Here is a 72089-nt window from a genome sequence, read left to right as displayed (position 1 = left end):
ATAAATACCACAATTCTTATCTAATATCATAGCATCCTTATCCTATCATTAACATGTTTCTAATAATGATTACATTGAATCATAAAAGAGGCAAGGAAAACCATTTTAAAGACGTCACAAGAACTTAAAAGAGTTTGCAGTTACTTTTTAAGACTTTAGGATTTTCGCTCTGATACCACCTTTGTCACGACCCATTTCCACGGGTCGGACCGGCACTAGAATTCAGGTAAGTATAAGGCCACCGAGACCCATAGAAAGCCTAAGAATCACTAAGCCCAAATACCAGGCTCAATTAAGAATTTCACTTGTTCATATATCGATAGCATTTTAAAGGCCCATTTATTTTATAATCATACATCTTATGAAGCCCAAGTCCATTTTCATAATAAAATATACAAGTGCCATGATCCATATAAATTCCAAGGGAAATAATAAAATAAATACAAATATTATATCCGGCCCATAGCATGTAAATATAATCGATAATCATAATCGGGCCCATCCATGGCACCATCAGGCCACATTGTCATAATTAATGGACTTGTTCCTTCATAAGAACCAACAGAGATTTTAAATTTATTATAAAAATATTCGAGTAGCGAACTCCCTATTCATACCCAATTAGTTCTAAGTAATTGCAAGGGTTGGATTATTTATATGGACAGAGTTTTGATACAAAAAGAAGTTCAAAAGCAGTTAAAATTTACATTAAGGCTCTATTGATGAAGGGGGAACAGAGCTACTCGTCAAAAGAGGAAAAAGAGCTTTTTCCTGAAAAATTTTAGATACAATAGGAATGAGTATAAAACTCAGTGAATAATAATACATAATACTAAATCCAAATAATCAAACGATATGTTCCTGGACTCTTCTAATTGAGCATTCACCATTCATTCAATGTCAAATATAGCACCAATAAATAATGACAACCATAATGCACACCAAGTGGTCTTTAGCCAGTGGAATCACCTTAACAGGACCATGCTTAACCACAAGCATACTTTAATGTTAATGATATAATCCCACGGTCCTATGACTTGTGTACCTAGGGTGCCCACGTGACATCCCGACCCAGCAAAGCGATCCCAAGAGGGCAGGTAGAGTTAAGGTCCTGGCGAACATCTAAGATGGCAGGCTAGCTATGGGTAGTGGAATGTGGGACACAGGAATGAATCGAATCATATATCAAAAAGGGGGGAAACTAATCATCAGAGGCGCCTTTTGGTGGAATGGCTGGAGAGTTAAAAGAACTCCAGGGTTAAGCGTGCTCGCTTAACAGAAATCCTAGGATAGGTGACCTCCTAGGAAGTTTCCCATTTCCCCTATGGGACAAAATCGTGCGGATCCTGCCAATCCAGTATGGGATGGAATAGGCTTAATCTAAAGTGGACAATCCTCTGGTGATTGGAGTCGAGCGTGACAGTTGGTATCGGAGTCGGACCCCCTCCAGTAGATGTATGGTTCGAGGACGAATGACGCGGAAGCTGGTGGGCTTGTGACATCCTGACCCAACAAAGCGATCCTAAGAGGCAGGTAGAGTTAAGGTCCTGGTGAGCTTCTAGGATGGCATGCTAGCTATAGGTAGTGGAATGTGGGACACAAGAATGAATCGAATCATATATCTAAAAGGAGGAAACTAATCATCAGAGGTGCCTTTTGATGGAATGGCTGGAGAGTTGGAAGAACTCCAGGGTCAAGCGTGTTTATTTATCATAAGAATCTTCCCATGATAATTATTAAATCCGGGGGTACACAAGGGGGGCCACTCCTACCGCTTGCGGCCCACTAAAGGCATTCTCACCATGCTCGTGCTCTTAACCCAGATGATCGACGTCGTCCTAACTTCCACACAACAATCACATAACATTATACCAAGTAATTTATTCATAACCTTACCGCTTACAGCCCACTGAAGGCATTCTCAGCATGCCCGTGCTCTCAACCCAAATGATCGACGTCGTCCCAACTTCCACATAATAATCACATAACATTATACCAAATAATTTATTCACAACCTTAATCAATAGATACAAAAAAACGAGTTAAGGTGCACAAGCGGTCCCTCGCAAAGTTAAAGGGCACAAATGACAATTTGAAAAAATTTCAGAGGGAAAATTATGCATTCGGCCATAATCTATCTATACCATATTGAAACAACCGAAAATGTTATTTTCAAAACTGATCAAATTAAATTTAATTCCAAATGCCACGTAAATTTTTTATTTCACGAATTAAATTATTATGCAATATTCAAATTCGTTTCATTTATGCAAATCAAATAAATCCCAAAAAACCTAAACCCAAACCAACTTATTAGGGAAGCTGTTGACTAATAATAATAATAATACAATAAAATAAATAAAAAAGAAAATTAAAATTAGATTCTAGAACTACCCAAAAAAAAACAAACCATGCCATTTTTCCTCCCACCCATTTCTCTCTTTCCCTTCTCTCTTTCCTTTTCTTCTCCATGTCTCCTTCCCTGATTAGTTTTTTGGCAACCGCACAACGAGAAAAAGGTGGCAATTGAACCCACAGGCGCTAGTAATCATGTCACCGACCTCCTCTCCAATGAGTGATGCCCCTATGTCGGAAAATGAAGCTGTATCCTTCAACAGCTTCCTCCTCTTCGACTTCAAGCAAGTTCAAGCATTTTTCGGGCGACTCCTTTCACTCAAGTTAGTCAGAAATTAATCCTTACCACTCTCAGTTAATCTTTCTTTAATTAATTTAATCATTAAGTGAAGTTTTGAAAGGATTAGAACTTAGGTTTTGAATTAAGAACATTTTGGGATTTTGATGTAATTAAGCCTTATATGACAAAATTGACTGGAAAATTGGTTTCCTATATATATATAAACTACAACTAGTAGGTTAATTTTGAGAAATCTTGGAACCAACCGATGGTTTCGAGATTTCTCAAGGCTCAATGATTCACCGAAGCGACGAGACCTTGAAAGCTGCTTTTTCAAGTGTCAGTAGCGGGACGTTCTGTCAATCGGGGAAGGTTTTTGGTGACAAGACCTGGAGATATCAGAAGTGAGAATGCTGACATGAGTAACGAGAAATCCTGTGAAAAACACGATCGCCTGCCAGTGGAAGGCTTTCTGCGTTCAGTCAATCTACGCAGAGTGAATCGGTCCCTAAGGAACCCCCGAAAGGGCTGCCGTCTGATGGGTACATGAAATTGGATGATCTGGCAGAGGACTGCCCCCTCTTCCCCTCACTCTCCTTTCCCTAATATGAACCTTGAGTCATCAAAGCCTTTCTGACTCGGCCTGGCCCGGTCGCGAGTCTGTTTATAGTCGCGACTGTTGTCATAGTCAACAAGGTTGAAACTTCCAGGAAAAAACTTCGAATTGGGAGGGCGATCCTCCCGGTGAACTGACCGTACCCCAAACCGACACAGGTGAACAAGTAGAGTATACTAGGGCGCTTGAGAGAACCATGTCGAAGGAACTCGGCAAAATGACCCCGTAACCTCGGGAGAAGGGGTGCTCTCCCATCTTTTGATTAGGAAAGCGGCTCTCGTAGTTCTTGGTCTGTGAAGATACGTTGTTAGGTGCTCCATTTTATTTTCTCATTTAGGCCGAACCTAAACCTGTGCTCTAAAGAAAGCTGTCCATACATTGATAAGGGATTTATGGATTCTCGAGAAGAGAGGAGCCGTGGTGGTCCCCCCAAGATCGCCCGGATCCCACGACTGAATAGAAAGTTGGATCTACATTGGATCTCACTTGAATTGCCCCATCTATTCTCCTAAGGAGAAGTTTGGTTTCAAACCCCGGTTCAAACAGGAGAAGTACGCCATGCTAATGTGCCTTGGATGATTCACATCTCAGGGTCAGGCACTGAAGAGCACATTGAACTATCCATTTGGCAGAGCGAGCCCCTGATAATTGCATCGTTGTGCCTGGGCTGTGACCTTTTGGTTGGCATGATTAGGGGTGGGATTTCACTCTTCAATGGTACGGTACCAGCACGGGCCCTTTCTCGATATGGGTAATCCTTTGTATACTCAAAAAATCCGTTTGGTGGGTCTGAAGTCAAGACCAAAATCTCCTCTTTTCGGAAGAGCCACCATGGACAGCGGCACCGGCGGTGGCTTCGGTGACCAGTGCTCACAAGGGACTGAACCTTATACTCTTCTCGTAGGTTATATATATATATAGTTTTATAGTCCGACCTCATTTCGCCTTTAAATAATCATTTGACACAAATTTAGAAATTCGGCTTTAAAGCTGAAAAATTGTAGAAAGTAGGATGATTGTGAGTTTCATAATCTTAGAAATTCAATCTAGTTACCTAGTAAAGTAAATTTATTTTGGTAGTGATATATTAAATTATTTGTGTGAATTTAATATTTATAGAATATTTTAGCCTTTATGTTAGATTAGTTGGTTATTAAAGTAGATATACTTAAATGACAAGAAATTAGATTATTTGAATAGCTTTATATAAATAGAATATTTTTGTAGTCTTTTATAAATAAATTAATTTTGATTAGCTTATTGTAATTATGGTAGCCGATTGTGATTAGCTAATTGGTTTAGAATTTTAGAATTGTTAAGTGCAAATATGTGGATACATATATGTATTTGACATTTGGGATGTGATTATGTTTGGATATAGATATAATGAAATTAAATTACGTGACTGAATATTGAGGATGAGATTTTGATAAATGTTGTAAATGGTGGATGGGTTTGATAAGGATTTGCCCAATGGATGGGCTTTATATATTGTTTGTGATTTATGGATAGTCAACAGGTGGTTAATTCTAGTTTTTAGAGGAGACTTTGCCGAATTTTCGACAGAATCTCCATAGTTCTAAGTTTAGCTAGCAGCTTAAATTAAGTAATTTAATTTTAAATTCTAATAGAAGCTTTACTCTTATTTCTGTTATCACCTTTAGATTGTCTGGGTCTTTTTTCAGCTTCCCCAAGTTTGAACCAAGAGCAATTGTATCCTTTCTAATCACTGTAAGTAATAATAAATAATGCTTTACCTTTTGCATCATACATAAACACATTACTACATAATGTTATAATCACCTATTTATTTAATTATTACTTATTTATTTTATAGCGTAAAAATTTATTACTTCTATACTTAGTTATATATATGTATATTTGTACATTTACATAACAATATTCATTTTTTAATGTGCTTGCATTTAAATGAAATGTTTGATTAGATGAGTTGTGTTGATGATATGTTTTGTTTGTATGGAATTGGGATGAAGTGGGTCACCACGGATTTGTGATTGCGGTCTTCGATACCGTCGGTCATGTATGGGGAGATCGGCGTCTCCATGTGCATCTGATAATGTGTGATATGAAAAACCACAGGGTGACCTCCTGTTGGTATGGAAAAGAAAAGAGAGTATAAGAAAAAGGAGAGCGCTGGTCAAGTGAAGATTAGACCGGTCGGCTATGTATGAGGATCGGCTCCCTGGTGCACACGTTTGAGAGGGCAGGCCATGTGTAAGGACGGCTCGTCGGGGGTTTCAGTGACACCACTAACCAATTACCAGTTGTTTGATTATTTGAAGGAGTACTTGTATCTGGATGCTAATGTTGTTTCATGAGCTTGACTGATTGGATGTTCATTTTAATATATTAGAAAGCATTTCATGTGAATGCTTGTGATATGTATTATTTATTATTATTCACTGAATTGTAAAACTCACTTCTCTTTTATTTAATTTTTCTAGGAAGTAGATTCTCCATCATTCCAGTTAAAACTCTGTTTCCTTCATCACAGAGCTAGAAAAGTAATTTCAAATTTTAGTATTATTTTAGTTATGATATTTAATATATGGGAGCTCGATCTTTTCTACATGTCGTTTGAACTCCAGAGCTGTAGATATCCGCAATTACTATAGGAGTGTCATGTATGTAATAATAATAATAATAACTACATGTGAATTCTATTTTGATAAATTTGAATCTATGGTTGAAATTATGAGTTGAATATTTTATCAAAGCCCAATTAATGAGATTATGATTATACTTTATGAATGCATGCAATACAGTCCCGAGAAAATTGAATAAATGATAAGTATATTGTATTTTATTTAGGCCCTTTGTTAAAAAATTTGGATTGTTATCATTATATTGGGTCATCCAGTTGAATATTTTTATTGTTCTTGTCTTTTTGAGATATATCTACTAGATTGAACAATTGATAAATAATTTCTCAAGGCTTACTACAGGTCTCGGTGGCCTTAAGTTTATCTAGGCCCTAGTGCCAATCTGACTCATAGAAACGGGTTCTGACACATATATATACTAAATACTACTTGTCACATTTGAAATTTCACATCGCTTAAGAAAATTATTAAATTTGTCTAAGTTACAATAAATTATTGAGCAAATTGACTATATTACAATTAATTTGATACTAATTTTTTAAGAAAAATATTAAACTGAAGTAATAATTAATATACAAAGGGTAAACATAAAAAAATATTTATTACTCTTTGAAACCACATATGTGACAAGTATTTTGAAACAAACTATTTTCTCAAATGTGACAAGTATTATGGAACGGAGGTAGTTTAAAAGATGGAATGAGAGTAATAATGGGATTACCTATGATAACATTAATGGAATTTTAAAAATCCTAAAATATCCTTTTGGATAATTGATAATAATTTGAGTTTATTAAATAACTTGAGTTTTTAACGATTGATAAATTAGGATATTAAATTATTAATCAATTGAGTTTTTTTTAATAATTTTTTATTTATTGATTTGAAAACTTATTTATTATATTATTTTAATATTATTATTTCAACATATTATCCTAATCGAATTTTCAATCATTGCTTAATTGGATATTAATTTTTCAAAAAACAGATTGTTATCTTAATTTTAAAATAAACATTAAAATGAAAAAAATAAAAAAAAGTACAAAAAATATTGTTTCGCTGGTTATATATATATATATATATATATATATATATATATATATACACCGCTTGTAAAATTTTGAATCATTTTCTTTTTACATCTATTTATATATATCTAAATTTTTTTCAAATTTTTTTATTTCTAAAGTCAACATTTTAATTTTTTTTATTTTTTCATAAATATTGGTTGTCACCATATCATATTGTATTAGCTCATATTTAATTCCTGTAAAATCGGTTGTATGATTTTCTGCTATAAACAGAAAAATTGCACATACTATAAGACTATGAGATATCAATATATCTATGTATCTCAATATTTAATCAAAAGCAAAGTGCGGAAATATTAGGATTTTCTAAAATATTTGAATAAATTTTGAGGTATTCTGAAATATCTTATGGCCAATAAAAAATGTAATATCTATCTATATAAAAACTGAAACAAAGAGAAAATTCAACACTGTTTCTCCATCCAACTTTCTATTTTTCTTTTTTAAGAATTTTTAAAATTTTAATTTATTTTTCTACAACTTGATTGGTTGTTGAATATATTTTCAAAATCAAAATTTATTTATAATTATTTTAGTAGATATGTTTAGATGTTTATGAGTTTGAAAATTTTAAATTATTTAACTAGATAACTAGATTATTACATTTAAAATGAATTACAATATTATTCTTATCTATATCTTTACATATATGTCTACTTCTATATATATATATATATATATATATATATATATATATATTCATCATCTCTTTCTCTCCTATGCTTTAGGAATATCTCTTTAATTTCTTATTTGAATAGTAGTTTTTTTTTCCAATTTTGCAGGTTTTTTTTATTTTTTCTTTCCAATTTCTTTTTATATAGCTTTTTATTTTCTTTTATATTATTTAATTTACTCATATGTATATCACCTGTAGAGTAACCGTTTAAAGTAAGTGCAGAATCTTTGAAGACTTTAAACTCCTTGAGCGACAAAACGAAGATGAAGAAGATACGGGTGAATCAAAATCTGCCACTTTCACCTTCTGATTATTTGTACATATATAAAAGCAAATGAAAATACCCAAAAAAAAAATTCTTTTTTTATTATTTATTTTTCATCTTCTACCATTTTTTTGAATTAGCAAATGGAGTATTGTTGTTTGTAAAGAGTTTTGTTTTTATTAGTTACCTCCTTTATGTTTTACGGGTTTTATTTTTATTATTCCAATTCTTTTCTCATTTTTTCATATTTTTTGGATGACGATGCTCGCCTTTAAATATTTAAATAATTAAATAATTTCATTTTACTCATTAAATTTCAAAATAATAAATTTTAGTATGATCTAGAGGTAAACAGTCCCAATAACAATCTAATTAATTTTTTCTCATTGTCATGTTTGGTCATCCAAATTCATATGTTCAAATTACAAATTTTCTAATTTTTTCAAAAAAATAAATAAATAAATTTTCTTTAATATATAATGATGAAATTGAGAATATTTCACTTTTTATGGTAATATTTATTAATTCAGTGGGTTCAATGGATTTTAATATATTTTTGCTTAATCAAACAAAAAAAAAAAAAGTTTAATAATTGACGATAGCTAAGCTTTTTCCATATCTTTCCACAATTGATGAATCCTTTTGATTTCCTTGAAAGTTGGCACTTTTCTTTCTTTTTCCTTTTGATTTCCACAATTGATAAATGCACATCATAAGAAAAAAAAAAAAAACTGCGAACAACAGAACCGAACTAAAACTATATTTTCCATCCTCATTTGTTTATTATGCCTAATTTATTGAAAACTATAAAATTTTAATTCATGTGTCTGCTTTAGCCTAATCATTCAATTGAAATATACTTAAGTCAATTTTAGCCTATTATAAACACTTAATTTTTGCTTCAAAAGGACTTAGTGATATATTTTTTTGTGATAAAATGAGTTTAAGTCTGATGAATTTGATTCACGGACCAATGATCTGAGTTTAAGAAAAGTGATCCATCGGATCGTTTTCACATTTTTAGGGTCCGCATCGAAACAGAGCATGTCTCGGGTACGTCTCAGTGCACTGCTTCATTTTACATGCCACCCGGACTGATTTCGTGAAAAATTAGCGCGACCTGTTTTGGGGCCCATCGATGGCATGTGCCAGGTAAGTCCTAAAACTAGGGCCACGTAAGTCCTAAAACTAGGGCCACCTAGTAACCTATTTGCTTATAAATAGACCAAGGGGAGGAAGAATGGTTGTCTAACCAAACCATTGAATTTTTTATTCTCTAAACCCTTTAACCCAAATCTCTAACAAGTTTTTTTGTTTTGGATTAAGGGAGAATTTATTTTTTTCGAAGGAACCTCAGATTTGCAATCAACCTTTCAAAAACACTAATCAAATAAATAAATCTCGAATCATTGATCAAAGAACAAAGTTCTTAGCTGGCTTTTGTCATTTTTGATCCAATCTCGAGTTTTTCTTCAAACCAACGGGAAACTGAGAGTCTAAAGTCTTATTTCTCATTTTTCTCTTCGGTGGCCTAAATAGTCGTTCTCAAGTCTGTTTGTGAGGAAAACCCGACATCAACTAAAAGAAGACCGTCTACATCAATTAATAATTATTAATAAATTTATGATAAATATCAGTAGATTAGAATGTTATTATACAAATTTTTTACTATTGGATCGCATATGCATGTTTAATAGTTTTATTTTTATTTACGTTTAGATAAATAAATGGAATTGTTATTGAGTACGACCAGTTTCCAATGTTTGTTTTTATTTTTATTTTTTAATTAATAGTTGTTTTATATTGATCTCATAGGTTATCAAATTCAATTTTAAGGAACATAATTTACGAGTTTAAAGGATTTTAATTAGAAGAAATGTATAAGGAAAAGGAAAAAAATTTAAAAATATATAATATTCCATCATAATTTGAAAAATTTACTATATATATATATATATATATATATATATATATATATATATATAAAATATTAATTGTAATATTTGATTATAATTTAACAAATTTTTAGTAAAAGAGAGATAGGGAAAAGAAAAAATAAAAAGAATTATAAATTTTAAGAAACATATAATATTGGATTGTAATTTAAAAGATCGTAAATAGTTAATTCATAAACATATAAATTTTGTTCATGAATAGTTGACCATTCTAATAATTTTGCTAATTTGAAGAATTTGATTTCTACTGCAGTATTTTTTTTTTTACTACACAAATATTAATTTAAAACACAAAATTGTTTTCGAGATATTAATAACCAAAATAAATTCATCAATTGTCCAACCCCTTTGTCAAATATTGTAAGTTAGATATACTGCCGATAAGCAATTGTGTTGTGAGAACATTCTTCCGAATTTAACAAATTCATCAATATAAAACAGCTCAGTAGCTTGAGAACTTTTAGAGCAGCTCAGTAGCTTTTTCACAAGCAGATCATCATTTACTACCAACTCCACAGTAGTGGCATCTGCAAAAAACCCTTTGCCAACCATTTCATTAATAAGTTGTTTTGACATGGACAAATCTTTGATTCGGAGATGTCCTTGGATAATCACTTTATAAGAGCAACTATTCCCTTCCATTTTTCTAAACACCTTCAATACTTCATCTAGTAATCCTTTTTTACTAAGTCTATTGACCATTGTATTGTATGTGCAAACATCAGGATGCAACCCTTCTATGGAAAGTCTAGAAAACAATTCCTTTGCATCTTTAACCTTTCCAGCTTTGAACATACCATCAATTAGGGTACTATGGACAATAAGATTAGGCTTCAACTGTTGCATTTCGTGAAAAAGATCCAACGCCATATCAAGACAACTATGCTTACAAAAGCCATCTATCAAAACCGAGTACGCCACCACATCGGGAGAATAGCCACTGGCACACAAGTCCTTGAAAAACTTATGTGCAGCCCAAGCGCTCTTTGCTTTACACAAGCCACGTATAAGAGAACTGTAAGTGAAATGATCAGGCACCAAGCCTTTGCAAGGCATTTCATCAAGAAGCCGCATTCTTTCGTCTATTCTTTTTCCCTTATAGTAACAATTAATCAAGATGCTGCAGGTACAACCCTTGCTTAGGGCAGCATTGGCATTTTGGGTTAAAGAATACATAAGTTACAAAGTAACAAGAAAACAACTACATAGACAAAGCATTGGAGAGGCTGAAATCCAACAAAAATATATGGGTTTTAGGAAAAAATAATAGCAAGAGAAAAAAAAAAAAAGCTATATTCTCCTTCCTCATATATTCTACAACTGCTAGTAGTGAATTTTCAGAGGCAAAGGGAGAAGAAGATCTTTACATATGGGCAGAGACGGGAAACAAAAGAGATAAGCCTTTACATGGAGCTTTTGTTGCTGCTTTGCTTAATGACTTGTTTGGAATTCAGTCTAGAGGATTTAGATCACAATCTCCTGTATTTCAGAGTCTAAATTTCATTGTAAAAGCCTGCAACAAAAATTTGCCAATTTATTACAAGCTTTTGCAATGAAATACGTTATCTTATTTACAGCTCTCCTAAGTAGAGTAAGGAAACAAATATTAGAAATTCTCTTGGACACCAGATTTTAACAAGTGAAAAGAAAAAACACTGCTACTTTTTTTTTTTTTTCTTGATAGCAAACAATTAGTATTACAACTTATTGGCAAGGCCAGCAGCATATGAAGTCTGATACAAATATAAATATTGAATTGCAGAAAATAGAGACAAATTCAAGTCATATAACCCAAAACAGAACAACACCTCCTGTGACTGTATAACAATTGTTCTTTCTTAAAATCTCACTTCAACTTTACACCTTGAGAACTTTTAGAGCAGCTCAGTAGCTTTTTCACAAGCAGATCATTGTTTACTACCAACTCCACAGTAGTCGCATCTGCAGAAAACCCCTTGCCAACCATTTCATCAATTAGTTCTGTTGCCATGGACAAATCATTGTGTTGGAGATATCCTTGGATAATCACATTATAAGAGCAACTATTTGGTAAGCAACCCTTCCCTTCCATTTCCCTAAAAACCTTCAATGCTTCATCTAATAATCCTTCTTTACAAAGTTCATTGATCATTGTATTATATGTGCAAACATCAGGATACAATCCTTCTATGGGAAGTCTAGTAAGCAGTTCCTTTGCATCTTTAACCTTTCCAACCTTGAACATCCCATCAATTAAGGTATTATAAATAATAAGGTGAGGCTTCAACAAGTTCTTTTGCATTTCACGAAATAGATCCAACGCCATATCAACACTCCTATGCTTACAAAAGCCGTCTATCAGAATTGAGTAGGTTACATTATCTAGAGAATGGCCACTAGCACACAAGTCCTTGAAAAACTTATGCGCAGCCCAAGGGCTCTTTGCTTTACACAAGCAATGTATAAGAGAATTATAAGTGAAATGATCAGGCATCAAGCCTTTGCAGGGCATTTCATCAAGAAACCGCATTGCCTCATCTATCCTTTTTCTCTTACAGTAACAATGAATCAAGATGTTGTAGGTAACAACAGTAGGTGTACAGCCCTTGCTTACCATCAGGTCAAATATTTCTTTAGCTTGATCCGCTTGGTTGTGTAGACAATATCAGTCCATCAATGATTTGTAGGTGATAACATCAGGCTCGCAGCCTTTCTTGATCATTCTTTTCAAAACACCAAAAGCCACATTGGTTTTCCCAATCTTACACAGACCATCACAATCACAGTATAGGTATAAACATCAGGTTGATACCCTTTTTCAACAATATCATCAAACAAATCCACAGCTTCACCAATTTGTTTCTCTCATGTGGCTATTGATTATCTTCTCGTTAGAATTGCTCAGTATGCAACAATTATTTTATTTGTCCTATATATTAGGCAGCATGTGATAATAATTTTCTCATTTTTACGTTTTCAGGAGACAATTTTCACTTCATTTTAGCTACCTTAATATATATGTCTTTATGAGACTGAACAAGCTGAAACAATAACAGAAGAAAAAACTGGAAAAATGTTATATATTGATAATCGAGAAAGGGTAAAATGTTTAGTTATATAAAAGTCCTATAAAAGTTAAGCTGTATATAGCTGAATTATACAATAATACAAATAATATTCTACTTTTTAGACTTCCAAGAGACTAATGCATCACCAAGAAATACACAAAACCCTATGAGAGACATCCTTGTAAAGGAACATGATGCCCTGTCTGCATAACAGTAAGCTTGGAGCTGCAAATTATTAGAAGCAAAGAAAAACAAACCCCTTGAGGGATAACCATTTAAATACTTAACAAGATACCGAGCAACCAAAAGATAAGGTCGTCTAGAAGAAGACATAAATTGATTGGGATGGTGAACATACTAATTCAAGTCAGGTCTTGTTAAAGGGGATAAAGTAATTCACCAACATCTAAAAGTTCTCCTTCATCTAGAGGCTATTTAAGACCTCTAGGAAGAGGAGATAATGAAGCCTTAGCATCTTGCAAACCAGTTTCATGAACCACATCAAGAATAAATTTTTGCTAACTAATAATAGTGCCGTATCAGACCTGGCTATTTCAATACCCAGAAAGTATTTTGCAGAACCAAGATCCTTCACAGAGAATTTACCATCAAGAGATTGTTTAACAGAAGTAATAGCACCCAGATCAGTTCTAGTAATTATAACATCATCAATATATACCAGGATAACAAGAAAATGATTATCAATAGATCTTATAAATGAACAATGATCATAAGTTGATTGACAAAACCCCAATTTCAAAATAAAGGCAGTAAATTCAAGGTTTCATTGCCTGGAAGCATGCCTAAGACCATAAACAGATCTTTTTGACATAACTCCATTAGGCTTATATTTGATCTTAAAAATCCATTTATTACCCATGGCATGTTTACCCTTAGGCAAAGTAGTAAAAATCCAAGTCCCATTATTTTCTAAAGCAGTCAATTCTTCCGTCATTGCCTTAACCCAATTATGATCTTTTGAGGCTTTAAGGTAAGTGGTTGGTTCATGAATTTTAGCTATTTGAATGAAAGCTAAATGAACTTGAATCAGTACTGGAGAGAGAGAACTTGATGGAGAAATGACAATATTGACAAAATCCTTTAACATGCTGGTTTGGAAAGACTTCTGGTATTTCTTCTTAAAGGAACATGGTTTTGAGAAACAGGAGAAAATGCAGGATGTGAAGAAGAATGAATAGGAGGGAGACAGGTAATTGAGAAAGTTCAGTAGAACTGGAAAGAGGAAAATGTGCTGGGTCAGGTAAAGAAACATCAAAAGCAGTAGAATAAGGAGGACCAGGAATAGGAAAAGAAGATGGAATAGATTTTGAATTAAAAGGAAAATGAAGAACAAGTGATAGAGAAAGAGAAGACAGATTTACTAAAATAAGACAGTTATTTTTGCTAAAATAAGGGGACAAAAATTACAAATTATGTTAGATAGCAAACTTAACAAGTGAAAAGAAACAACACTGCTCGCTTTTTTCTCTTGATAGCAAATTCAAGAGAAAGCAAGTAAAAATATAATAGGTCTCTTTTCGTAACGAATACTAGTTTCAAATATAATAGGCAAATATAAAGCTTGAAAGAATCACATTAACTAGTTTCAGAACAAAGCCTGACGAACTAAGTATCAGATGTACACAACACAAGATCGAAATAACACTCTATTTGGAAGAAATTTTACAGATTTATCACGTCAAAGGCACATAAAATATGACAGGGAGAGTAAACAAATGAAAAATAAACAACCAGTTCCCTCTTATAATCGAGTGTGCTGCTTTTCTATGCCGTGTTCAATGGGTATGCAGCAAGTTCAAGAGAAAGAAAGCAAATAAAACAATTAATATTCCAAATTATTGCCAAGGCCAGCTGCAGCAAATATATAGAACCACAAGCTACTGAATTAAACTCAAAACAGAACAATACCTCCTGTAACTGCATAACAATTAAACTCAACTTTCACCTTGAGAACTTTTAGAGCAGCTCCAAAGCTTTTTTACAAGCAGATCATCATTTACTACCAACTCCACAGTAGTGGCATCTGCAGAAAACCCCTTGCCAACCATTTCATCAATTAGTTTTGTTGCCATTGACAAATCTTTGATCCGGAGATATCCTTGGACAATCACATTATAAGAGCAACTGTTTGGTAAGCAACCATGTCCTTCCATTTTCCTGAACACCTTCAATGCTTCATCTAGTAATCCTTCTTTACTAAGTCCATTGACCATTATATTGTATGTGCAAACATCAGGATGCAACCCTTCTATGGAAAGTCTAGAAAACAATTCCTTTGCATCTTTAACCTTTCCAGCTTTGAACATACCATCAATTAGAGTACTATAAACAATAAGATCAGGCTTCAATAATTTCTTTTGCATTTCATGAAATAGATCCAATGCCATATCAAGACGGCTATGCTTACAAAAGCCATCTATCAAAATCGAGTGTAACACCACGTTGGGAGAATAGCCACTAGCACACAAGTTCTTGAAAAACTTATATGCAGCCCAAGGGCTCTTTGCTTGACACAAGCCATGTATAGGAGAATTATAAGTGAAATCATGAGGCATCAAGCCTTTGCAAGGCATTTCATCAAGAAGCCACACTCCCTCACCTATCCTTTTTCTCTTACAGTAACAATGAATCAAGATGCTGTAGGTAAAAACATCAGGTGTACAGCCCTTACTTACCATCAGGTCAAATATTTCTCTAGCTTGATCCACTCGGTTATATAAAAGTGATTTTTAAGCTTTTTCCAGGCAAACTGCGATGAAGTCCGCACGTAACATTAAGGTATATTATTTTGAAGTAATATGGATTAAAGTGCATACTGAGGAAAATATCAGCTCCGGGTATATTAGAACAAAAAAAAAAAAGCCCACAAAGCATTAAAAGTAATTGTTAATAATCTAATGTTTAATGTTTTATGTATATATAATATAAAAATATCAAAGTCCTCATAGACAATTATAAACTTAAAATACATAAAATTCTTGATGGTCCCATTATAAGCACTTTATTTACTAATATATGTATATATTAAGACAGATGTACTAAAATAAGGGAACAAAAATTACAAATTATGTTGGATAGCAAATTTAACAAATGAAAAGAAACAACAGTGCATCCTTTTTTCTCTTGATAGCAGATTCAAAATATTGAATTCAAATATATACAACCACCACATATTGAAGGCAAATAAAAAACTAGTTTGAAATATAATAGGCAAATATAAACAACCAGTTCCCTCTTTTAATCGAGCGTGCTTCTGGGTACGCAGCAAATTCAAGAGAAAGAAAACAAATAAAAACATGGGTACGCAGCAAATTGAAGAGAAAGAAAGCAAATAAAAACAGAACAATACCTCCTGTGACTGCACAACAATTATTCCATCTTAAAATCTCACTTCAACTTTACACCTTGAGAGTAGCTTTTTCACAAGCAGATCATGGTTTACTACCAACTCAACAGTAGTGGCATCTGCAGAAAACCCCTTGCCAACCATTTCGTCAATAAGCTGTTTTGCCATGGACACATCATTGTGGCGGAGATATCCTTGGATAATCACGTTATATGAGCAATTGTTTGGCAAGCAACCATTCTCTTCCATTTTCCTGAACACCTTGAATGCTTCATCTAGTAATCCTTCTTTACTAAGTCCATTGACCATTGTAGTGTATGTGAAAACATCAGGCTGCAACCCTTCTATGGAAAGTCTAGAAAACAGTTCCTTTGCATCTTTAATCTTTCCAGCTTTGAACATACCATCAATTAGGGTATTATAAACAATAAGGTTAGGCTTCAACAAGTTCTTTTGCATTTCACGAAATAGATCCAACGCCATATCAAGACACATATGCTTACAAAAGCCGTCTATCAGAATTGAGTAGGTTACATTATCTGGAGAATGGCCGCTAGCACACAAGTTCTTGAAAAACTTATGCGCAGCCCAAGGGCTCTTTGCTTTACACAAGCCACGTATAAGAGAACTATAAGTAAAATCATTAGGCATCAAGCCGTTGCAAGGCATTTTATCAAGAAGCCGCATTGCCTCATCTATCCTTTTTCTCTTACAGTAACAATGAATCAAGATGCTGTAGGTAACAACAGCAGGTGTACAGCCCTTTCTTTTCATCAGGTCAAATATTTCTCTAGCTTGATCCACTCGGTTGTGTAGACAATATCCATCCATCAATGAATCGTAGGTGATAACATTAGGCTCTATTCCTCCCTGCATCATCAATTTGACTACATCATGAGCTTTTGAAACCTTTCCTTCCCTGCAAAGTCCATCAACCAAAGTATTGAAGGTAATTATATTTGGTGTGATGTTTGCTCTCAGCATTTGGTTAAGCAACATAAAAGCTTCCTTCCAGCTGCTTGACATGCACAAACCACGGATTAAGGTGCTGTAAGTCACAACATTAGGCAAGATACCTTCGCTCTTCATTTTGAAGAAGAGGTCTAATGCCTCCGCAACCAATGTGTCCTTGCAGAGGCTGTCAATGATAGCACTGTATGACACCACATCAGGTTCGCAGCCTTCCTCGACCATTCTTTTCAGAATACCAAAGGCAACAGTGGTTTTCCCAATTTTACAAAGACCATTCACAATTGCATTATATGTATAGACATCAGGTTGATAACCTTTTTCAACAATATCATCAAACAAATCCACAGCTTCAACAAATTTATCCTCCCTACAAAGCCCGTGGATTAAGGTAGTAAGCGTTACAATGGTAGGCTGAAAACCAAGTTTGAAGATTTTTCCCGTAAGAGAGTACCCAAAATCCACATGGTCTAGATGGCAGAAGCAATTAATCAAAATATTAAAAGAATAAATATGATGTGAAATTCCAAACATTTCTATCTGTTTAGAGAGAGAAATGACAGTAGCATAATGTTTCATTCGAACAAGTGCAGATAATATTTTATTGAATTCCATAACGGGGAGGTGAGGGCTTACTACGAAGCATCAAATCAAAAGAAGCCAAAGCCTCATGAATGTTATGGAAAGAATCAGATTTGCTTTTACCTCTCAAATATGTACTGCTTTTAAAACTACTATAAGAAACGGAACCAAAAATAACCATTGGCCGATGAACCAGAAAAATATTAAGGCATCTCCGGCTGCTGGTAGACATCAGCGATATCTGCCTCGGCACAAAGCGAAAGAGAAGCAGTTTTCGGGAGAAATTTGATGACCTTCCTCTGCGTAAACAGGTTTTGGAAGGAAATAGTTTTTGCTCTCGTTTAGTCTAATTTTTTCGATTTCTTTTCTTCATTGACGAAATTGGATCGGGTCAACCACCATGAAACCGGACCCAAAATATGTCTACTTCTGCAAAACCCAAAATTGCCCCTACCACATTTTTACTAATTTCTTTCTTGGAAAAATAAATAGTGAAATTTCAGTACTTAAATTCCAACGAATACATTTTTACTAATTTCTTTTTCCTTTTGTGCTTTAATTTGCATACAAATTTGAAAAATAATTTTACTGTTTATTATCCAACTATCCATTAAGGTTGCAACTAGACTCCAAAATTAGACGGGACTATTTAATGGGGAAATTTAAAAAAAATTGAAATCAAATTTATATTTAATCTTACTTCATCAGATTTTGTCTTTTGGCATGTATTTTGAGATCTTTCGCTTATTATATTTGGTAACTATTTATTAGTTTATGTTCTTCATTTGTCTCGGTATGTGTCTAAGTATATAATAATTGTTTTCTTTATTCTGTATATCAGGTAAAATGTGTTAATCATTTTCATTCTCATTTAAATTCAAGGATTAATATAGTCCTTTTTTGAAATTAGAAGAACAATTTACAACTGAGAATCAATCAGTATAGATTATTATAAAATTTAAATATCTAGAGATAATGCAATAATTAAAATTTCAAAGTATTAAAGATTATAGAATAGAAAAAAAAATATTAATTTAGATTTTCAATATTTTATGATATTTATTTATAATTTATAATCTATTTATTTATAATAATAATAATAATAATAAATTATTATAATAATGATCTATCTATACTATCTATATATAAATGTGGCCTTAAAGACCCTTAAAAGATAATTTATGCTATCTATCTACACTTTGAGCGGATGGGAATAGAATAATGCTATCATTAGCGAGGAGAAAATTTTTAATTTGGTATTTTGAGCTTAGGAGCTGTTTAAAGGGAAGAATTGCGGAAAGTGTATATGAATCTCAAAGTGGACCCTGTAGAGTGAGTGAAATTATCTAGAATTTGTTTGATGTATTTATTGTTTATGTTTTGCAGGTGTTAATTACAATCTTGGGTCTGATAATGCTGTTGAAAATGCCCGTATGGTTATTAATACCAACTATTATGGGACTAAAAATGTGATTAAAGCTATGATTCCATTGATGAGACCTTCAGCTGCAGGTGCTCGTATTGTTTGTGTAAGCAGCTCACGGCTGGGTAAATTAGGTGGAAGACGTAATGTAAGTAATGCTTTTTCATGTCTCGTATCACCCTCATCTTTAAGAAATTATCTTTTAAGGGTCCTTAATGCTACATTCTCTGACCTAGTTTTATCCATACACTATTTCTCTATAATACACTATTAATCTACATTGTATATAAACGTGGGAAAGGGGGAATAATGAGATTTTCTATATTAGCCTTAGTTTAATTAAAATTTCGATTATATCCTTTTAATTAGATTTTTATTGCATTATAATTAGAGAAAATATGAAGGAGAACTTCATCTTATTAGAATAATTGATGTCAATATCAAATTTATATTTTATATAGAGTAAGTATTGACTTATTAGATTAATATCATAGTATCGTCAAATTATAAAATATTTTGCAATACGGTAAATGCAAATTTTTAGATATTTATATAATTAATTAATAATAACATTATATTTTTTTATTAAATAGAGAAGGCAAAATATTGTTTTATTTCAGTTAGATTTTACATCTTAAGACATGTTAAAAAAAATATTCATTATATTATTTAATTTAAATAAGAATTTATAATTCAATATTATATAAATAAAAAATTAAATGAATATATAGCGAGCAAAATCAATGTGCAACGCACGTCATAAAAGAATTAGTAGCATTAAAAGTAGTAAATTCATTATTAATACTCTAATGTTTAATGTTTTATGTGTATGTAATATAAAAATGGTCAAATACATAGATTGCCTCTTGAACTTTGATAAATTAACCCTACGGCACCCCCAACTTTACGGGGAACTAATTATCCACCTGAAGTCAAAAATTTTGCACCAAGTAAACACCTTCCAACATTGGCAACCGTGTGTGTATTACAAATAAGCTGAGTAGGATAAGTAAATAAAAATGGACCCAATTTTATTTACATATCAACAATTTTAAAAATAAAAAAATAACCTCACCAATCCCCATCCATAAGCCTCTCTCTCACCCCCCAACGATTGCATTAAACAAAAAATAGAGCATTTCCGTTTATAATACGAAATATAGAGAAATGGCAAAGACATTCGAAAACCCTACCTCTTTTTTATATCAGCAGCTATTGCCATGAAAGCCTGTTCTACATTTGTAGCATTTTTTGCACTCATCTCCACTAATAGAACGCCAATTTACCTGCAAACATATTAATTTGTTGAATTCAACACGTCATAAATGAAGGTCAAATTAAGGGTTTTGTTGTTAGTATGAGAAGGTTTTCCACACTAGATGACTAACTCAAAAAAGCTAATGCAATGGTCATTATAAGCTCTCAAAAATTAAAATGTTGCCCTTTTTGCCTAGGACACGTGAGTGATGACAATGAAACCTGTTATGTATGGGTTAGTAGATTAAAAAGTGCAAGGGAGAGAGACAAAAGGATATAAAAAAAAATTGAGGTAACTTTAGTTTCAATACTATAGGTTCCATCTTTATCAATCTGCCACTTCCTTCAGTGTAGAGCCTTATTTCTTAAATATCACCTTTGTTGTTTTCAATTTTCCTTCACAAAAGCTACATTTTCCTTCAAAAGTACTTGTAAATAGTGGTCACCGTATAATCACAAAGTAAATAATCATACAATGTATTCTCGCTCCAAATCACAGCTATGTTTTTATTAGCTGCAGACTAGGAATATCTTGCAGTTGTGCCGGATTGTCTCCTAAAAAGCATATTCAAATCAGGTCCTTGTTTATGGCCGGCGCCTTTTTTGACGGTATGGCATTGGGCGCACTTCGTAATGAAGATCTTCTCTCCAGCATTAGGATCGTCGGGCGGTGTTTGCTCAAATGTTGCCACTTTGAGCTCTTTAAAAATGAAATTTTATTTTTAAAACAACAAAACAATGTTACTTTTTTATGTTTAAAATTGCTCATGTGTAAATGAAATTGGGTCCCATTTCCATTAATTTATCCTACCCATCTTCTTTACTACATATGCGCCCTTGCGAGCATGGAAAAGTGTTTACTTGGTGTAAAATTTTCTAATTCAGGTATATAATTGGTCTTTTGTAAAGTTGAGAGTACCGTATGATTAATTTGTCATAGTTTAGAGGCAATGTATTTATTTGTCCATATAAAATGAAAAGAAAGGAAAAAATTATCTAAATTGTTAAAAAAATAACGTGAGCCAAAATGCTAGTGGTAATGACTTAGTTGTAGTAACAGTGTATTATTTAGTGCATTAGAAAAATAAACATATTCATATACTCAGATCTTTAAAACCCAAAAAGATGACCCAAAATAGAAATATATAGTTATAGTTTTTTTTTCAATTTCCAAATATTATTTTCCTTAGAATAAAACAAATCTAGGATATAAGAGATTGAAATTAAAAATATTTTATCAATAGGCTATCTATTTATTGTAATAGAGATACAAATATATTATAAAGGAACATGATAGTATATAAAATTGATTGAGTAATGGAAAAAAAAATAGAAAATAAAAGATTATTTCCAAAAGGCAACATATAATAAGAAAAAAACTACTTTAAAAAAAATACCAATTTGAATCTTAAAAATTGCCTCTCCTTTAACTGGAAAAGCGATGATTTAATGAAATTTTATTTTGATGAAAAAAAGATTAAAACCAAAATAAATATATATATCCAATCAAATTATACAAATATAAAGAAAAAATAATATTAAAAATAACGAATTTTTTTTTTCTTTTCTTTCCCCCCTCTAAAATAACAACTTTTAAATCACAATCAAATAATAAAACCAAATATTTAAAAATAACTTTGAAAGTCAAAATGTAAAATTTTTCAAATTCCTCAATCATATATATTTATTTAAACAAAATAAATTAAAATAAATTAAAATTTATAAATTTTGAAAGGCTTAATTATCTATATGTATTTATTTAAAAGTTTAGTTTTAATAAAATATATCCAATAAAATCAAAGAAAAAGTTAAAATATCAATTTTGTATAAACCAAATTGTAGGAAATAAAGAATATAAAAATTTAAAAATAAATATTTTCTAAAAAATAAATAAAAATTAATAATTTTCAATGGCTTAATTATGTGTAAATGTATATTTAATAATAAATTTATAAAAAAGTACAACCAAATTATAAAAGAATTAAAAAATTCCTAATCAAAATATTTTAAATTACAATCAAATATTATATATTTTTAATATTTTTTACTTATATTTATCTCTCTCCTAATCAAAATATTTAAAGTTATCATTAAATATTATAAATATGTTTTTAAGATAAAATTTTTTAATTAGCTGTGACTAAGGTTATTTTATAATATTTTAAATTTCATCAAGAATATTATCAAAAATCTCATTATTCCCCCCTATTTTCATATTTATATATAATTTAGATTAATTAGAAAGAAGTATTTTCTAATGCTCTTATTTAAGTTTCAAGGCGTCAATTAATAATCTTAATCTCACAATTTATAAACAAAATGTTAAAGCTAATTGCATTATCCTCAGCATAAATTAAAAATTAAATAAATAATAGAATGCATATTTGAAAATCATACATTTTCTTATTGTTATAAATTATTTTGTCAATATATTTCTAAAATTGTATAGATTTCTTGAACTTTTAACTATTTAGTTGTAATGATAAATGCAAATTACAAGCAAATAAATCAATTGCAGGCCATCATACCTTGCTCCTTCAACCACCTTGACCTGTGGATCTTCATATCCCTCGTTGTTCCACCCTGCAATAATTTTGAGAATAAGCTGTTAGGACTACCACAAAAGGTCTTGGAGCTTAAAGAGCATCATAGAACAGGTTGGGATTGCAGTTGGAATAAGCATGCTTCCAACTTTTTTTTTTTTTTTTTGTTGAATATGTTGTTTCAAATATATATTAAAGCCCGAGATGCTATCTAACATATCAATTTTTATTTTTAGTTTTAGTGAATTGATATTAAAGTAAATTTAATTTTGTATCTATATAAATAAGGAGTGAAAAAGAAACGAAAAAGTTTTCAAAAAGACTTCTAGGGTTTCAGGGCTTCTGAATGAAGTTTGATCCGGCTGCTAAGGCCCCTCCGCCACCTTTAACTTTTGATTGTGCTACTAAAAAGGTACACCACTGATCCGATGCACTCCCTCAGTTTCAACCTAATGTTTCTTTTCAAGACAAAGTGGTGTTTGGACAAAGTGATGATGCCGATATGGAGTTTGAGGAGGAGAACGTAGATGTTATGGGGGGTGATGTTACTATAGTCAATTATGGGGACATTCCAGAAGTAACTATCTCTCGTCGTTGGAATGATCAGTTGTCCAACTGTTGGAACAGGACAATTATTATATTTACTCGTATCCAGTCTTTATGGCACCCTAGTTTTCATCACGTCTGGGAACTGGGGAATGGTTATTTCATGGTAAAGTTCTCTAATGAAACTGATTATCAACAAGCACCCCTAGATGGCCCTTGGACTAAGTTTGGGATTTATCTCATGGTGGAGCCTTGGCACCCAAGTTTCAATTTGCATGACTCTTCCAGTAAGGCAATTACTGTATGGGCTAGATTGCCTGGTTTGTCTCTTCACTTATATCATAAAGCTGTTCTTCGTGCTATTGGTGTGGCTATTGGTAGAGTTGTAAAAATTGACTATAATACTAAGGACCTTAAGCGAGGCAAGTTTGCTCGCATCGCTGTTTCTATTAACCCGTAGAAGCCCCTTGTGGCTTAATTCAAGTTTAATGGACACACTTAGAAGTTCGAATACAAAAGTCTCCCATAATTCTGTTATGAGTGTGGACTATTAGGGCATCGAGTAAATTACTGGTAGTTTAAAACTCCTGAAGCCGAGATGGAGAACCCCAAACCGAATATTGTGCTTCCAGAAGCTCTGACTTCAGTAGGCCCTTAGTATGGGCCCTGGATGGCTGTCTCGAGGTGAGGTAGGAAATCAACGACCTAGAAGGAGAAGACATCTAAGGCTTTTGCTAAAAGATTTTCAGTGTTAGTTGATGAGCATAATGGCGTTATTATAAATAATGACAACGAGCCTGATAGTTATAACTTGCATGGAAACAGGTTGAATAGGGTTACTTCACCTTCACGTATTAATGGCTCTAGCATGGGAGGACTAATTCCCAACGAGGCACATGAGTTGTAAAACGAAAGCACCCTTTTAACAGACATGGTTTTGAAAATTTCACTAACCTTAATGAGGATAAGGGGGAATTTTTCATTTTCTGGAAAAAAAGAAGTGTTGTGGCGGAGCCGATCTTGGATCTTGCACGTCATACATTTGCTTCTTTGGGCATTAAAATCCCAGTTGGCTCTACGCTTGTTGTTCCAATTCCTTGTGACGAGTCTTACCCTCACTAGGTGTCTTCTGCCCCCTCTTTTGGTATCTATGAAAATCATCAACGTCCTCCTCACCTGGTGGGTATGGACTTTGGCAATGATCATCATTTTGAATCAAGTAGTTTGGTGGTGCCGAAATCAGATATGGTTACTGAAGATATGTCTCATGCTAGTCCTGAGAATGAAGATGGTGATGAGGATTATTCTAGGGCAGAGGAGGATGGGCGAGATCCTTATTTAAGTGATTAATCTTTCTTTTTGAATTTTTATGTTGTTTTTTATCTGGAACTACCAAGGTGCCATGGGTACCTCCTTGAATTTTTACGTTTTCAGATTCAGATGTATCAGCCTTCTTTTCTTATTCTCTTGGAGATAAGAATTAGTGGCATTCATCTAGATAAAGTTATTAATAAGTTAGGTTTTGGCTTTTCGTATAGAGTTGAAGCAGTTGGTTTCTCTGGCAGTATTTGGGTGTGTGGAGACATGGTTTCTCAATTGAAGTGTTAGAAAATCATCATCAGTACATGCATACTAAAATTTCACGGAATGGTTTATTTATCATGCGCTTTACTATTGTGTATGGTAGCCCAGTTGAGAGTGTACGCAAGGTCTTATGAGACCAGCTTAAAATTATTAGTAGCACTTGTTCTATTCCCTAGATGTTGGCTAGGGATTTTAATTCTCTTCTTGCTGCTTTTGAGAGTCAAGGTGAGTTGCGGAATCGTTTGGGCATTTGCCACAGTTTTGTTTCTTGTTTTAATGGTTTGAAGCTCCTTGACTTGGGTTTTAAAAGACCTCGGTTTACGTGGACATGAGGTTCTTTATACCAGCGCCTGGATCGGGCATTATGTAATGAAGCTTGGTGGGTAGCATTTTCTAAGGCTAGTATGTTGCATTTATCTAGAATCCATTCGGATTAAAGACCTTTGCTCCTTCATTTTGATGGTACCTCTAGTCCTAACGCTGCTAGACACAAGTTTTTTTTTCAAGCTGCCTAGCTGTTGTATGATGGTTTTGATGCGTTTGTTCGGTCCTCTTGGATTTCGGATCCTTCTCTTATGACTTCGAATCTGCAATTTTACTATGCAGCTAAAACTTTGGAATAAAGACATTTTTGGTAATGTCTTTCATAGGAAGCGGGTCCTTCTTAACCGCATTGTTGGTATGCAATGTTATCTTAAAAAGAAGCATTCTTTTTATCTTTTGGAGTTGGAGTCTTCTCTTAGGGCAGAATTGGATATGATTGTCCATCAAGAGAAATTGATTTGGTATCAAAAATCTCGTGCAGATTGGTTGCAATGGGATGACAGAAATTTGTCCTATTTTCATTTGAAAACCTTACAGGTAGGAAAAAGAATCGAATTGAAATGTTGAAGGATGATCATGGCAATTGGATTTCTGATCATGTGGGTCTTAAACAACTTGCTATGGAATTTTTTTCTAATCTTTATAGCGTGGAGGGATCTCATGTTCCCAGTCTTCCAGTTTCAGGCATGTTTCCCACCCTTTCTGATGATATCTTGATGGATCTTTCGTCTCTTGTGACAGAGTTAGAGGTGCTAAATGCTGCTTTTAGTATGAAGCCTTAAAAACACCCTAGTCATGATGGTCTCCATGCAGGTTTTTTTCAGAAATACTGGTCTATTGTTGCTCCCAATATATTGTTCTGAGGGTCGTAATTTTTTTGAAGGAAAGGATGTTGACCTTGCTCTTAATGAGACTACCTTAGTTCTTATTCCGAAGGTCGATAGCCCATCCATGATTCATCAATTTCAGCCTATTAGTCTTTGAACGATTGTTTATAAGATTATTTTACTAAGGTGATCGTTAACAGAATTAAGGTCTTTCTTCCGCAAGAGATTGGTCCTACTCAAACGAGCTTTCTTCCTGGATGACAGATTACGGATAATATATTATTGCTCAGGAGGTGATTCATACTATGCGAAGGAAAAAGGGCAAGAAGGGTTTTATTGCTATTAAAATTGATCTTGAGAAAGCATATGACCATATTTGATGGGACTTTCTTCTAGACTCCTTGAATGATTTGGGTTTTTTTGCTTCGCTCTCTCAGGTTATTATGAATTGTGTTTCTAAGCCCTCCATGCAAGTTCGATGCATGGTGAATTAAATGGTTGAATCACCAAACACACCTACCAGCATATATTATTGCTGGTAGGGTTTTCTATGCGAAGGAAAACCCTACTCAAACGAGCTTTCTTCCTGGATGACAGATTACGGATAATATATTATTGCTCAGGAGGTGATTCATACTATGCGAAGGAAAAGGGCAAGAAGGGTTTTATTGCATTAAAATTGATCTTGAGAAAGCATATGACCATATTTGATGGGACTTTCTTCTAGACTCCTTGAATGATTTGGGTTTTTTTGCTTCGCTCTCTCAGGTTATTATGAATTGTGTTTCTAAGCCCTCCATGCAAGTTCGATGGCATGGTGAATTAAATGGTTGAATCACCAAACACACCTACCAGCATATTCTGGATAAGGTTTCAAATCGTCTCAGTGGGTGGTCTACTTTTCAGTTTGTCTCTGGCAGGCAGAATCACTCTCTCAATCGGTGATTGTTGCTATGCTGATTTTCTCTATATGGATCACATGCCCGCCGCAGACTATCTGCAATTCTATTGATAAAGCTTGTCGCAATTTTGTTTGGGGCTCGTCAACTAATCATCAAAAGGAAGCTCTTGTTCCTTAGCATAGGGTCCAAACTTCGAAATTGGTAGGAGGTTTGGGTTTTTGCAACTTGACTACTTTTAACTCAACGTTTATGATGAAATTATGTTGGGGTCTCATTTCTAAGTTGGATGCTCTTTGGGTCCAAATTTTACGCTCAAAGTACAACATGGGAAGGGATTTGATCCCTGTTGAGTTTTCTAGTTCTGCGCAATGGTGGCGAGGGGTATTTGTCGTGCTATGCCCGTTGTTAAAACGAGAATGGTTTTGGCTTTGGGTGATGCTACTTTGGTTCATTTTTGGTTGGATGCCTGGTTGGAGGTGGGTCTTGTCTTGATTGATCATGCCATTTCTCTAGTTCGTACTGCTTTGTGAATGGACACTGTAAATTTATATGTTACTAGCTTAGGGCGCTGGACCCTTGAGTTTCTTAGTGATTTCCTACTGTTTTTGTCACTGTTATTTTTAACTTGATTTGTATTTGATACATAATTTAATCCTGAATTTCATACGAAAAATAAATAATGATAGTATTAAACATAACCAATAGTCTAGTTATCAGATTAATTACAGATAATATTTTCTCTTGTATTGATTAATCTTTCCATTGTTTTCAATATAAATAATTTATTCAAAAAGATTTATTTAACACATACTATGGAATAACAGAGAAAAAATTTATGTTGAAAAATACATTTAATTTCTTGATTTACTTTATATTTGGAAATGCATGTTATTTTTTTTCCTATTATTATTACTTTTGCAGTAATTAGTATTATATAAAAACTAAAACTAGAAAGTTATGGAAATAATTTGAAATTCATAATAAAAAAAAGACAATTAAAATTTTAAAGAAAAAATGGGATGAAAATTTTCGATTTTCGGAACAAAATAGGATGGGACAGAACTTGAATCGATATGCAGTTTTAATCAAAGAACTAATCTCATCCCATAATTACTTTCTGAATGGGATTTGTGACTAGACAATAAAATTAATATCGGAGGATTTTTCTTGAGATGAAAAATTTGAAATAGTTTTCGGGAACAGATCGAGATTCTCACAGTTCCATGCTCACCCCTAGTGAAATAACTGAGCCTAACCAGTACCGTTTTTTGATTACGTAAAGTAATTTGGCAAGAAAATCACCAAATGGTGGATAATCTTGCTTATTCTTTTTTCTTTAATAAACTTAACTCTTTAATTTTGTAACTCAGGTTCAACACGAATTCACTCAACGCGCAACACGATTAGAGTCAACATGAACACGATCAATTTAATAATTGTATTAAATTTATCAACACGAATACGACACGAAAATTAAATAGGTGATACAAACATGACACGTTTAACCCCCCTAATATAATAAACAAGTTAAGTAGGTCGTATTAATCAATGTACAACCCATGTAACCTGCTTAATATCATAAATAGATTAAGTGAGTCGTGTTAATCTGTACACAATCCACTTAACCTACTTATAATATTTTAAAATTTTAACCTATTTAACTCCAATCATATTTAAAAATAAATTTACATACGTAAAATGCATAAATTCTTCAAGATTCATAACTAAAATAAAAAAGTTACAACAATAAAATTTAAATAAGTTTTAGTTGGAGTATTTATATCTAATACTAAAATTACCTCTTTACTCTTATATAAATGGGTCACTCGCTTAACCCGCGTGTCAATATGCGACACGACACGTTTATATTCGTGTCATAAATGGATGACTCATTTATGACATGAACTCGTTTAACTTCAATCCTAACTCATTTATTTCGCATGTTAGGCAAATCTTGTTCGCCTGATATGATATATTTTGATACCCCTAATATGACCTACATCAGCAAATGCCTGCACACTATTAATATCTTTTTCAATAGTGATAATAATTTTGAGAATTTAATTAATTATATTGAAATAAGAAATTAAGTATTTTTTTTTATTTTATGTTTATGACTTATTATACATGAATATTGTTTATTTACTTGAAATATTAACGTATTGTTCTCGTATTTTCTGTCCCGTGTCCATGCAATCTAGCCCCTTGTGTATGAGACTACTTCACACATCAAGCAACTCAATTAAGATTTTTTTTTTATTACCACAAAAATAAGTGTTTTTTTTTTAATTTATTTATGTGTCTTTTTCTTTTATTAATGAAAGATAAGAAAAAATAAGAAGGAACTAAATTTTTTTAAAAAAAAAAACTTATGTTACTTATTTTTCTAGATATAAAAAAAAATTAATAAAGGAAAGAAAACGCAGAGAGTAAAGAGTTGAGATTAGAAGTGAATTCTTACAATGATCAATTTCAACCAAAGCGTGACTCTAAACGAAAGGGAGAGTTTATTGAATTAAAAAACTCATGAACATGAACAAAAAAAATTAGGCTGGCCAATTAATTGAATACTACAACAATTATTCCAACTTTACACCTTCAGAACTTGTAGAGCAGCTGATTAGCTTTTTCACAAGCAGATCATTGTTTACTATCAACTCCACGGTAGTAGCATCTGCAGAAAACCCCTTGCCAACCATTTCGTCAATAAGTTGTTTTGCCACGGACACATCCTTGTGTTGGAGATATCCTTGGATAATCACATTATAAGAGCAAACTGTTCAGTAAGCAACCATTCCCTTCCATTTTCCTGAACACCGGTAATGCTGCATCTAGTAATCCTTCTTTACTAAGTCCATTAACCATTACAGTGTATATGCAAACATCAGGCTGTAACTTTTCTACGGAAAGTTTAGGAAACAGTTCCTTTGCATATTTAATCTTTCCAGTTTTGAACATACCATCAAATAAGGTAAACAATAAGATCAGGCTTCAACAAGTTATTTTGCATTTCACGAAATAGATCCAACACCATATCAAGATATCTTATGCACAGCCCAAGGACTCTTTGCTTTACACAAGCCATGCATAAGAGAATTATAAGTGAAATTATCAGGCATCAAGCCTTTGCAAGGCATTTCATCAAGAAGCCGCATTGCTTTATCTATCCTTTTTCTCTTACAGTAACAATGAATCAAGATGCTTTAGGTAACAACAGTAGGTGTACAGCCCTTTCTTACCATTAGGTTAAAAATTTTTCTAGCTTGATCCACTTGGTTGTACAGACAATATTCGTCCATCAATGAACCGTAGGTGATAACATGAGACTCTATTCCTCCCTGCATCATCAATTTGACTGCTTCATGAGCTTTTCCTTTCCTTCCATATAAAGTCCATCAACCAAAGTATTGTAAGGTAATTATATTTGGTGCGACGTTTGCTCTCAACATTTGGTTAAGCAACATAAAAGCTTCCTTCCATCTGCTTGACATACAGAAACCATGGATTAAGGTGCTGTAGGTCACAACATCAGGCAAGATACTTTCGCTCTTTATTTTCAAGAAGAGGTCTAATGCCTCGGCAACCAATGTGTCCTTGCAGAGGCTGTCAATGATAGCACTGTATGACACCAAATTAGGCAGGCAACCTTCCTCGACCATTCACAATCACAGTATAGGTATAAACATCAGGTTGATACCCTTTTTCAACAATATCATCAAACAAATCCATAGCTTCACCAATTTGTTTCTCTCATGTGGCTATTGATTATCTTCTCATTAGAATTGCTCATTATGTAACAATTATCTTATTTATCCTATATATTAAGCAGCATGTGATAATAATTTTCTCATTTTTACGTTTTCAGGAGACGTTTTGCACTTCATTTTAGCTTACCTTAATATATATGTCTTTATGAGACTGAACAAGCTGAAACAATAATAGAAAGAAAAGAGAAAACTGGAACAATGTTATATATTGATAATCGAGAGAGGGTAAAGTGTTTACTTATATAAAAGTCCTATAAAAGTTAAGCTGTATATAGCTGAATTATACAATAATACAAATAATATTCTACTTTTTAGACTTCCAAGAGACTAATGCATCACCAAGAAATACACAAAATCCTATGAGAGAACTCCTTGTAAAGGAACATGATGCCCTGTCTGCATAACGGTAAGCTTGGAGCTGCAAATTATTAGAAGCAAAGAAAAACAAACCCCTTGAGGGACAACCATTTAAATACTTAACAAGATACAGAGCAACCAAAAGATAAGGTCGTCTAGAAGAAGACATAAATTGATTGAGATGGTGAACATAGTAATTCAAGTCAGGTCTTGTTAAAGGGAATAAAGTAGTTCACCAACATCTAAAAGTTCTCCTTCATCTAGAGACTATTTAAGACCTCTAGGAAGAGGAGATAATGAAGCCTTAGCATCTTGCAAACCAGTTTCATGAACCACATCAAGAATAAATTTTTGCTAACTAATAATAGTGCCGTATCAGACCTGGCTATTTCAATACCCAGAAAGTATTTTGCAGAACCAAGATCCTTCTTAAAGAATTTACCATCAAGAGATTGTTTAACAGAAGTAATAGCACCCATCTCAGTTCTAGTAATTATAACATCAACATATACCAGAATAACAAGAAAATGATTATCAATAGATCTTATAAATGAACACTGATCATGAGTAGATTGACAAAACCCCAATTTCAAAATAAAGGTAGTAAATTCAAGGTTTCATTGCCTGGAAGCTTGTCTAAGACCATAAACAGATCTTTTTGACATAACTCCACTAGGCTTATATTTGATCTTAAAAATCCAAGTACCATTATTTTCTAAAGCAGTCAATTCTTCTGTCATTGCCTTAACCCAATTAGGATCTTTTGAGGCTTTAAGGTAAGTGGTTGGTTCATGAATTTTAGCTATTTAAATGAAAGCTAAATGAACTTGAATCAGTACTGGAGAGAACTAACTTGATGGAGAAATGACAATATTGACAAAATCCTTTAACGTGCTGGTTTGGAAATACTTCTGGTATTTCTTCTTAAAGGAACATGGTTTTGAGAAACAGGAGAAAATGCAGGATGTGAAGAAGAATCAATAGGAGGGAGACAGGTAATTGAGAGAGTTCAGTGAACTGGAAAGAGGAAAATGTGCTGGATCAGGTAAAGAAACATCAAAAGCAGTAGAATAAGGAGGACCAGGAACAGGAAAAGAAGATAGAATAGATTTTGAATTAAAAGGAAAATGAAGAACAAGTGATGGAGAAAGAGAAGACAGATTTACTAAAATAAGAAAGTTATTTTCTCTAAAATAAGGGGACAAAAATTACAAATTATGTTGGATAGCAAATTTAACAAGTGAAAAGAAACAACATTGCTCCCTTTTTTCTCTTGATAGCAAATTCAAGAGAAAGCAAGTAAAAATATAATAGGTCTCTTTTCGTAACAAAACTAGTTCGAAATATAATAGACAAATATAAAGCTTGAAAGAATCACATTAACTAGTTTCAGAACAAAGCCTAACGAACTAAGTATCAGATGTACACGAAACAAGATCGAAGTAAAACTCTATTTGGAAGAAAATTTACAGATTTAACTCGTCAAAGGCACATAAGTATGACAGGGAGAGTAAACAAATGAAAAGTAAACAACCAGTTCCCTCTTTTAATCGAGTGTGCTGCTTTTCTATGCCAGTTCAATGGGTATGCAGCAAGTTCAAGAGAAAGAAAGCAAATAAAACAATTAATATTCCAAATTATTGCCAAGGCCAGCTGCAGCAAATATATAGAACCACAAGCTACTGAATTAAACTCAAAACAGAACAATACCTCCTGTAACTGCATAACAATCAAACTCAATTTTCACCTTGAGAACTTTTAGAGCAGCTCAAAAGCTTTTTTACAAGCAGATCATCATTTACTACCAACTCCACAGTAGTGGCATCTGCAGAAAACCCCTTGCCAACCATTTCATCAATTAGTTTTGTTACCATTGACAAATCTTTGATTCGGAGATATCCTTGGATAATCACGTTATAAGAGCAACTGTTTGGTAAGCAACCATTCCCTTCCATTTTCCTAAACACCTTCAATGCTTCATCAAGTAATCCTTCTTTACTAAGTCCATTGACCATTATATTGTATGTGCAAACATCAGGATGCAACCCTTCCATGGAAAGTCTAGAAAACAATTCCTTTGCATCTTTAACCTTTCCAGCTTTGAACATACCATCAATTAGAGTACTATAAACAATAAGGTTAGGCTTCAATAATTTCTTTTGCATTTCACGAAATAGATCCAGCGCCATATCAAGACACATATGCTTACAAAAGCCATCTATCAAAACCGAGTACGCCGCCACATTGGGAGAATAGCCACTAGCTCGCAAGTCCTGGAAAAACTTATGTGCAGCCCAAGGGCTCTTTGCTTTACACAAGCCACGCATAAGAGAACTATAAGTAAAATCATCAGGCATCAAACCTTTGCAAGGCATTTCATCAAGAAGCCGCATTGCCTCATCTATCCTTTTTCTCTTACAGTAACAATGAATCAAGATGTTGTAGGTAACAACAGTAGGTGTACAGCCCTTGCTTACCATCAGGTTAAAAATTTCTCTAGCTTGATCCACTTCGTTGTGTACACAATATCCATCCATTAATGAACTGTAGGTGATAACATCAGGCTCTAGTCCTCTCTGCATCATCAATTTGACTACGCCATGAGCCCTTGAAACCTTTCCTTCCTTACAAAGTCCATCAACAAAAGTATTGAAGGTAATTAAATTTGGTGTGACGTTTGCTCTCAACATTTGGTTAAGCAACATAAAAGCTTCCTTCCATCTGCTTGACATGCACAGACCACGGATTAAGGTGCTGTATGTCACAACATTAGGTAAGATACCTTCGCTCTTTATTTTGAAGAAGAGGTCTAATGCCTCAGTAACCAATGTGTCCTTGCAGAGGCTGTCAATGATAGCATTAAATGACACCACATCAGGCAGGCAACCTTCCTCGACCATTCTTTTCAGAACACCAAAGGCCACATTGGTTTTCCCAATTTTACACAGACCATTCACAATCACAGTATAGGTATAAACATCAGGTTGATACCCTTTTTCAACAATATCATCAAACAAATCCACAGCTTCACCAAATTTATCCTCCCTACAAAGCCCATGGATTAAGGTAGTAAGCGTTACAATATCAGGCTTAAAACCAAGTTTGTAGATTTTACCTACAAGAGAGTACCCAAAATCCACATGGTCTAGATGGCAGAAGCAATTAATCAAAATACTTAAAGAATAAATATTATGTGAAATTCCATACATTTCCATCTGTTTAGCCAGAGAAATGACAGTAGCATAATGTTTCATTCGAACAAGTGCAGATAACAATTTACCAAATTCCTTAATAGGGGAAGGAGGATTACTATGAAGCATCAAATCAAAGGAAGCTAAACAATCATCAATGTTGTGGAATGAACCAGATTTGCTTTTACCTCTCAAATGAGTACTGCTTTTAGAACTACTAAAAGAAACGGAACCAAAAATATCCATTGACCGACGAAGCCGAAAAACAGTAAGGCATCTCCCTCTGCTAGTAGACATCATCGATTATCTGCCTCTGCACAAAGCAAAAGAGAAGCAGTTTTCGGGAGAAATTTGATGACCTTCCTCTGCGTAAACAGTCTAATTTTTTCGATTTCTTTTCTTCAATGACGAAAATTGGATCGGGTCACCGACCATGAAACCAGACCCAAAATATGATTACTTCTTCAAAACCCAAAATTGCCCCCACCACATTTCTACTAATAATTGATATAATTTTACCAAAGTATGTGTTAAAACTTTGCAATTGGTCTGATAATTGATATGTTATATATGCTCATTTGATCAAACTATCAGAATTATATATAGACTTTATCATCAAAACTATCCGTTAAGGTTGGAACTTAACTTTATCATTAATAAGTCGTCGGATTCGATTTCCTCTTAGTTTTAATGGATTTGAGTTTAGAAATCCAACCCAACACTACTTGTTATCATAATTGTATTTCTAGCTTGCTGGGTAAGCCAAAGACATTCAATTGAAATTTTTTTTTGGAGTTTAAACACCTAATTGTAAATATTTTCCATTGAAACATTAAATAGAAAATTTTCGAAAGTTTAAACTCTAAAATTATAATTAACCCTATTGTAAAAAACAAAATAGTATGAAAATTTTCGAAAGTTAAGATTACTGTTATATTACTTTGAAGTAAGATGGATTAAGTGCATATGGAGGAAAATATAACCTCCAGGTATATTAGAACAAAAAAAAAAAAAATCCATATCTATACTATACATAAATGTATGAATGGGGAGGGGGGAAATAATTGGATTTCCGATGACGCATCGGATGAAATTTGCATATTTTAAAATAACCTTAATAATTACCAATTAGAAATTTATATTTTATTAGTTGATTGGATATAAGTTATTAAAATTATTTTTTAAATAAATACATATACATAATTAAGATTTCAAATATTTTGAGAACTTTAATTTTATTGATTTAAAATAAAGATATTTTAATTTCATTGGTTATATTAATTTTCTATTTGAATCTAAATTGCATTAGAAAATTTAATCTAATTAAATTTTCAAAGTAATTAAATTAATAAAAATTTATTTCTTGAGAAATAAGTTTTTTCCCCTTTAATCATTAATGATAAGGTGAAAGTTGACAGTTCATAGAGCTTGACTTTTTAATATTTTAAAATTAATTTACCAATTTATCCAAATATCAATTAAATAATTTATACTATTTTATATTATTTTAGATATTTAAATCTATTACATGAAAATATATTGCGCGCTCCACTACATTGGACAAAATTGATATCAAAAGCAGAAAAAAAATATAAATCAAATTGATAAATATTATTTTAATTTTTTTTTAGAAAATTAATTAAATGTTATTTTTATTATCAATCTTTATAAATCCGTGAATATGAAGACTATGCAGTGAAACGGTGAACAAGCACCTATTCTATTCGTGAAGATATAAAAAGGAAACGAAAAAGGAAAGGAAAAGAAAAGTTCCCGACCGATACTAATAGAATGGCACGTGAAATTAGAAGAACAATTTATAGCTAATAATCAATCAATATAGATTATTATAAAATTTAAATATCTAGAGATAATGCAATAATTAAAATTTTGAAGCATTAAAGACTGTAAAATAGAAAAAAATTATTAATTTACAATGAATTTTCAATATTTCATGATATTGATTAAAAAAATTAATTTAAGTATTGAAAATGAAACTTAAATTCTTTTAATTTATTATGTACTGAATTTTTTAAAATGTGGTTAAATAATTTATTATTAAAGTCTATTAGTTAAGTACAATGAAATTAAAATAAATTTTTTAAATTTTCTCTTTGATTTAGACTTATTTGGATTATTTACACATTATTGTATTTTAAAATTTTTTATAATTCTAATTTAACAAAAAGAATAGAATTATGGAATCATAGTATTTTACTAATATATCAAATATGAATGGCTTTCCTCTTTTAGTCTAGTGAAATCTTTTTGAAAAAAATAGGCTATAAAGTTTGAATTAATGGAAAAGTGGTTATTTAGGCATGTTTGCTAGCATTTCCATTTTCAGCTTTCATATTTAAAGATGAAAATATAAGAGCTCTCTTCTTATTCAATAGTTTATTCTACTTTTTTAAAATTTATTGAATTTCATTTAATTGTTTATGATTTAATTAAATGTACTTTTTTAAAGCAATTTTAAAATTGATATAAAAATATTAGACCTTTGGGATTTTAATTTTTTTAAATATTTTTTTTAATAAATATGTAGGACTTTGTAAGTTTTGAATTTAATTTCATTTATATTTATTTATAAACTTGAGAAATGATCTTCCATTACTACTATTATTATTTGAACATTGATCCCTCTATGGAACTTTAAGCAATTTAATTTTAGATTTTGTGCAAAACACATGGAGCCCAAAATATTACATACCATTGATAAAATTTCAACTTTATTACTTTAACCTTTGTCACTCTCAATATTTATGTTGATCTATCAAACACTTTAACTTAGATAACTCTCTCTATTAAAGCACTTCAATTTTTTAAATTATTTTATTAAACACTTCAACTTACAAAATCAAATCAATTGAACACCCGATCAGAAGTTGAAATTTATAAAAATTATTATTATAAAAGTCATGCTAATTACATATCAAGTTGATACTTTACAAATAAAAGTCAAAAACCCTTAAAATTATTGATATTAATCTCCAAAAGTGTATAATATTATCAAAATTTACAAGTTTAAATACACATGGATCATTTGCAAATTTAAGTTGCTATTAAATTAAAATTGCAAAGTTCAAAGGTGAATTTATGTATTCAGCCTATACTTTATTTTAGTAGTGATGAAGCTAAACTTCCTCTTGACAACCATGTTTGCCAATGAGTGAATTAGATTTAAAACAATATATAACAGAATGAAAATACCATAATGGGACGAGTTTACTATAATCGGATTAAGGTGTTACAAAAATTATCCTATGGGAAAAATCTTATCCAATAACATATATGCAGCTTTAAAAACAATAGAACTGGGGGGAGGGAGAAGAGAACATGGGGATTAGTGTTCTTATAACTGCACATTTGTTCAAAAATTTGACTGCTGTACAAGCACATTATACTAAAAACAACTTTAAAAGACAAGATCTCGGTCCAGTTTCCAGCACTCCAGCAAACTTAATCTGAAGCTGTCCTGCTGGAATCAACAATTCAATTCAGTCACAACACAAACAAACGGTTAACCAAGATATTGTGAAATTAAACCCTATAAAAGCATAAAATGATATTTTTTACATTTCTGCAAATGTGGAAGACATAATTAGTAGCCAAGTAAAATTATAGCATACCATATAAAATTCTCTGCTAACTTTTTTAAGAAAGTTTGGTTTGTGAATAATCTAATGAATCAAAGAAAACCCTATTCTATCAAAGACCAAAATTATCAATAAAAAAGTGAGAGAGAAACAAAAGGTTATAAGAAAGCTTCTCCTTCTTAGAGTCCTTTTTTTTTTTTTTTCTTTTTTTATCTTTTCCAACTCAGCAAACCTTCTATTTAAGTTAGTCCTCCAAAGACATTGCATAATAGCTCATGCAACTCCTCCCATGCGAGTATTTTAAAAAAATGGAGTCTATTGGCCACAATGATTTGCTATTTATGTTACTTTGGTGTAAATTTAGTACCACAGAATAGTTAAATAGTTGTTTTGTGTGGTGTTGTAATAATAACTTACATTTTTTGTCCTTTGAAATGTTAAACATTAATCATATTCATATGAACAATTACATATTGTAATTTTTTGACTGATCATAAAAAGTTAAATGCTAAACTATATATGAAGTCAGTTAGCACTAGGATATGTAGATCCTTCTCTAAATTATATTCACTATCAATTAAGTACAGAAGTAAAAAGTACAGACTTGACTCGAAATCTTTTACAAAACAGAAAAGAAAGCTTATAGTATAGAAGCATATTCAAGCCTTAATAATGAAAAGTTGTTTCCACAAGTCAGGCATCTCATATTTGGGGAAAAAGCAATAAATAATAATAGACAAAGATCATGATTCTACAAAAGACAATTACTAAAATGTGGACTTACCAAAAACTCTGGTGGTTATTTTGGATCAATGGCCATGGGAGTTATTCGCCTCTTGGCCGGCTTATTTGAAATTGGAGTACTAATTGAGCTTTGTGAAGCCTCCTTCCAGTCATTCTTCTCTACTTCCGTTTTTCTTATATTTGCTGCTAAAGAACAATCATCTGCAGGTATTTCAATTACTCTTTCCTCTGATTTTTCAACGATAGGCCTTTTATTCTCATAAACCATGTCCTTCTTGTATTCTACAGCAGAGTAAAAGAGAGTGCTTGAGAAAGGATCCAAAACAAGGAAGAAACTTAATGGACAAACAAGGCAAAAAAAAAAAAAAAAAGAATAAATAACAGCAAACCTGGTAAGGAGACAGGCGACCCCAGTTCATTGATTTCAAATTCGACTAAAGTGCAATAGCCATCTTGAGAAGACACAGCCAAATACTGGGCATTGGATGACCTAAAAGCGAAAAAAAAAAGAGCTAGAAATTCAAAAAATGCTTAACGAAGTAAAGCGTAGTAATCATCCCAAACAATTATACATTGAAGTGGCAAAATAGTGAAAGAGAGCTGAGCTTTTCTGCTTCTGTCTAATATATTAGATTGAAGGAGAAGAATTATGCAGGCATAGACCCTGTTGCAATTATGTTCAAGATGTAAACAGTCAAATGATAGTGAATTCATTCTTGTAAATTGCAAATATTCACAACAGCAGAAAATATGGTTGGTCATCATGCAGAAGCACTTTTTTCTACTGCAATCAGGGCTGAAGTAGGGGTTGGCGAGAAGAAGAGAATTATATAAGTACCTCTTTATCCAATATTTTCTGAGTTTCATTTTTGAAATTCCTAGGAGCATGAATTTTATAAATAAATGATATGGAAAAAAAAAATGGTGTCCACTAGAAGAATCATTTTGCAAGTCGGCCCCCACAAATCAGACACAAACTCACCATGCAATGTCGGTTATGGCTGCATAGTGAAGACCAGCCAAGATTGCTATTGGAGATGCATCCTCTGTGTCATATATATACAATGAGTTTAAAGTTGCCACCGCAAAAATTAGGCGATAAGGAAGCTTGAAGAACCCGGCTGCATGAGCCAATAAAGACATTCAGCTTGCCAGTTACTATCACACTTATGCTCAGCTACAATACACTCAACAAAAGCAAAAGAATGGACACCTGATTGTAATCCCCTAAGGTTAAAAGCCATGGGACAGAAGCGAATTGCTACAACAGGTTTACTGGCACCAGGGAGCATTAAAGCAGGTCTACATATAAAAAAAAAGGAAAAAATGCATTGACAGATTGGACTTTGTTCCTGATGGACGATAGACCACAAAACTCAACTTTTTAGAATGTCAATAAAAAGAAATAATAAGCTCTAGGGCACATCTTGCCTTGAAAAATCCTTTCTGGAAAATACATAAGCAGTATTTACCGTCTCTGAAGCAGGTGAAATTTTGTAAGAACCTGCAATGCCAAATTAGCTATATGAACATAAACATCAAAAAGGAACATACAGTCATAGAAAACGTACTGGCATAAATGGAAAAAGGTGCACAAGACATAGACTCCATATTAGGTTATGAAAAAAAAATTCAAAAATAAATAATTTTATAGGTTTGATACATAATATCAACATATTTGCAACTTTTCACCAACCATACAGGGAAATAAAACAAAGCGAAGCAAATGAGAAGAGGAAATCTGCATTTATACAATCACATCAAACAACTTCGTGGAGCATATGCTTAATGTTTAATATGCTTTCATGCAATCTATTGCAAATCCTAGCAATCCAACTATAAAAGCAAATAATGATCAGAATAAAGAAGTTTTTCACCAGTGAAAATTATAAATGCCAGCATGTAGTTCAGGTTCTTTCCTCTTGGTCCTGTGACCCAAGAATCAATTGAAGGCTTTTCTCAAGATATCAACTTCAACCACAGAACCTTTGCAACTAGGAGCGAGCATTTAACAGTTTTAACTGAAAAAGCAAATGGAATCGATCTAGTTTGCTTTTTTATTTTGTTTTTTCCATTAATCATTTCAGTATATGGTTCTGTGTAACTTCAGTATTCGGTGTAGAAAATAAGACCAAATGTGCCCAAAAATAGTTAAAATGAACCAAACTGAACCGGTTCGGTTCTGTACGTAATTCAGTTTAAGTTGGTTCCAAAAATTTGCGATACATTTTTTTATTTTGTCAGTTTGGTTCGGTTTAGAACCAACCGACTGATTGTACACCCCTATTTTAAACAATAAATAGGAACAAGGTAAAACTTTATGCTGGAGGACCTTAAGAAAGGTAAAGCTAGACACTAACATCTTCCAGAAAAGTAAAGCTAGAGACCAAGACTATGTCATGTACAGCCTGTAGAAACAGGATAAAAAAAAGTGTGTGATAAAACAGTTACATAATGTATCATCACTAAAACATTAATAAGATTGAACATGTCTTTAGTTCTGTACCTGCTGGCAGAAGAAAAAATGATCCATCAGGTGACCATGCCAATCTTCGAAAGAAAGATGGCAATGTTTCATCATGGAAGAGATGGTTTTTCGAAGACTGCATCTCAAAACATGTATGAGGTTTATAACATGTAACAAATCCATCTACATTCTGGAGCAAATGAAGAAATCATGGTATTCTCTGACCTTAGAATCATCTGTTGGCCGTTGCTCTGCCTTTGCAATGATGTGCTGACAAACATAACTTATCTTCTCAACACCTTTTGTTTTTGTATCAGGCTTATTAACATAAAGTCTGCAAGTTCTATCTGAACTAAGAGAAGCAACATACTTGGACAATGGATCCCAAGCCACACCTTGAACATAATGGAAATGACCATCCAATAACTGATGCACAGAACCTGAAGAAAAGACACGAGGAATCAGAAAATCAACAATCAAAATACTCTAACCACTGTGCACTATGATCTTTTATTGTCTTTCTTGCCTTTGTTAACATCCCATATGATGCAAGAATTATCAACTGATCCAGAGACCAAAAACGCACAATCTGGAGACCACTGCAGGTCCAGCACATCTTTCCGATGAAATCTGGTCCAAAAGAAATGATAATAGATAAACCAAAAATCACAAAGTATAAGGAATTGTAAAGAATATTCCAGATAAAATATGCTCAAGTGTTGAAAAAATAACGAATGAAATTTGGCCTAAAACTAGCCCTAGATCAAACCATCTTGATCTCAGCAGAAAAATTGTTTCTTAAAAATGAATACTGATTTTTACTATATTATTCTTCTCAATCAGTATGGTGGATTAACGGAATGGATGAATGTGTCAAATCATCAATTCAAGTTTTGGCTCACATCAGAATGATAAATGACGATTTGAACCTGATCCAGGTTTGAATCCTCGAAACAACAAGACCAAATCTGATTAGCCAATGGTCAGGCCCGTGGATGCATGTAGCAGCTTAAGGATGCATTAAAAGAACTTACGATAAATTCTTGAGAACTTTCCAGGTTTGGCCTGTTTCTGTGGAATGCAACTTCCATATTATCAACTCCCCTCCTGCAGAGACATTGTATTCAAGAACATATAAATAAATTGCCTAGATAATTAACTCATGACCATTGTTTGGTTATATTTTATATTGAGAGACAAACAGCTGCTATGACTGAAGTCATACCATCAGCTCCAGAGGCAAGTTGATCTCCTGCATAGTATAAAGAGACATATTACCTCAAATGAGGAAAGAAAAGGAGCAATGACAGATAGCTTGATTTCAGAATTGTTTTATAAGAAATGCAGTGAGAATACAATATGTAGACATAACATACACATATAAGAGACTATATGCAGATTAAAGAACAATTAAAATGATGCTGACTTGAACTTACCAGCAGGTGAAGCAACGAAGTATAAGAAATGATGAAACTAGAAAAACATATGCTAGATCCAAGAGTGAAAAGTTTACAATTCATAACCAAAAGAATAACACATAAGCTTCAAGAATTCAAAATATCAAAACAAATCCCCAATGCTTAATGGCCTTTTGCAGGCGTGTCCCATAATCTACCATGTGGAATACTGTTACTATTTATAATCTATATGCCACGTGAATCACTAAGGCATAGTTAGTGCACTATGATGATCACACCTTTCAGCTTTGCCAACAAGTAATAGGTTTTACAACCATTAACAATAACATGAAGGAGAGAGAAGAGAAGAAGAAAGAAAGAAATTGAGGATCTGTGTTTTCTTTTACCAGATGGTGAGAACCGAAGAGCATTCACAGCAGAACTATGGTAGGAAAGACTGTTTTGGTAAGAAGCTGTTGGGATTTTCTCCTGTGCTTCACCTGAATTTATTAACCAAAGCTGAAAGTTCCATCACAGCATAACTAACAATTAGTCTTTGCTCCATTCCATACTATTATTAGACTATGAAAAAGGCTATCTTGATTTCCAATTGAACTCCATCCAGCCAAATAATTGAACCATTTTACATTATCATTAGAACAAATGAAGGAATTCATCTAATACTTTGTTTGACTTCATGTGTTTTATTTGAAATCTAGGATTTTAAACAGTAAATTATATTAGTAAAAGCACATGCTTTAAAGCAATTAAAATCAAAATTTTAATCAAATCCAAATTCAAACATTCAAATCTATGATTTCAAACTCAATATTAGTTCATTTGCACATGAATTTCATTCATAATATTCATTTTAATTCTTCTAATTTTAGTCAAGTCAAATTCGAAGTTCTGCTACTAACAGAATTTATTAGCAATTTCTAACAATTGTATTAGAATTTATCTCAAGGATAATCAATTCCATAAGATAAATCTCACAAACAAACATATCAATTGTGTATCATATATGAATTCCATAATTTTTCTTTTCTTCTAATTTCTTCCTTTTTTTTTTTTTTTTTGCAAAAATAATTTATACCAAACATGTTGTTACCTCAAATTCAAAAAATGAAAACAGAAACCAGTACACTGGCTCATTTCAACAAACACATACAGCAGTATATATTTTCATAAAAATAAAAATCAAAACACGACCTTAAATTCCACCAAGAAAAAAAAAAATACCAGTTTTAAAAAGGAAAATACAAATCGCACAATTAAGCAAAATTAGAGCATCAAACCTAATATTACATTTTTTTTCAAATACCTTGATATCAAAATCGGCGCCGCCAGTGGCGAGGAGACCCGAGATCGGGTGAAAGTCTAGGGTTAGTACAGGCTTTGTGCCATGCCAATTGATCTGCACTGTTCCTCCTTTCATTTCTTTTCTTATTTACCTTTTCTTCTTGTCAAATCCTATCTCCCCTGTTAGACCTGTAGGAAAGCAGAGGAAATTCTTGCTTGGAGTGAGTGAAAGGAGAGGGAGAGGGATTTTCGGCGTTGGCGGGCTACTGCAGCTTTAATTTGGCGGGAAATGGCTAAATGGAGCTGATAACAGTGTATTTATATCTCGGAACTCGTTGGGCCACGTAAGCCCCGTTTGGGCTATTGGCGAACGTTTTTGTTTCCGGAAGAGCCTAATCCATGATAAGTTTGAGCTTTCCATTTTGTGTTTATTTTAGGATAACCAAGGATAGTAGTTTTTAGCTGTAATTTGTAACCAAGCAGGATCATGTAACTTTTTTTTTTTTTTTTTTTTTTTTTGTGGGACAGGGAAAACGTAAATTAGCTTGTGAGTATGGCTAACAATCTAACAATAATTATTTCGGAATAAAGGTTAATTTGTTCTCAAAACTTATTTAGCAGAATAAAAAAAAGTTAGATTTAACTTTTTGGACTAATTTAGCTTTTGAATTTATATAAAATAATTAAAAAGATTCGATTTTACTTTTAAATTTAAAAATTGAACTTATTTGATTTTTATAAATTAATAATTGATTTAATTTAACATGATTGGCTCTTTATTCTTTTTTATTCTATACTAAGAACACTCAGATCAAACTTTTTCAACACTTATGAATATAAATTTAAAATTTATAAAAATATCACTTTGTGTAATATAATAAATTTATAAACATGCATTATAACTTTAATTTTTTCAATATGAAAAATGTATAGGCTTCATAAGCGAGAACCCAATAATTAACACATATTTATTTTTCTTTGTTGAAGGAGATTACATTGTTGGCCACAAAATAGGGGTAGTCCTCCCCTTTAAATGACATTCATAAAATTGGTGATAATTTTTGTGGTATAGGGAATTCGAACTCGAGATCTCTTACTACATATATCTTTATAAGAAGTAGAAAGATCAGTCAGATTACACGCTCTCTTTATATCTATTATTTTCTGACATTTTATTTATTTTGAAATTTCAGTTCTGATATTTTTTAAGATGCCCCTTCAGACAAAACAATAGGCCCATCTAGCACCAAAACCTCCTGCCCATAGACAAATATAATTTAAGATTAAGCCACCACCTAAACATGCATACGAGGCTCTTTAATGCACCATCAGTTTTTAAATTGAATCTGACGGAGATATACTGTTAACCATGCAAATGTTTTTTTGTAATATTTCTTTGTACAATTATTTTTATGTATTTAATTAGATATTTACATTAAATGAATAAATTTTTTAGTATATTTTATAATAATAGTGTTAGTACATTTTGTATGTATCTAACTGGACCCAGTAGATAATGATTGTTTTATACTGACTATTAAAATGTATTATCTAGGATATTAGAAATTAGATTTATACTCTTAATCTTGATTTGATTAGTATGAGCAAATATGCATTTCTTTGTGCTTTAATTCATTAAAAAGTGAGTTTCATTTATCGGAACAATAATTTTCGGTGAATTGGCAAAGGTAATTTGTATTTGTGAAATATTAATTAACGATAAAATCTACGTCTCTGTTTAAAGAATGATGATGCGCTTTAAGTAAGCTTATAAGGTTTTATTGTGTAAATCCTGCAAGAGGATTTTTAATTCGACGCATGAAATAAATTTAGCGACAACCTCAAAGAGTAAAATTGTTATTTAAATAAATTGTCAGTGATTTATTTTATTTGACAAGCGTCTGTAATCTTTACATGGGAAATATAAATCAGTTAAATTAATAAGGAGTTCAATTGTGAATTTTTAGTGGAATAATTTATAATTAATTATAATAAGAATATATTGGTCCTGTATGGATTCTTATAGTTTGTAGCCTTATTAATTTATTCATGTGGTCCCTATTGTACCTTAATTATTTGGATCATACGTGAGTTATGTATTTTACATAATTAATAGATTAATTTTTTAATTAAAATTTTATTTATTAATGTTTTAATTAAAAAATGGATAATTTGTTTTATTTAAAATATCAACAGCGTGGGTAACAGAACGATTAATCTTATCGTTTGCTTCCCATGTGGGTAAGAGATATTGTTGGTTTTTGAATACACGCTAGAGATAGTAGAGTATTCAGAGCGTACTTTGTTTTTCTGCCCACTCAGAAAAATGTGAATCAAAGAATTAATTAAGGACACATAGTAGAGAGTTGCAGGGTGACTTGAAGATATCTGGAAAGAACACCAGTGAGTCGAATCTGCAATACAACAGATTAGTTCTTGTGTGATTTGTATGTGGTTTGCTTTCGTACTTGTTTCGATTTTGAATAGTTTCTGTTGTATATTTTCCGGCTCCCATTAGGACCGACACCAGAAAGAAAGCCTGTTAAAATTTAAGCTACTTTTCCTCTTATTAACCATTTGAGAACTCTTGGAGATTAAAATATCTTCTAATTTTTAAAATTTCAAATAATTTTATTTGCTTCTATTTAGCTAATTAACTTTTTCTTAATGTAATTTTGTGGATTCAAAGAAAATTGAGTTGAAAGAACTTAAAAAATAAAAAATTATGAAGCTTAATTTAGAACCATGGAATTGCATAAAGATGATGTCACTTTCCATTTCTAGAATTTAGATAATGTTTATGTTTATTTAAAACTTATAGAAAATGTTATGGAGTTTAACTTAGATCCTATGAAGTTACATAAAGATGATGCTACTCATCCTTTTCAGAAATTAGATTCAAATAGTGTTTAATTAGAATTTTTGTATTATTTGCAAGAGTTTCAATTTTATGGTTATATTAATTATTTTATTTAGATTTTTTTTCGCTTTGAATCTTAAAAAACTAGTATATTTTGTTCACAAATTTGTATTTTTAACCATGTTAAATAGTTTTAGTTTCATGTTCGTATTCTCGTATTTGACACATTTAATAGATAAGTTGTGCTCGTGAATATTAGTTCATATTATCACTGACATAACATATCAATCCATTTTGATATTGAGTTGTGTAAATTCAGTAAAATATAATATATTAATAGATCAAGTTTAGTAGAAGCTAGGGTTTAGAGGATTTGATGGAGAAAAATTGTGTTAGATTTCTTATCGAATGATAATTTGTGCAAGTAAATGATATTGATTTATATATAGTGATGTTGAACTAATCTGACTATAAGTTTGTTGTCATTGTTTCCACATAATTTATGGTTCCGTATGACTGAATAAATATAGTTGTTAGTCTAACTGTTTCCAAACTTAAGCTTTGTGTAACCGAAGGGCCGAATGCCAAATACTTAGTCCGCCCCCCTCCCCCACCCCCAAAATGGGCTAGGCAAAGAGACCAAGCCGATCTTGGACAAGAGATGTGAGAAATTAGGATAAGAAAGGTTCTTTGTGAGGATGCCAACAATCTGAGATTTTGAGGGAATATGGTTTGTCTGAAGGAATCCGTTTTGTATCTGGTACGAACGATGTGGAAATCGATGTCGATATGCTTTATGTGTTCGTGGAAAATTAGATTTTGGGCTACGTAGTCTGCGGCTTGATTGTCATAACAAAGTTGGATTTGGAGAGGAAGAAAGATCTGGAGATCGCGAAGTAGAAAAAAAATCCATTAGAGATCACTATTTGTATTCGCCATACTTCTATACTCCACTTCTACTGTAGAATGACTTACAATTGGATATTTCTTTGTTTTCCAGGAGATCAAGGACTGGCCAAGGAAAATGCAATAGCCATTTAAGGATCATCTCGTCATTGTCAGGCAAACCCATCATGACTTTCGAACCTTGGACTAAAGGTTTTTGAGCAGTTTTAGACCCTTTTAGTCTAGTATCTTTAAGAAGGTCTGAGATGAATTTCCTTTGTGATAGGAATAAGCCAGTAGATGATTTGGTTATTTCGAGTCCGAGAAAGTAACGAGTTGGTTCTAAATATAAGATATGTTATTCATTAGGCCTTGTGATTAGGATGTCGTTGACATTGACCAATAGAGATAGGAAAGTGTTACCAGAACCCATTGTAAAAGGACCAATGGTCATTCGATAATTGTTAAATCCATAATGAACCAAAGTAGTTGTGAGTTCTTTATTCCATTGATGTCCTACCTGTTTGAAGCCATAGATGAGTTTGCAGACCTGCCCCTTTGTAGCTTTAGAATAACCCTCTAGAGGAATCATACAGATATCCTCATCAAAGTAACCGTAAAGGTGAGCATTGTTTATGTCAAGCTGATGAAGTGGCTAGGCTTTAGCTACTACCGAGGCTAATATAATTCTAACAGTAACTAGTTTAGCAACTGGTGAAAAGCTATTAGTATAGTCAGACCTAACATTTGATTAAAACCCTTAGCTACTAGTCTAGCCTTGTGCCTGTCAACAGTCCCATCAGGTTTGCACTTAATTCTATAGATCCATTTGCACCCAATAAGTTTTTTTGGTTTAACTAAGTCAATCAATTCCTAAGTGTCATTGGGTTATAGAGCTTCAAGCTCATTTTACGTAGCTTTCAACCAATTATCATCTGTCTTTACATGTAAATATGATATGGGTTCATGGATTTCAGATATGTTATGTTGATATGTAAGATAAGCAGCAGAATAAGAACAATTTAATAGTAATGCTAATGAAGTATTTAAAAATTCTTTTTGTGTATTTCAGGTGATGATGATGCATTAACATGGAAAGTGATTGTGGCTACAAAATTTATGAGCCAAGATGGTTTATGTGGTATTTGATTACTCATCCTTATATTTATGAGTTGAGGCATACATAAGGGTGGTAAGGATGAAGGTAATATATCTAATATTTGTGTATTTAGTGTTGCTTCTTAAGAAATATTTGAGGTGTTTGTGGTTTATGAAGTTGCACGTGAATTTGGTATTTGTAAATGTTGAATAAAAGTGTTTGTATGAACTGTTTGATTGATTGGTCTATATTGGTGCATAGGATTGCCTATATTGTTTACAAATTCTGTTCCATTATTTGCTCTTATCTTCTTGATTTTCTGTTGAAATTGAGTCTTTATGAGGTTAATGTAACGGTTAACTACACTATAGACTTGAGTCTTATGTGAAACCATGTAAACCCAAGTGTAAATGTTATAATCCTCAATTATAGTCACCATGTATTTAGCCCCATTTATTAATGTGACAGAACGCGGTCCCCAAATATCCATATATATTAATTGAGAAGATTTATCTATGTAACTAGTGCTACGTGGGAAACACAGTCTTTATTACTTAAACAATGGGCATATAAGACAATCATGAAAATCTGAATTTAAATGGGATAACTGCGGTACATATTTGAGTCTCAAATTTGAGATATGTCCTAATCTGTTATGCCAAACAATATTCAGATGTGTGCTATGGTTTGTACAACCATTATTTGTGATACAATCAAAATCTGAAAGTAATGAAATAGTGGGTCTAGGCTGTATAAGAAACGATGTATGACTTCAATGATATAGACCTCTTTCAACTTCTCCAATGGCAACTACATCATCAATTTGCAAATCCTAGAAAATGCAATGATTAGGTAGTGTTTTGATTGAAATTTTATTAACTTTGGCTAAGGTATTTACTGAAATGAGGTTGCATGTAAAACGTAGTAAGTATAGAACATTATACAATGTTAAATTTTTATGTAAAATCACATTTTCTATGTGTGTGACTAGCTTCAAACTGCCATCTGGTAACCTTACTAATTTTGGTTTGTATAACTTGTGTATTGTGTTAAAAAGATGCATGTTGTATGTCACGTGGTTAGTGGCATCTGTATCTACAATCCAATCATCTTTCCCATTTATATCGTCTAGTGAAATGAAAAGTGAAGTTTCAGTCACAAAAGTCAACAAATTGGAACCATTAATTATTGGCTTTGAATTCATGAATGCTTCTTGGATTGAATCTAAAATTGTATTTCCCTAATGCTAATTATATAAGAAGTTTCTCCCTTCATCCACTCCATCTCAAAGAGTAACTACGACAAATTTAGTCACATTTTCATATTCCAATTTAAAACTTCCTTTTTTTTTTTTTTTTTTTTTGATTATTCTCAAAGGAGAAGATTTTTCTTTTTACCATATATATGGTTCAATTCTTTTGAAGTCATTGGATCATTTTCCTTCTTTCAAAAGTTTCTCCCTTCATCTACTCCGTTCCAAAGAGTAACTAGGACAAATTCAGTCACGTTTTCATGTTCCAATTGAACATTGATTCGCTTTTCAACTGCTGAGTGACAATTGCTCCATCTATTAAGAACTATGAAGAAAGGACGCAGGGGGCCTTTCTTATTATAAAAGGGGTATTCATTTCTCTTATGTGTGCTATATTATTGTGTCCTATTTATGAAGGAGTGATCCTTGATGTCTTTGGTATAGAAATGTATGACTAGATTATTGTTCTTGGATTCCTTTCCCTTTGATTGCCTTTATAACTTCTTGTTGAACAAGCTTTGTGATGCCTATCATTAAATTCACCATAGGAACCAGTCATCTCCGTTTGCACTGATGTCCTGGGCATTTGCCTATGCATTTTTTTGCTTCAGTTCATAATACCATTCAGGAAATCCATAGCTTAAAGCAACTATCTCTTGAGTGACCTCATGCTTTACAATAATCACAGAATATGTCTTCCTTTCTCTCGTTGAAGGTTTCCATATCTCTGTTATGTTTTCTTTGAAAGTTTCATGTGTTCTTTTGGGCCAAATATATATATAAATATGTCCCTAAACTTTTTTGTAAAAAAAACCCCACGTCATCCCGAAATTTGCGAGCTCTTGTAGTTGTCAATTTCGTTCTATTTAAATACCTCAAAGCCCCAAGTGAAAATCACTCTCCTAAGGAGTGTGAAGTATAAAAAAAGGCTTAAATGGCAATTTAACTAATAAAAAATAAAAAAAATAAAATTAAAAGGCCTTTTTTGAACTTTAACATTCTTTCCTTCTCCAATCTACCCACCACCTGCACCATATTTTCAAATGTTCTCTGCAACGATATCCACTTCACCAAATTATTCAATCGAGTGCATTCAAATAAAACATGCTAATTGATTTATTATTCGTTGAATCTTAATATGAAAATTGACCTGAAAAATTTCTCTAAATTTGCAAGTTCTCATTGAAAAAATAAGCTGTATAATCAAAAGCTATAGCACTATGCTTCAAATGCAGAAAATTGCAGGAGGAAGAACAAGCTTCTTATAGAACAAGAATCGTGTAGGATTTTATTTTGTCCACCTTCATCATTTTAAAAAAATCTTTGTACATTAATATTTTACAAATAATAAAATTAAAGAAAAAGTTTTCTCATATCAAAGAAAAACTATCCTGATTAACTCATCTTGCTGATTAACTCAAAAGAATTCAAGAGGTGGAAAGCGATGATAATATCAAAAAAATTAAGAAAATAGAAATAAGACAAACACAAACTGATGAAAATAATAAACTGCTGCTGGAATTAACTCATCTTGCTTGCCTTCCCTACTCTATCAATTAACTATGATTTGTACACAAATGCCCTTATATGAGTCCTTTTCGATCTCGATTTGGTGTTGCATGAATCCTTGACCATATGATCGAATTCAGCAAGAATAGTTAAGAGATATAAAGGAACAAGAGAGAGACAGAGATCGAGAGAAAAAGAGTCGTGAAAAAGATAACAGAGAGAGATGAGAGGAAAAAGAAAATTAAAACATGACCTTAGAGGTTCTGAAAAGGGAAACCAAACCCCAGATCAAAAACTCTCCTCATACATCATAATAGAATCCTCATCCAACAGCTTGGTTACCCTTATATTCTCTAAAGGTCTAAACAGTTTGTACTCGGGTGTAATATTTTACATAAAACATATATCCAAATAGCTCGCCTTCATCAATATCAGATGGCACATCAACAATCCTTCCAACTTTTGGCTTCTCCCACTCCCGAATCGATACCTTCAATATTCTCATCACTAGACTGAACAATTAACACTTGAACATCTTCATCACTTGAGAAACCCATGATCGCAAACCAACGAAAAGAGAGAAAAGAAAACAAACATAGAAATATAAAGACTTACTTGGATAGATAAGTTAAAGGGAGAGTGAGAAGTTTTAGAGACAGATGCTCTGATGTTCAAGAAATGAAGAGTGAGGCAAAATGAGATGAGGAAGGGGCCTTATATAGGCAAGGTGAGGTACTAAAGAGTCACCACATTAAATGAAACAACTCCAAAAGTATCCCTCGACTGACGAACCAACGCTTCGTTATCCCTGAAACAAAGCTCTCCATTTTTTGACACCTCTCAAAAAGGCACAATGAAACCTCGAAAAAAAAAAAGAAAGAAATGAGATGATAATAAATAATCACTATATTTGGACATAAAATGATCAAATAACTAATGACAGACTACTGTTAACATACAATAATAAAGTACATAAAAAAAATAATATAAAAAGATATTACACTCCTAAATAAATTCTAATTGATAGATAAACTAGGATTATTACTATCTTTATTCAACTATAATTATCTCTTTATCAATATAAATATTCTCAATTAAGCCAAAAAAGGGTTAATTTTCAATTTACTACACCGTCAATTTCTAAGAGCTTAGCACTTTGAATGACAACAATTTATCAATCAAACAGGAAAAGGAAAATGAAGTACAAAATTCACACATTTTGAAGAAAATCCAATAAGTTGTCTTCTATTTGAAAAAGAAACAGACTAAAAGACAAGAATATTGAAGATTTGCATGAAAGAACATTTTATACGTATTATGGTGACTTGAGAGACAAAAACGAGTTTTTATTTTGTTTGTTTGCAGTGGAAAGATACAAAATGGAAATTGACTTTTTCGAAACAAATATAGAGAAGTTTAGCTAAAATTTATATTCTCATATCACATGTTTGTGATTTTTCTTATATCAAAATTAAATGAAAAGACGACAAAAAAAAAAAAAAAAAAAAATTTAAGATCATTGCTAAGGATTACCGTATATTGATTTTTTTTATCAAAATATAACTGAGTCATTAAGTTATATTCAAATTAACACATAATAATTATGATGCTTCTTATTTATGTTTTCATCTCACAATTATGTTATTCTTTTAAAAAATTGATTAGAAGCTTTTTCAATGAAATATATTAACTTTTAGATGGAAAGAGCTCATTTTTAGACAACAGGATCCGTTAGTAACATGAAATATAAATTAGATATATCGTAGTTATTTCTTTTTTCCTTAAATATTTCATATAAAAATAACCAAATTAGTACCATAATAATGATTAAGATCATCGCTAAATAAGGATTATCCAAAGCACAAATCATTCACACGATATAAAGATAATTTTGCATTTACTAGAATAATAAATCCTGTAAACTTAACCCTAATAAGTTGGCAAACACAATAAAATTCTAATAGAAGTAATAAAATTTAGTTATATAGATTAATTATGAACTCTTTGGAAGAGGTTTTCCAGCAAGAAAGTGTTGAATAAGAGACAGTGCTCTTGCAGGTTGATAGGCAGGCACTTCATGTCCAGCTCCTCTCACAGTAGCAAAAGTCAAGTCTCCTCTGTAAACCTCAGTATATCCACTAACCTGAAATTAACATCAATAGCCAAAAAAAAAAAAAAAGGAAAAAAAACTCAATTTCTTCCTTACAATTTTGAGATATATAAATATACACATATATCCGATAATAATAGTGACAGAGTCAGAAATTGAAGTTAGAGAGCTAAAAACAAGTTCAAGAGCTATTAAGACGAAATTGAAAAAAATTTACTATTATAATGATCAAATAAAAAAAATTTTTAATATTTTATGAGTGATTTTTTTTTCAAAAAAAAAAAATTTGTTAGGGGAGCGGGCGGGGCCACCCCTGGACCCAGTAGCTCCGTCAATGCATAATAAGATGGTTGATTAATTAATTATACTAATTTAATAATTAATTACCTCCCCATTAAGATACCAAGGATGCCATTCAGTTAGAATAGGAAGTTTCAGCTTTGCGAGTGAGAATTGAGTCGAAGTAACAGGTACTCTTCCGTCTACATCACCACTGCATTCCATTGAAACATAATATTTGCATCAGTTATGCAACCAATTACATAATCTCTTGGAAAAAGCACCCACACAAAATTAAGAAAAAGGGTTTCATTTTGGTTTACAAGGAAGAAGGTTATCCTTATCTTTTTTTTTTTTTTTTTTTTTTTTTTTTTTTTTTTTTTTTTTTTTTTGTTCATAGGAGAGAAATAATTTTAAATTCGATGATAACAGTGAGCTAAGTGTGCACCGGGAGTATCCTCTATCTGAAAGGTAAAGACTAGTCTTTTTGAGGCACCACCAGTTGTTGAAGTGGGGATTTCTTCCAAGTGAATTTTTTCCATACACAAAGCCCTAGATCGAACCCGAGATGCCTAAGACATAATTTAATTAGCTATCATTATTATCTCTTTTCTCTCTGTTAATTAGGATTCTAAATGAAATTGAGTGGTTACAAGTTAATTAATGTTTTGGTAGCTACCCAAGAGGTGGACTCTTTCCTAAGTGTTTGGTAGACATTCTCATTCCTCATTGAAATATAGAAGACTTTTTGAAAGTAATTTAGGTCCCATGCATCCGCAAGTAGCTAGAATTCACCAAGAAACTACATAATGATTATGATGTTAATGATTTGATTTTTTTTTTTAAATTATTATTATTATTATTTAATGAGACTTACCTATATACCAGGATTCTTAGTCCATCCCCCAAGATTTCCTGTAGTAAGGGAATAATGGATGAGGGGCTATCTGTCCACCCAATAATGACATCACTACATAAATCCCAGTCATGATCAAGCTTAGTGATATTGGCATGCATAGCTTCTTGGACATCAGCCCTATTGAAATAACCATACACATAATACTCACTGCATGGATCAAAATTAGTCACCTGCAAAACAACACAAACCAAAGAATTAATTGTTAATTGAGTATATATACTCTTCCCAAGATAGTTCACTTTTTTTTTTTTTTTTTTTTCTTTCACACAGATTAAGAAATGGAAGTTATTATATTTTAGTAGACAATTTTAGTATTATTCTACTTTAATAGCAACAAATGAATATTTTACCTTATTTCATTTTAAAGTCTCATTTAGAATTTTGAGAGTGTATTAATTTTTTTTTTCAATTTTATCTATATTTATTAGATGTTTTATAGCAAAATCAGTGGATTATTAATTTTAAAAAGGATAATTTAGACATTTTATTGTTTATTTTAGAAAATCGATGTGTTCAAATAATTTTCTTAATTCTTGTGAAATGATCAAATGTTATTACTTCCTCTGTTCCATAATACTTGTCATATTTAGAATTTCAGATCTCTTAAGAAAACCAATAAATTTGTCTAAGTTAGGAACAAATTATTTTCTTAAATGTGACAAGTATTCTGGAACGGAGGTAGTATTAAAGTGAAAAGGAGAGAGTATAACTTTTTTATTATATCCATCTTAAATAACACATGAGCAATTATTGTATTGAAATAATAAAAACCATATTGATTATATAAAATGCTAAATGTAAATTGCGATTAATGAAAATGACCAACATTTATGATTTTTTAAAATTTAAGAGGAAGAGAAAAAAAAAAAAAAAGGAATAGAGCTACTTATTAAATAACATATGAATTTCAAGTAAATGTGACTTGGGAAAAGTAAAGATTATTGAAAATAAGTAAAACTTAATAAGGACATAATATACCATTTAAAGATTAAATATAATATAAAAAAAAAAAGTAAAAAATGAACTATATTTTAGGACAGAACAAAATGGAAAAATAGATTATTTTTTTAGAACGGAAAGAGTATAATATAACCAATATACTTGAAATTTCAATAGTAAATTAGGAAATATTGTGTTAATCAACTTACTGAAGCCCTCTTGGGGTGAGTTGTGAGATTTCCACCAAAGCATAAAGGGGCATAAATGTTATAAATATCAAGGAAAAGGGCATCATTGTCAGCCTTGTCAGTAGCTGCACTGCAATTTGTGGATGGATTCTTGATATATTTAGGTGAGAAATTACAGTATTTTTTTTATATTCTCCATTGTTTCTGGTGAAGTTAAAGCATGGGTTGCATAGAAATCATACATCCCTGTATAATCTGTTTCATCATTGATCACTGCATTTCCAATCTGCATGTTCACAAACAAACAAATGGTTAATTTATTTATATTTGGACCAAAATTTTTCATAAATTAATTTTATTTTCCATGGGATACTATATAAAAGAAATATTTTATAAACGATATATTACATGCCTATTAAATGGTGGCCCAGCAAGGGCAATAAAAAGCCATTTTTAGAATCTGTTCGGTTAAATTAACTATTTTGATAGCTATTAGTTGTTTTAATAGGGTTTAGCCGTTAACTGTTTCAGTATTTTTTCACAAAGCATTAAAAGTTAAATGTTACATTGGTTAACTTTTTATAAAACGCTATCTTAATCTTTAAAAATCAATTCAAATACTATATTACGGAACACTGTAAAAACATAACGTTTAGGATTTTAAAGTTAAAAGTTACTTAAGAAGTTGTTGCCAAATACAGCCTTGGTAGAAATTAAAAGTTTAGAGGTTGACTGGGAACTCAAAACCTTCTCTGGTCTTTGAAGGTGGTGGCTACTAGACTACGACTTGTTGACTAGTTTAATTTTACATAACAGATAATTCAATGATGAAACTATTTGAATTCTGATATAAAAGGTAATGATTCATTATTTAATATGACTTTTCTTTTAAAATTTTCGAAGGATCGCTTACTTAGGAAAAAGCTAATAACTCATAATTGAGATTAGTTATGCACCAAAAAAAGGAAAGACAAAGAAAGAGAGAAGGCACATACTGCAATTCCTTTGAGGTTGATAATGGTTCTATTGGCCTTTTTGTTATGATAAAGAATGGTATTTGCAAGTTGAGGCACATAATGCCCTCCATAGCTCTCTCCAGCAATGTAGAAATCTCTGTCTTTATATTCAGGAAATCTCTCAAGCCATTTTACCAAAAATAAATAATTATCTGCTGCTGTTGTTTTATCACCACAATTACTATAATCTGATGTCCTGTTAGAGTATGAAAAACCTACTCCAGCAGGAGACTCCAGAAACAGAACATTTGCAGCTGAAAAAAAGAAATTACAAAAACAAAAAATTACTCCAATTTTATTGAAAAATGTGCAAGAAAAATAATTATTGACACGGCTAGGTCAAGCGGACTATGAGTTCTAATTTAGACTATGTTCGGCAATAACCCTTCACGTAGCATTCTCTGTTATTTATTCGGTGATAAAGCAGATTTTAAAAGAATTGAATGGCATTCATACTAATGTAGATTTAAAAAAAAACTCATACTGGTGTTTAGATTTTAAAAGAACGGGTTATAAAATATTACTCTATTTAATATTTGATGAAATACTAATAAAATATCTAACAACTATTAAAATAGCTAAGCGCTACGAAAACAACTAATTTTACCGAACAGAGTCTTAAAAAAGAGAATGAGACCAAATAGGCCAAATTTTTATAAAAATATGACATTTTTCGAATTTAGGTTCGGTCATGCACAAAATAGTTTTCAACTTTTCAATAGTCTTATACATAGCAAGTTATTTTTAAGCTTTAAGGAATTACCATTATTCCACGAAAATTTGTTCTTGTAAAGCGTGTTGCCATCACTGTATACTCGGAATGGTCCAAGCTCTTGCATTAATCCATAAGCCAAAGATGAACAACCAGGGCCTGTAAAAATGTTAAATTAATTAATTAATGTTTTCATTATCCCATGAGTCAACAAAGAGTTTTCTACAGTGCGAATCGAATTCAAATAAGGCGGATCAAAATTAGTAGACCAATAAATTTCGAATATTAGATGATTAAAATAAAAAGATAAAAAAAGTTTACTGTCTAAGGTGATAACATATATATAATTATCGTGCTTTTGTTGGACCTTTTATGATTACCTGATAATAATTTTAATGAAATAATATGTAATTTGTCAGTAATTAATTATTAGTAATTTATTGTTGAAATAATAGAAATAATAAAAAACAAAATTATTCTAAAAGAAAAATGAAACTTACTTCATGGAATGTTAAAGAGCCCCTCCCATTCAAAAATTGAAAAATGTTATTTGACCCAATTTTTTTATTAGAGACACGTCATCCTCCCACAGAATAAAAGATTATTTTTAAAAATTATATAAAAAGATATGCAATGATAGTAAGTGTGAAAATAAAATTTAGAAGATAAAAATCAATTGATCAATATAATTGAGTGAAATAATATATCAGGGAAAGTAATTCAATTGAATATGTGAGAACTAATATCATAAAAGATTCAAATAAAACTTAATGAATTTAACTAATAATAATAATAATATAATAGCTAAGCTACATAATTATAATAAAATTAAAATCTCTCTTTAAATTACATATATGTGGGACAAAATTTTTAATTTTTCATACAATTTATATTTAATCATTCATTAATGATAATTTCAATTGACATAACTAATTAAAAATAAAAAATATTGGAAAAATAGAAACAAAATACAAAAATTAAGATACCTTGACTCAGTTTATTGAAGGAAAAAGAAATCTATTGCAATTTAATGAATTTTCACCAATAATTATAATTAAAACAAAAAAAAATATTATTTTCAGGACAAAAGAAAATTTAGAACACAGAATAACATGAAATATATATTACCAAAAACAAAGAAAAGGTTAAAGAAAAGAAGTTCGGAAAAGAAAGAATTGCTGAATTATAAGTACCTCCATTTAGCCATAGAAGGAGAGGCAAAGACTTCTTAGAATATTCATTAGCTTCAGCAAAATAATAATAGAAGGCTCTTCCAGCTAATTTATCCACAGTAACATAACCTCCATATTGTGAAAACTCAACTTGAGGTTGTCCAGGCAATCTTTTGATCCTATCTTTTTCTTTAGCTTCTCCATCTTCTTGAATTATTATAGTACTAGTAGAGTCAATTGTCTTGAAAAGGCCTGTGTCCATATCAGAATTTGCATCAATCTTGGATTTATAAAGATTGCCAAGAACTTCTTTTTGCCTCTTGCTATGGCTCCGAGATATAAAATAAGAAAAAATTAAAAAGCAAAAAAGAAGCAAATATGAGGTTTTTCCCATTGTATTAGAAGGATTTGGGATTTAGGGTTTCATCAATCTTAATTATGTGTTTATATATATGTGTGATGGTGTCAGAGCGTTTAGGAAGGATTGTCTTTTATGGTTTCCTAATTTTGCATGTGAATCCAATGTATTTACTCCCTTTTTCTTTTTCTTTTTTTAATTAATATTAAGGGAAAAACCAGTGTATTATTATCATGACTAATACTAAGAAAGAAATCAATTTATGTCAATTGTGAGACACAACCATCAATTCTCCATTAGTTGTAATTGTTAAGGAATATAATCTTCTCCGTTATTCTCTTTTTATAGTCTTTCCTTTCTTACTTTAGTTTCCTTACGAGTTAGGATTTGTAGGAGTCACTCCTGTATATAATACTACTGCTTGTAACCTTATTAAGCAATACATATCAATACAACATACTACTCTTTTCACCACTGTTGACATTGTATCAGAGCCTTTAATTTTTTTTTTCTCTATTTTATTGTTCTTTCACAATGACTACTATCTACACTTAATGAATCCTTTCCTCCTCCTATTAATACTTTTTCTGCCATCCGTACCTTTAGTATAAAGCTTAATATCAAAAATTATTTTGCCTGAAAAATCCAATTTCTTCCCTTGCTCAATTATCAAAATCTAACTGGGTTTGTTAAGAAGAAAAATAAGAAGCAATAAGAGATTGTTGTTAAGGTTCAACCCTAGCATGCCAAGTGAGACTGTCTCGTCTCGTCCTCCGCCACGGGCAATCGAGGACAATCATGCTACAAAAAGGTGAAGCATACATATTCTGACAAGGATTCTCCTAGTGACTCTCCTTTTCTGGAGGGCTTGTTTCATGATAAACTTCTTCATGAGGCAGTAACAGCGATGGAGGAGGATATGGAGGCCTTTGACAAAATTTAGTTCTCTCTGAACAATATTATAGTCACTCGCAAACCTGGTTTTATCCCGATGATTACCGTTTCGGAGAATCTTCAAAAGGCACTGGCGGAAAGATGGTCGCAGTCTATTATAGTTAAATTATGGGGGAAATGCATAGGTTATATAAACTTGTGCAATAAGATACAACTATTATGGAACCCTAATGGCGTTAAGGTTCTTGATATAGGTTTTGATCTTTTCCTCGTGCAGTTTGAACGTGAATAAGGACTACCTCCATGCCTTAATGGGTGGCCTTTGGACAATGGGTAGCTACCTCCTTGTCCAACCTTGGAGTCTTGACTTTAAAGTTGGTAACTTTGCGATGGACAAAGCCCTAGTATGGGTACGCTTACCAGGACTACCCTTACATCTATATCACAAGGTGTTACGAGCAATAGCAGATGTTATCGGCCAAGTTGTGAAAGTTGATTATAACACAGAAGACACACTTAGGGGGAAATTTGCTATGGTGGCTTTATGGGTTGATGTTATTGGCTGAAGGGTCAAGTTCTAATCTCGGAATTTTGATGATCAATACAAAACAAATAAATTTAAATTATCTTTGTGCTAATATTATTTTATGCAGAATTCTTATGGAAAGAAATCGTACTCTGCCAAAAACAGAAAGGGTTAAGGTTAACTAGAACATTTGGAAAATCTAGTGGGATAAAGGGTAAATCTAGGTATTGATCTATTGCCTTGTGCTGTTGGTTTGTCTCTTACCCTTGAAAAGAGATAATATAGTTGAGGATCTCAATATGAGTATTGGGGAGTGGATGTAGGCGAGTTAGTACCGAACCACTATAAATCACTGTATTGATCTTTTAATTCCTGAAGTTTGCTTGATACTGCTTTTATTACACTTCTGTTTATATTTTAGAAATGTTAAAATTGTTAATGATTCAAATGTTCTAAAAACTGGAATAAGTCTTATCTTCTCTGAATATTAGAACTCTGGAATTCTGATAAGTGAATATACCAAGTTCTAATTGTTCTTCTATTCACAGTATATTTCACTGCTTGAATTTCTAATTTATTTTCTAAACTTTATGAGGAAGTTCTAATTATAATAGCTTTCCAACATAAAGTAGTTCTGGTACTTGATTAAGGCTTTGTGAAGCAGTTCTAAATTCAATAACTGTCTTTTACACAGTCTTATATGATTTTCTAAACTTTATGAGGAAGTTCTAATTTCAATAGCTTTCCTTCATAAAGAAGTTCTACTATTGAATAAGTCATTTTGAAGCAGTTCTAATCAATAGCTGCACTTTGCATAGACTTTCTATCTTTTATGAATAGAACATTGTGAGGTGATTCTAATCTATAATCTATTCTCACGAGTTCTGTATTTTTCCGCTGCACTTAGAATTCTATATTTTGTTTTAAATTCTAAAAGATTTTTAGAAAACCCAATTCACCCCCCTTTTGAGTTGTGTCATACATATATGGGACTCACAGAAGAGAGTAAATAGAAAGTATTTTTGTGAACTCTTGTACAAAGCTCATTTTGCTGCAATGAAATTATATTGTTGTTCATTCTCTTTCTTTCCATATTTCTTCAATTTTGTAATTTTTCTCCTCTAAGGCTTACCCTTGTCAAGGTAATGATCAACTTCATGTTGGTGATGGACATGACTTCACCACCATTGACAGTAATATACATACTACTGTTCGTAACCTTATTAAGCAATACATATCAATACAACATACTACTCTTTTCACCAACACTGATAGAAAAAAAATAATAAAACAAGCGCCAAGAGATAATAATGTGAGGAAAAAAAATATAAATATCATATCGAAGATATCTACACAACGGTGATATAATGGAGAAAAAATCCCCACTTTATCAGGAATTTAGGGGGCCAACAATCTTTATTTCTCTTGTTTCAATGTTTTAGCAATTCAATGATAGTTTAGATCTTTATAATTCTGCTTCTCTTTGAAAATTTTAAATATATAAAATAAATCAAGAAATGACATTATAATGTGTGAAGAGGATACAAATGATTGAGCTACAATCAAACCCTACTAAATTTTTGCAAATTAATAATTATATCAATAACATCAATCAAGAAAAGCAAATGGAAAGTGCTTAGTTTTATCAAGAAGATGCTTTAAGTGAGTTTTACTCATTTCCTTTTTCCAATGAAACATATTTTGTTTTGGAAATTCTAATAATTTCCTCTTTGTATGTCTTATGTCACTATTTCAATATAGCAATCAACAATAAATGAAGTTGCAATCACTATTTAGTGTCTAGGATTTAGTGAATAAACACACTACTAAGTACCTTAGTTCTCAAATTTTAATTACATATTTCCTACTGCGAAATGATAAAAATGTCTTTAATAATAAAACATGGTGAGTATTAATTCAAAATAACTGAAAGAACCAATCAAACTTGGTCTCTATTCCTTTAGTAGAGAAAATTGCTATTTTTGGTTCAATTTTTATTTTATATAATGCTTGACCGAATTTATTTTATGCTCAAAATAATTAAATGGAGTCAGAATAATTGAATTGAAATCAAACAAAATTAAATTAATTTGATTTGATTTATATGTTATTGGATCCAGTTTTAGCTAACTATATTTATCTTATTTTAATTATCGGTTAGTTCAGTATAGAACCAAACGACGTAACAATTTATGCCAATGGATCAAAATATCCCGAACTTTACATACTTTCAATTTTTTTTTATATAAATTTTACTCTAATTTCGACTTTTGTAGTAATAGCACCCTCAATTAAAATTAAGGATGAAATTATAAATACAAAAATATTTAAGTATTTTTTAAAATAATAATAAGAATAAAATTTTAAATTTTCTTTGAACATTAAATTATATTCAAATGTAGCAGGTAATACATATATAGATTTAGAAATATGATATTTGAGATATGCAATTAAAATAATTAAGAAGTTAGTAATTTATTTTTTATATTGAATGAATAATAATTTGTCTATGTTATCAATCCAAAAAAATTATTACAATTAGGAATTTTCTTCCTTAAAATATAGATCACATAAAACAAAAGACGTAATAAAAAATTTTACCATGCTAGGAATTTTTTTTAAGCAATATAAATTTATGTCATTAAATTATTAATAGGCATATTTATTTCAAAAATTAATGTTTAATATGTGTATCATTATTTGTTTAGATTGCTATTGTTTTCAAATTTTTGTTTTTAAAATTTTATTAAATTTACATGAAGATTTAAAAATGATGGTAAATTTTTTTTATTTGTAATTTCATTCTTAATTGAAATTGAAGGTGTTATTATTATAAATGATCGAAATTGGAATAAAATTGACAAAAAGTTAAAATAGAGTGAAATTACAAAAATATGTAAAATTCAGAATATTCTGATATATTAGGCGTATATTTTACAATGTTCCAATTTTTGCAGATTTCAAAATCAATAATTGATACACTAAAAGGACACCATTGAAAGCAACCCATATAGAGTAGAAAAAAATTAATAAAATAACTTAACTAATTAATTAAATAAATAAATTAATACATAGAATAATATTCATTGAACATGTTGCAAATACAAATACATGAGACCATTGAAGTTGTATTTAGGTATTAGGTAGATATGAATTAGAGAAAAGAAGAAAAAAACGGTTTTACCTCTGAATTTGGGAATAAAACGGTATGTAGGAAAAAAATTCAATTTGCCCTTGAATTTAGGGGTAATATTCAATTTGCCCAAAATTCAATTTTTTTTATAATTTACTCCTGACTTTGCATCAAAAGAATAACAAGCCTAATTTTTCATAAAAAATAACTTTTTTAATATTTTTAACTAACAGAAATTATTTAAAAAGTTTAAATTTAGAGAAAAAAATATTTGAAAATATAACAATAATTATACAAAATATTATCTCATTCTTATCTTTGATTTAAAATATAACTAAACAAAATATTTGATTTAAAAAAATTATAAAATTAGGAAAATATTTGATTAAATGAATATTTGGTTTAAAAATATTTATTATTATTTTTAAAATTATTTTTTATTGTATTTGATGATTAAATCATATATTTCATTGTTTTTTAATTATATTTTGATTTAGATTAAAATTTTTAAATGAGCTTTTTATTTTTTTAGTGCAAATTCAGGGACTAAATTGTATAAAAAGTTATTTTTTAAGCAAATTAAAAATTACTTTCAAGTTTAAGGGCGAATTGAGCTTCATTCTTAGATTTTACATACTTCTAACAATGTGTTTGTGATTTCCCCAAGAGGGCATTCATATAAAATACTCTGGAACATTGATGTTGATTGAATGTTTATGAAATAGGCTCGTGAAATTATGAAATGAATGATGAAATTAACTTGAGTTGGGACTTGGAAAAAATTGTTTGATTGATTATACTTGAACTGGGTTTGCAACGTATATATATATATATATATATACACTAGCATTATACCCATGCTATGCGTGGTTTTAATATATAATTTTTATTAATTTTAAATTTTTTCAATTATAATATTATTAATAATTTTCATTATTGCAATATATTGGTGCAATTTTATTTGAATTTGTTGCTCTATTTGTCTAGAATATGTATTTTTCTTTTTTTTATAAATTTAAAATAAAATGTATTATAAAATTCTCATTGTGGAAAACATATTCTAGCTATAGTTGTTTAAAAACTAATTTTAAAGTATTTTTATATATATCATATTATTCATCATATTTATTAAGCGGTTTATTGTACAAAATGTTTATTTAAATAAATTAATTTTAAATGACTTCAATAGAAATCAAAATATTTAGTCTTGTTTAATCAAAATTTTTTTATTAATTTTTATTATTAATAATTTTAAATGATGATAAATATATTGATAATAAATAATTATTTATTATATAATGATTGTGATAATTATTTATATAAATTAATTACAACTAATAGAAAAGTAAAAGATGCGATCCTATTTGGTTCTATAGTTATATATTTGTGCATGCATAGATAATTTAATAAATTTTTATGTCTCAATTTTTATTAAATTGATTTGTAGATAAATAACTTTAGAATTTGCAATGTTTAAATTTAATTTAATAAATATAGTTAAAAAAATTTTAATTGTAATCATGATAATAAACCATTTTTAAAAAATATAAAATAATAATAATACTGTTACAAAATAAAATATTCTATTTAATTTTATTTATTTATATAGTCAGAAAATGACTATTTTTGTGCTAATTATTTATTTAATCTTTTATTAAGTTAAATGATTATTATTTCTTACTATAGTATTGATTATTATGTCTTAGCCTTTGCATTTATTTATAAATTAATTTCAACAATAAGAAATTAAAACAAAACAATTAATATACCATAATTACAAATTTTCAAAACAGTTTGTAATCCTTGGAATCTTGTGTGGCATAACTAACTATTTTAATCCTACGTGGCACTACTAAATTTTTTGCAATCCTACATAGCACTCTCTAGGGTAATAATTAATATAATATCATAATTATAAATTTTTAAAGCATTTTGGAATCCTATGTGGTGTAACTTAACTTTTCTAATCTTACATAGCACTATAATTTTTCTAGTTTTGACACTACATAGCAATTTCAATTGACACTTTCTATAGAAAAGATGCATGCTTTATATATATTTTTCGTATTGAACTTACTTTATGAATACCCTTGTCGAGCTTAATGAATAATAAATAGTGTCATAGACTTTCTACAAGTCTTGCTGGCCTTTAATTTACTTGAGCTCTAGCGCGATCCAGCCAATGTAACGGATTGTAATATTATATTATATATTAAATAAGGTATATATTGAGTATGATAATGATATAATATCTTTAAAGACTTTAGTTTTATTGGTTGAAAAATAAATATAATTTAATTTTGACCGATTGTAATTATATTATATAACGTGCATATAAAATACGATAAAAATATAATATATTTAATTATTATTTTTAATAAATTTAATCGGCTTGGTTGAGGGCATCTAGGTTGCTCATGAGGGGACCAAAGGTAGGACTCCAACTCTAATTTCGTTTAAAACCAACCTTCCCTACGCCTAACTGGAAATTGCATTCTCTTCCGGCTTATTATTTGATTGGTTATAATTACTTCCTAAATAAATTATCCTAAAAAGAATATAAGTAATTTTATTATTATTTATTAAGAATTATATTATAAGGTTCATTTTATGATATAAAATGGAAACAGAACTCACTAGAAATATATATAAGATATAAAATTATGATATAACATATTATATTAGCAAACTATATAATATATTGAAAAATTTTTTAAAAAAAAAAGCAACTGTAAATTAATATTATTTTTTCAACTAATAAAATTAAAATCTTTAATAATACTTTATCAATCTACAAACTTAATATGAACATTTTTTTGGCAAAACAATGTCTCCTCATAGTCACTTTTATATATATCTAAAAGATTACCTATTTAACTTCCTAATTAATAATAAAATAAAACTTATCTTTGGCTTTACTTTCTTTTCTTTTTAATCTTTTTTTTTTGCTTTAATAAATTTAGATTTATTTTTTCTATAATAGATCTGTCGTTTTTTATTTTGTTATTGTTGGTTGTCGCTATATTTAGAGTTTTTTTTTTGTCTCTTATTTGTGAGATTTTATTACTAAATAAAACTATGATATTTGATTTTATTTGGTTAGAGACTTTAGATTTTGATTTGTAAGTGTAGATCTTCAATCGATAGAGCATGGTAGTGCAACATGTTCCTCCATTAATGTTATTGATGCATACCAGCAGAAATTCATCTGTAATTGTCATATACTGCAAATTATGAGTTATTATTTTGATGTCCAAATCAATTAACGGATTAGTTGCTGCTATGGACATTTATATCTTTTATCAAGATCAACTCCCGGAAAGATCTAATATTATATTTTTAGTTTTAGTTTCATCATTTAAAAGAATACGAATTCATTTGTTTCGTTAAAAGATCAACAAACTCTATTAGTTACTAATAGTAAAATTCTATGTTTGGTCTATATGTTTATTTGTAATTTTTGATATTATTATCAATGAATTGCATTTTAAAAAAATAAAATAAAACTTTTATTTTGATAATAATAATAATAATAATAATAATAATAATAATAATAAAACAGTCAGAAAAAAAAACCATAGATAAGCGCTTTAGTTAAGTTCAATTATTGAATATAATTTGGTTTTTTTCTCCTTTTCACCTTCACAAGACAAGGGAGATGAAGGAAAATCAGTTGATTCCCATGTTGCTAGCCCAAAAAGCTCTGAGGAAGCCCAAAGCATTTCAATAATTTTCATTAAATTTAGTGGCGGAACAAAAATTTATTTTTCTGGGCCGATATATAATTTTTTTTAAAAGGAGTTAAAGATATAAATAAATTCAACCTTATGAATTGATTTATATATATATATATATAGAAAAATTCAGAAAAAAAGTGGGGTCAATGGAGCCCTCTTTTTATATAGTGAAAATTTTCTTGAATAAAGAAATTTTTCGTGGATGATCAAATTATATAGTATATTTTTTTTATTATTCACTGAAAGACGAAATGTCAGAAATAATATAATAGTAGAGATAACTCTTTCGCAAATTTACCGATCGATGAAAATTCTTTCGTCTAGAAGATTTAAATTCAAGATTTCACACTCATCACATTTTAAAGAAAATAAAAAGACAAACCAGACTATATTTGATACGCAATCATCTAAATCATTTTTTAGAAAAGTAATCTGCTCTTCAAAAGCACTTTTCAAATATGCAAAATACATGGTGAAGGTTTGCTTTTCCTAAAATGAATACTCTTTTAACCCATAATTTCATAATGCAACTGAAAAGACAGTGCTTAGCTAAAAGTAAAAGCAAAGTTAAATCTAATAATGACCAACCAATGATTAATAATAATTAACTATAAGTATTTTTTTTCTTCATTAAAAATAGCTAACAGTAGACACAATTATCGATCAACAAGCTGATCGATAATACCCAAAACGACACCACAAATATGCTTTAAACCTTGCTCTCTGTGAGCAATCTCCGGCGGATATGCTAATCCGGCGTACCTTCTAAACGCATTATGACAAGAATTTGGATAATCAGCTGCGGCCATAACGTGCATATAAGCGTAGTCATAAGATTCCATAACCAAATCTTGAACAGAAACTTGCAGAGAATCCCCAGCAAAAGTGTACTTATCTGAGCACTCTTTTAGTACCTTCTTCAAGATCGTGTCATTTGTAGTGCTACTGCCAAGCAATTGAGATGACAAATAAGACGATGTGGCTGTGGCATTAGCCACTCCAACTCCAATCATGATTAGGGCGAGTCCTTTTGTGTCTGCTTTTGCACTTGTAGCGTTGGATTTGAGAGATGAAACACAGAGGTCATAGTATTTGGTGTTTTTGCATGTGTTTTGGATCAAACCCATGTCTCCGGTGACAAAAATTAGTGGTTGGTGAAGTAGTTGTTGTGGGAATGCCAGGAAGAGAAGGAGCAAGAAAATGGTAGAGCCCATTATAGAGGGAGAGAGAGTTCTAGTCTTTGCTTTCTTTTGTGGAGAGAAAGTGAGAGTTGAATGAGATTTTAAAGAAATGAAGCTAAGTATTATTATAAGAAAAGAGGTCAATAATGTGAACTTTCTTATCTAATAGGTCTTTGACTTAATGCACCAGTTCTCATTACTTTATTTAACATTAATGGACAATGTAGCAAGTAGCTTTTCTCTTCCAATAGTTAATATAGTTATTAGGGAATGTGAGAAAGGATTTACAACCAATAGACACAAATAATTCACTGGAGGCTGAGATAAGGTGGACTCCGCAAATCTATCCTGTATAAGTAATTATTAATAAGAAAAATTTATCTAAATCGGATCAATGGCCTCACTTATGAAATAAACCAATGAAATTAAGTGTTTTTATTGGAACGAGGGTATTTCTGACTATAAATTTGAAAAAAATGATAAAATTGGAATACTTTTAAAAAAATTCTTAGTTTCATTTGTTTGATCTACACGTGAGGCTATGGAGTCGGTATAGACAAGTTTTTTCACTGTACTAATAGACTAATTACTGAGGAATAAATTTTAGTGCAGATTGATTAACTGAATTTTTGATTGATTGAGAATCATATTTTGAACTCTATGGAGTCTCTTATTTTCCACATTATTTAGTTGATTTTCTTTTTGAGTTTTATTCTTTCAAAAAAGGAAAAAAGAAATACTTAAGTCATTAATAATTAGTGGCAGAGTATAATGGGTATGTATTCATTAATTATTCAACAAAGTTTGGTCTAATGGTTAAAATGCACTAGATTTCACTTTAGTGATTGCACGATCAAGTCGTGAAGTCGGCATCTTCAAATATACTAATTTGTACCTCATAATTTTGAGAATATACAGTAAAATTTGAAAATGAAGATCTAGACTAGTGGTCATTGCAAACTTCGATATGTAAAAAATATAAAAAGAAAAGAGAACAAAACGGTAGATCGTAGATGATTGTACACGAGAATGAGTTGTTTTCGTAGCATATATAATTTATTGAATCCAAGGCCTTGTTATAGCTGGTACCAAGCTATTCACATAAGGCAATATTTGGCAGCTGCGCAACTTCCAAAAGTAGAGTCACGGGTTTTAAATTGCTGAATTTTAGAGCATCATCTCCACTCTGTTTTAGTTCTGCAATGTCTTGTTTGTTTTTATGCTCCTACCAATTTTATCTTTACATTTGTACACTCTGCAGACAATCTCAACCCACCATCTCTTGAATCCTGTTAACTTTCTAGAATCCATCACAATAATTTTAATTCGCCAAATGGATAATTTGCCCCCATATACTTTACACAAAAAATCTTATCTCCCTTATAATTGTTAGCCGCCTTTGTTGAAAACAAAAGAAAAAAAATATAAAAAATTGGTTGTGCTCAATCCCACATCAGGGAGATTGAGTTTTGAGGGTGTTTGAATTGGCTATAAAAGGAAGCCAATGTTTAGGTTTTTATACAGACCAAAAACACTTGAATGTATTTTATATTAGGGATTTAAAGGAAGTCTTTTGGAGTCCCTTGAAGTATAAAATATTTGGGGTGTTTGAGGGTGTCGTGTAGAAAAATATTTTGTAATTGTGGTTGTAACAATTTGCCGCATAGTGAATATTTTTCTTGGTTGTCGTTTGGCAACGGCCGTGGTTTTTCTCCACTTGGGGAGTTTTTCACGTTAAATTATCGTGTTATTTATTCTCTTTAATTTCTCAGTCATTATTTTTTCATTTGTTCCTGTTTGAAGCCGGTCCGAAGGGCGGGAAAATAGCGATTTTCCCAATAAGTGGTATTAGAGCCTAGTTGTTAGTCAGAGCTTTTAGTGTTAAAATAATTTCTTGTAATTTAAATTATAAGTATGTACTGTGGTTGCAGCTTAGTCTGATCTTCCACATCAGAAATACTGTTGTTAGAAATTATTTTATTTTAAAAGCAGGTGGAGTTTTGGAAGTCTTGAAGCGGGTGGAGTTTTGCTTTGGTGTGCTTGAGTACCGGTGGTGAATGTCCTGACAATAATTATTAAAGTTATTCTGATACGAAAGTTCTGATAATATACTGTGCACGTAACTTCTGTCTAGAAGGCCGGATTTTAAGTGGGACCACTTGTGACCCCTCCGTCCAACTGAGATTTTACGTGGAATAGTAATATTGTCTAGGAGATCATTGTGATCTTTCCTGGGTATTACCGAATCGGTTTACTTCACTAATTATTGGGTTCACTGTTATAAGCACAAGTAAGCATGTCGGCTATGAGACGTGAGATTGAGAAATTTGATGGGAGAATGAATTTTGCACTGTGGCAAGAGCAAGTCAAAGACATGTTGATTCAATCTGGACTGCATAAGGTTTTGAAGGGTAAACCAGTCAGCGGAAAGAATTCAGGAAAAGACAGTAGCAGTGGAGACTCAGAAAAATCCAAGATTAGCGATGAAGAATGGGAGGAGCTGGATATCAAAGCGGCAAGTCAAATTCGCATGTGTCTAGCAAAAAATGTTCTTGGTAATGTGCTTGGATTGTCCACGACAAAGGAGTTGTGGGAGAAACTGGAAGAATTGTACCAGGGAAAAAATATATCCAACATGTTATATTTGAAGGAGCAATTTCATACGTTGAAAATGGCGGAAGGTACAAAGCTGTCAGATCACCTGAGTGTTCTTAACGGCATCGTCTCTGAATTAGAAACTCTTGGAGTGCAAACCGAAGATGAAGATAAAGCTCTCCGACTCATCCTGTCACTTCCTTCAACATATGAGCATATGAAACCTGTTCTGAAATATGGTAGTAAGGAAGTGGTGTATGCGGATGTGGTTAGTAAGCTCATTACTGAGGAGAGAAGACTGAATGAAATGAAAAATAAATCATATGAGGATTCAGCTTTATTTGTCGGTACCAAGAAACAGAATAAAAGCTCCGGAAAGAGGAAGGTTGTCTGCTGGATTTGTGGTCAAACTGGACATGTGAGGAAGGATTCCCCGAACGGTGGAGCTGAATCGGCTAGAAGCTCTAACGTTGTTGCTGCCAATGTGATCTCCTGTGGCGAAGGAGATGATATGATCTCTCTATAATTGAGATATGTGTGTCCTCATGGCATGATTGCTACCCGTTGAGATGCCATGGAAGAGGACGGATTATTGGTAGCTGGTCCACGGAAATGCGCACGACATTGGTTGACAGTTGATGCAAAGTGTGTGGTGGAAAAATATGTCA

At 31.4% G+C, this 72089-nt stretch overlaps 5 protein-coding genes, 1 long non-coding RNA gene and 1 pseudogene across 7 annotated transcripts; 1 reads left to right on the top strand and 6 right to left on the bottom strand.

Moving 5' to 3' along the window:
• Nucleotides 1-11484: 11484 nt before the first annotated feature.
• Nucleotides 11485-14869, bottom strand: LOC149497747 (uncharacterized). Its single transcript, XM_089718928.1, has one exon. The coding sequence runs from the start codon at nucleotides 12456-12458 to the stop codon at nucleotides 11709-11711; it is 750 nt and encodes a 249-aa protein (XP_089575054.1). The 5' UTR covers nucleotides 12459-14869; the 3' UTR covers nucleotides 11485-11708.
• Nucleotides 14870-15539: 670 nt separating this feature from the next.
• On the bottom strand, nucleotides 15540-18191 carry LOC105640043 (uncharacterized). The gene is made up of 2 exons (XM_089718927.1): nucleotides 16280-18191; nucleotides 15540-15679 (listed from the first exon to the last, which is right to left on the bottom strand). The coding sequence occupies exon 1, from the start codon at nucleotides 17858-17860 to the stop codon at nucleotides 16310-16312; it is 1551 nt and encodes a 516-aa protein (XP_089575053.1). The 5' UTR covers nucleotides 17861-18191; the 3' UTR covers nucleotides 15540-15679; nucleotides 16280-16309.
• Nucleotides 18192-31187: 12996 nt separating this feature from the next.
• On the bottom strand, nucleotides 31188-35049 carry LOC105640033 (uncharacterized). The gene is made up of 2 exons (XM_089719764.1): nucleotides 33068-35049; nucleotides 31188-31418 (listed from the first exon to the last, which is right to left on the bottom strand). Exon 1 carries the CDS (start codon nucleotides 34846-34848, stop codon nucleotides 33094-33096), a length of 1755 nt encoding a protein of 584 aa, XP_089575890.1. The 5' UTR covers nucleotides 34849-35049; the 3' UTR covers nucleotides 31188-31418; nucleotides 33068-33093.
• A 2709-nt stretch (nucleotides 35050-37758) lies between these two features.
• Nucleotides 37759-44360, bottom strand: FAS2 (Transducin/WD40 repeat-like superfamily protein). 2 transcript variants are annotated; one of them, XM_089719770.1, is made up of 13 exons: nucleotides 44080-44360; nucleotides 43163-43274; nucleotides 42584-42610; nucleotides 42393-42465; nucleotides 41885-41988; nucleotides 41584-41798; nucleotides 41398-41494; nucleotides 40323-40395; nucleotides 40105-40193; nucleotides 39874-40012; nucleotides 39281-39381; nucleotides 38932-39173; nucleotides 37759-38029 (listed from the first exon to the last, which is right to left on the bottom strand). In XM_089719770.1, exons 1-12 carry the CDS (start codon nucleotides 44191-44193, stop codon nucleotides 38947-38949), a joined length of 1371 nt encoding a protein of 456 aa, XP_089575896.1. In that variant the 5' UTR covers nucleotides 44194-44360; the 3' UTR covers nucleotides 37759-38029; nucleotides 38932-38946. The 2 variants fall into 2 exon arrangements, with proteins under 2 accessions (XP_089575896.1, XP_089575897.1); XM_089719771.1 differs by having other exon boundaries at nucleotides 37759-38026.
• Nucleotides 44361-47410: 3050 nt separating this feature from the next.
• Nucleotides 47411-49149, top strand: LOC149497746 (uncharacterized). The gene is made up of 2 exons (XR_016320138.1): nucleotides 47411-48015; nucleotides 48875-49149. It is a non-coding gene; the product is annotated as an uncharacterized LOC149497746 (long non-coding RNA).
• Nucleotides 49150-53655: 4506 nt separating this feature from the next.
• Nucleotides 53656-59373, bottom strand: LOC149497745 (serine carboxypeptidase-like 40; annotated as a pseudogene).
• Nucleotides 59374-68239: 8866 nt separating this feature from the next.
• Nucleotides 68240-68941, bottom strand: C/VIF2 (cell wall / vacuolar inhibitor of fructosidase 2). The gene has a single exon (XM_089718753.1). It carries the CDS (start codon nucleotides 68857-68859, stop codon nucleotides 68302-68304), a length of 558 nt encoding a protein of 185 aa, XP_089574879.1. The 5' UTR covers nucleotides 68860-68941; the 3' UTR covers nucleotides 68240-68301.
• Nucleotides 68942-72089: the final 3148 nt, after the last annotated feature.

Source organism: Jatropha curcas, chromosome 3, assembly GCF_041381405.1.
Source record: "Jatropha curcas cultivar XTBG-Jc1 chromosome 3, XTBG_Jcur_1.0, whole genome shotgun sequence".
NCBI classification, from domain to species: domain Eukaryota; kingdom Viridiplantae; phylum Streptophyta; class Magnoliopsida; order Malpighiales; family Euphorbiaceae; genus Jatropha; species Jatropha curcas.
The sequence above is the reverse complement of the archived record's forward strand: the minus strand, read 5'-3'. Positions and strand labels throughout refer to the sequence as shown.

What these genes read in the sequence shown, in the direction of transcription:
- C/VIF2 (XM_089718753.1), bottom strand. Translation starts at nt 68,859, where the DNA reads ATGGGCTCTACCATTTTCTTGCTCCTTCTCTTCCTGGCATTCCCACAA.
- LOC105640033 (XM_089719764.1), bottom strand. Translation starts at nt 34,848, where the DNA reads ATGATGTCTACTAGCAGAGGGAGATGCCTTACTGTTTTTCGGCTTCGT.
- LOC105640043 (XM_089718927.1), bottom strand. Translation starts at nt 17,860, where the DNA reads ATGGAATTCAATAAAATATTATCTGCACTTGTTCGAATGAAACATTAT.
- LOC149497747 (XM_089718928.1), bottom strand. Translation starts at nt 12,458, where the DNA reads ATGGTAAGCAAGGGCTGTACACCTACTGTTGTTACCTACAACATCTTG.
- FAS2 (XM_089719770.1), bottom strand. Translation starts at nt 44,193, where the DNA reads ATGAAAGGAGGAACAGTGCAGATCAATTGGCATGGCACAAAGCCTGTA. An exon ending in GCGCCGATTTTGATATCAAG is followed by an intron (nt 43,275 to 44,079) that starts GTATTTGAAAAA and finishes TGGAACTTTCAG; the next exon opens with CTTTGGTTAATAAATTCAGG. An exon ending in ATTTTTTCTTCTGCCAGCAG is followed by an intron (nt 40,396 to 41,397) that starts GTACAGAACTAA and finishes TTGGCATTGCAG; the next exon opens with GTTCTTACAAAATTTCACCT.